The sequence below is a fragment of the Mesoplodon bidens genome, assembly GCF_964165515.1.
Source record: "Mesoplodon bidens genome assembly, chromosome: 3".
NCBI classification, from domain to species: domain Eukaryota; kingdom Metazoa; phylum Chordata; class Mammalia; order Artiodactyla; family Ziphiidae; genus Mesoplodon; species Mesoplodon bidens.
This window is the reverse complement of record NC_138178.1, coordinates 25,883,180-25,942,646: the sequence shown is the minus strand read 5'-3', so window position 1 is coordinate 25,942,646 and position 59,467 is coordinate 25,883,180. Positions and strand designations below refer to the sequence as shown.

Sequence of the window (59,467 nt, the reverse complement as noted above, 5' to 3'; positions counted from 1 at the left end):
CTTCCCTGGTGACGCAGTGGTTGAGAGTCCGCCTGCCGATGCAGGGGACACGAGTTCATGCCCCGGTTCGGAAAGAACCCACATGCCGCGGAGCGGCTAGGCCCGTGAGCCATAGCCGCTGGGCCTGCGCGTCCGGAGCCTGTGCTCCGCAACGGGAGAGTCCACAACGGTGAGAGGCCCACGTACCACAAAAAAAAAAAAAAAAAAAGAAACATTGAAACTTTGTCTTCTTCCCCGTGTAAAAACCTGGTAGTGGAAGTACTTTGGACCTTTCTCTACTTCGGACTTCCTAATTCCTGTCAGTGATTTAGACATAGCACTAACTAAAAAGCCTTTCAAATGTGCTTTCTTTTAAAACTTAGTCTTTGGTAAAAAGATATTCATTTAAGAAGTCACATAGGAAGTTATTGGATGAGTAGGAATTCGAATGATCCACCCTTGCTCATCAAAGTATTATTTAAATTATTTCTTCTATCCACTTAACTCGCAGAGGCCAGGGATGTAGTTTAATTCATTGTGGTTTGGTAGAATGAGTTGGAATTATTTCCTCTTTACCTCTTGTCAGAAGGATTTTGTTTTAAAGTGGGATGAATTCTGACTTGAAAATTTTGTAGAACTATGTGTGTGTTGTGTTTAATTGCTTCATTTTAAAAATAACTATGGGACAGTTGAGTTTTATTTCTTCTTGAGTTAAGTTTTTCTAGGAATTTTTCCATTTTATTTCATTTTTCCAAATTGTCAGCTTCTAGTCATTGATAATAGTCTCTTAGATTTTAAATCTATTTTTATCTATATGTACTGCTTTCCTTTCATGTCATTTTTTAAAAAATTGTTCTCCTCAGTCTTGTCAAAAGTTTGTCTACTTTAGGGAATTCCCTGGTGGCCCAGTGGTTAGGACTCCACGCTCCCACTGCTGGGGGCCTGGGTTCGATCCCTGGTTGGGGAACTAAGATCCCACATGCTGTGCAGCACAGCCAAAAAAAAAAAAAAAAGGCCAACAACAAAACAGTTTGTCTACTTTATTAAGATTTTTCAAAGAACTAACCACTGGCTTTGTTGATCGTCTTTATCAATTTTTGATATTCATTCTTATTTTCATAAGTGGTTCTTCTAACTTTGAGGTGGACACTTAGTTCATTAGCTCCCAGCCACTCTGAATGTGTTCTCGTTAAATGAAGATCATTATACTGATGCATCTCGTGGGGTGATGTCAAGTTCAAGTGAGAAAGCGCCTTGTGAGCTGTGAAGCCCTTTGGGAACATTGGGTTTAATGATCCTGTGAGCCGTCCCGGGCCTCTTCCCCGGGTTCCAGGCCCCTTGCCTGCTAGAACAACCCCATTCACAGTGAGCGTTTTCTTTTCCGAACTTCCACATTCTGATAGAGTCCATCTCGTTCCTTTGGGTCTGGCAGATGCTCTGTGTGATGGATTATCTTTGTGTGCACATGTCTACCTTCACACTTCGGCTGATAGTCTTTGTGGGTAGAGGGTGAGCCTGTACCTCTTTGCAGCTCACCTGTCATCTTTATTCATCCTAAATTTATTTATTCCTGTGTTCCATTCTGGAAGCACGGCCTCTAGCTCAGTTATTTGCAAGCACTAAAAATACCTAAAGTGTTTTCCCCAAATAAGTAAAGGAATTTGAACTTAGATTAACTATAAATCCTTTCTGACTCTGACATTCCCTAATTTTAGGACAAAGGGATAGGTGTACCAATTCAGTAACTTCCTTTTTTACGGATCATTGGCTGTGCATTCTAGAGTGCAAAGGGGGAATTAGGGTTGGCCTCTCCTGAATGTGGGTGGCTTACTTCTGTTCCTCGTTTTGCAGGCGGCCCCAGGGGAAGTGACGGAGGCAGTAAAAGTGGCGATAGATGCGGGCTTGTACCACAACGAGAATGAGGTTGGAGTGGGGATCCAGTGCAAGGTCAAGGAGGGCATGGTGAGGCGGAAGGACCTGTTTATTGTCAGCAAGGTGGGCCTTCCCTGGCAGAGAGAGCGGGGTGCAGACCGCTCAGGGCTGGACCACGAGATGGGGGGAGCAGCACAGGGAGGGGTTTCCGGTCTCCTCACGGGAGCTGATGGGTCCACCTGTGCTTGAACAGACGGGACAGGACTTCTGTAGCTTTGTGCAGATGCTGGGATTGGTGCGGTCAAGGGGTTGGGGACAGCGTGACAGGCAGAGGGGACCTCTTGAGCAAAGGCACGGGGTATGGGACAGCGTGGGGTACAGGGGCCTATAAGAAGCTTGATGTTCCTACATCGAAAAATGTTAGGCAGCAGAGAGACGCGAGGCTGGGGAAGCGGCTGGGCCAGACAGTGGAAGTCCAGATGCCGTTTGAGGAGCTTATTCTTTTCCCCTTAGACAAAGGACCACCACTGAAGGCTTTGAAGTAGGGAGCTTGTATTCTATGTAAGAGAGACTTGTGTCGAGGTGACTGTAGCCGCTGAAAGAAGCACGGGTTTGAACAGGAGGCAGGAGACAGGCAACAGTAACAGCCATAGAGGCGGGGATGATGACGGCCTGAACAAGGACGCAGGCCAGGATGGGACAGAGAAAGGCTTGTGAAGGACAGTTAGGAGGCAGGCCCTGTGGGAAGTGCTGGGGGTAGACCTGGATGATGGAGAATTAAAGAACTCCCTTGCTTTTGACTTTGAAGCAGGACGTTAAGACCAGTAGGCCAGGAGTCAAGGGTTCAGGTCCAGCTGTAGTGCATGAACCATGAGGGACCGGCTCAGTGTGGATGGCTCGGGACCACCGCTTCATCGTGTAAAGGTGAGTCTCTGGATTCGGTCATCTCCTGAGTGATTTCCAAGCCTCAGTTTCCCTAATTGCAAGACGCAGCATTGCCTCTGTAGTGGATTTGCTTTTCTGTTTTACTCTAAGATAATCCCTGTTATTCTAAAGCTAGTGCAGAGGGCTGGTCAGGGAGAAGCGTAGGTGTGAACGTGGCTGAGGAACAGACATCCCTTCTGATAATTAGTGGGGAGATGGGTGGCGGGTATTTCTGAAGTAGCCCCTAATTTGGCAACAAGTTGCTTCTGAGTAGATCATAGCCAGCGGTGGAAGTGTCATCACTGTTCTTGAAATTTGGAAGTCATGGGAATATAATTTAAGCAAATAAATTACTATATGCTCACCATCTAGAGAGTACTGTTTTTAACAGTGTGACATATTTACTGCTAGTTTTCTGTGGGTTTTTTGTTAATACACTATAGTTTATATAGTGTATGAGCAAAAACATTTTAATCCTTCCTTTTACTTATGTATTTTTGTTTTTTCTCTTGCTGTGATGGAACCTTCAGATTAACTTCTGTCAAAATTAATTCTAAATAGTATAATGAGGGAAATAATGTGAAGGAAAGCAAATTACAGATTTTCTACTTAGCAGAGGGTATGGATGGAAATATCTAAATAAGTACAAGGCAGTGTATATTAACTTACTTAGTTTAACCTGCATGTTTATGAGGCCCCAGTAACAGAGAACCTTTAACATGGAGTCTATTTAAGTGGAAAATACAATATAGAAATTCTTCTTATTCTTCCTCATATCCTTTCTGCCTGCGGGCAGGTTTTGTTTGTTTGTTTGTGGTCCCCATGCATCCAAATAACCAGACGGCCCTCCCATAAAATATTTCACGGTATCCCCAACTCCCCTTTAGCAGGAATCAGGCAGAAGCGGCCCAGCTCTGGAGTTCTCTCCTGGGGCGTCCTGGACCCGTCTGAGGATAACGTCACTGCCCTGTTGTATTTATTGCCATCCGATCTTGGACTTTGTGCCTCTTCCAGGTACTGGATTTGTGGGCCCAGGGGCAGATGTACATTGACACGGGCTCTGTGCTTCCTTCCTCTCCTTGTAGCTCTGGTGCACCTGCCATAAGAAGTCCCTGGTGAAAGTGGCCTGCACCAGGAGTCTGAAGGCCTTGAAGCTGGAGTACTTGGACCTGTACCTCATACACTGGCCCATGGGCTTCAAGGTACCATGTAAGATGGGGGAGATACCCATAGGCAGCACCTTCCTCCCTGGCCGTACCCCGTTAGGTGGTGGGAAGAGCCAGAGCATGAGGGTCCTGGTTCCCTCTGGGCTCAGCTCAAGGGAGGCGTGGGCTGGAGGACCTCTGAGACCCCCGTGACTCTAACGCCCTGTGGGTCCTGCTTCCAAGCCCATCATTTCTCCTCCAAACCAGAAGGGTATCCGTTCTTCCCATAGGTCTTTAGGTGAAAGCAGGTATCAGACAGAGGAGACACTGCGGCTCAAAGCTGCTACTGGTATCACTTCCCAGTGCCCAGTGACCCCCTTGGCCCTGTTCTGTCCGGGGGGGTGACTGCTGCTCTTCCACACGTTCTCCTGCAGCAGGTCCACTCGGTTACAGGGGGAGATCGTGTCTCCACCCAGCTCCACTCTCTTCACTTGATTGCATCTCACCCCCCTACTTAAGCCCCACTCAGCAGCTTCCCAGCCTCAGTCTCATGTTAGCCACTGGCCAGGGCATCCCTGCACACCTGTCCCAGACCCAGATGACACCTCCTGACCAAGGACTCAGGTATACAGGTGGCCCCGGGAGTACAGACATCCTGGAAAGGATTCCTCCTACATTAGGCTAGATGATCGCTACTTGGGCGTCTCCCATGAGATTACCTTTTCTGAGAATCTCATGGTGTAAGCTGAGCTGTCGGTCACCTTTTTAGACTAAACAACAAAAACTGCTTCATTCCTAGTGCAGCTCTACTTTAAGTCATTGTATTAGTTTCAGTAAAGGATGTAGCATTTGTGCATCAGTCACAGTAACAGAGAACAGAAGATGCCTAGAAAGCGAAACAAGGGAGAATGATTCAGAAACGACTTATGTATGTATGGAATCCAACGTTCAGAGAGTAATACTTAAAATAACGATAATAGCTGTCTTGCACTTACTGTCAGCTAACAGTATGATTTTAATGATGTACCAGGCACTGTTTTACGCTTACTTTCTCATTTAATCCTCACAAGCCTGTAAGGTGGGTACTGTTGTTAACACCCCATTGTACAGGTGATGAAACTGAGGCACAGAAAGTCTTAGTAAGATTATCGGTCCCAGAAGCAGGTACTCAGGTCAGACCCTCTTACCCTGCCTGGGGAACTGCCTCATTTTCTAGGGGTCCCTGCAGTTGGCTGCCTAGGTGGTAGAAAAGCAAAACGTCTCAGATCACTCAACAAATTTCAGAGTAGAATTCTATTTATGAGTAATTAAGAGCCAACAAAATAAAACAGAGGGCTTCCCTGGTGGCAGAGTGGTTGAGAGTCTGCCTGCCAATGCAGGGGACACAGGTTCGTGCCCCGGTCCGGGAAGATCCCAATGCCATGGAGTGGCTGGGCCCGTGAGCCGTGGCCTCTGAGCCTGCACGTCCGGGGCCTGTGCTCCGCAACGGGAGAGGCCACAACAGTGAGAGGCCCACGTACCGCAAAAAAAAAAAAAAAAAAGAAAAAAGAATCCAAAAGGGAGGAGCAGGTGTGGAGCTGGTGACAGTTTTCTAGTTGCTCTTTTTACAGTAAACTTTTATTTTGTGAGAACTGTAAATTCACATGCGATTGAAAGAAATAATACAGAGAAATCTCGTGTCCCCTCTGCTCAGCTCCCCCCAACGTTACCATCTTGCAAGATGACAGCCCATGTCACGACCAGGATATCGACAACGATACAACCCACTGAGCTTATTCAGATTTTCCCAAATTTGTGCTGGGCGTGCATTTAGTTCCGTGCAATTGTTTCACCTGTGTTTCATGAATCGTGGCCACAGATAGGACACAGAACTTCTCCATCACCATGGGCATCGCTTTTCTAACTGTTCCCCCCTCTCTTCTGCCCCACTCCCTCCTTTAATTTTCCAGCTTTCTTGAGGTGTAATTGACAAATAAACTATGTGTTTTAAGTGTGCAGCGTGATGATCTGACAAACGTGCACATTGTGAAATGATTCCCACAATCCAGTTAACTCCCATCACATCACATAGCTCCCTTTTTGGTGTGTGGTGAGAAGGCTTAAGATTTACTCGAACAGAGTAAGTAGTAGATACTAGTGCCATAAATATAAAAATCAACTTTTTAAATTAGAATAGTTATAAACTAAAAGTACTATCCTCATTGTCAATTCTATCGGTTGATTCCATGAAAGGACATTGGATGAGATTCATCACCCTTTCTTTTTTTTCCCCCAGGTTTAATGTTGTATAATTGACAATTAAAATTATAGATAGTGATGATCTGATATGCATATACATGGTGAAATGATCCCTACATGCAATCAAGGTAATTAACACATCCATCAACTGTCAGATTCCTTTTTTTGTTTTTGTTTTGGTGGGAACCCTTAAGATCTATTCTCGAAGCAAATTCAATTATACACTACAGTATTATTAACTACAGTCAGCATTCTGTACATGAGAACCTCAGAACTTACTCATCTCATAACTGAAATTTGGTACCCTTTGACAAACATCTCCCTATTTTCCCCACTCCGATCACATGCATTTTAGATCTTTTGTTATTATTCCACAGGTCCCCAAGGCCCTGTTCCTATTTTTTTTAAAAACCTACTTTCTCTCTCTTGTTCCCACTGGGTAATTGATAATCGCTTTATCTTCCAGCACACTGATTATTTCCTCTGTTCCTTCAAATCTACTGAGGTTATCCACTGAGTTTTCCATTTTTATTATTGTATTTTTCAGTTCTAAAATTACCATTTGGTTTTTCTTTATGTCTTCTATTTCTTTGCTAGGACACTCTATTTCCTTGTTGAAACTTTTTACTTTTTCATTTGTCCCCAGTATGTTTGTAATGGCTTGTTGAAACATTTTCATGATGGCTGCTTTAAAATCTTGGTCAGATAATTCTAATATCTCAGTCATCTTGGTGTGGGTATCTGTAGCTTGTCTTTTTTAATTCAGTTTGATGCCTTCCTTGTTTTAGGTATAATGAGTAATTTTTAATGGAAATCTGGACATTTGGGGTATTGTGTATTCATTAAGTTTTAGATCCCTTTAAAAGGTCTCATAAAATTATATATTGTGGCAAATTCACAGAACAAAGGGGGAAAAAACACAAGAACTACAGACAGGTGAAAAGCCAGACTTCGAAAATTTGGAAAATATACTATGGTTAGCTTTTTCTGGGGGATCCATATCTCCTATGATCACTTCCAGGGATGACAGCATTTCAACCTCAGTTACACAGGGAAACAAAACAAAACAAAACAGATAAACCAAAAAAGCCAAAGCAGCAGTAGGTTGGATTGTTTGAAATGTATCTTTATTTACTTTGGGGGAAAAGGACTGGGTTTAGAGATTTTTATTTCCTGCTCCAGGGACTCCAGCCATGTCGCGACTGATCAGGCTAAGTGACATGGAATGAAGCAGGTAAGTTCTCATCCTTGAGATGTCCTCCAATCATCAATCCAAAACCAAGAACTCTGGAGCAACCACAGACACTGCTGTTAATATTCATCATGAAATGGATAATTTGGATGATGAGACAGTCTAAAAGATAAAGGGAGAGTCTTAGTCAAGTAACTGTTTCTGAGCTGGGTAAAGAGAGGTTTCTTTTAAACTGGCTTAAGCATGAGAATTAATGTAGTTTTCTTTTTTGGACAAGTACAAACCCAACGAGTTTTATAACAACCATATACAATTGTATTACAATGTAATGAACACACTGTAGAAAATAAATACGCTTACATGCACTTGGGCACACACACAAAAATAAACCAATATATTCCATTTTTTAGGTATATTATTCTATAACTTAAGGAGATAAACTCTTTGCATTGATATTATAAACTCCCAAGAGGGCAGAAATAAGTTCTTCCTCTTTTAAAACAGTGCCAATCTGGTTTAATACCTAAAGTTAACAAATATTTCAAGGTGTTGATGAGGAAGGTGACAAGAATATCACTGTTGTTCAATTTCTTTCAAGCACTCAGAAATAATTTACCTATGACTTTGCTGGGTGAAAAGTTATATATTAAATCTAGAGATAGAGTGATTATAATATAAGCCACTTCAACAGGGGTTTCCATTTTTAGCAAAGGAAGTGAACTGTCTTTGTACATATAAAGTACAGTAAGTCCCCTATATGCGAACCTTCAAGTTGCAAACTATCAAAGTTGTGAACGTGCGTTCCATCAACATCAGGCGTGAGTGAAATTACAGCTTGCCTGCTGTCTCCTACTGCTGACGATCCTTCAGCTGTAACATCTCCCATCTCCTCTCCCTCCTGCAGGCAGTAACTCTTCTTGCCCATTCACTCGATGCCAGCCCCTGGATGCCAGGTGTTGTACTGTACTACTGTACTTTTCAAGGTACTGTACCGTAAAACTAAAAATGTTTTCTATATTTTTTGTGTTTATTTGTTATGTATGTTTGTGTGAAAAGTATTATAAACCTATTACAGTGCAGTACTATATAACCGATTGTGTTAATTGGGTACCTAGGCTAACCTTGTTGGACTTAACGAATGCGCTCTCGGGAGGGGACTCATTTGTATGTAGGGGACTTACTGTAATCATTTTCGAGGTAGGCAATGCTAAACCACTGGATAATTGTTGATTAAAATGACTGATATTAATTGCTTCTTCACTGTCCCTTACTTTTCCCTGTCTATCATTTTCTTATATTCTTCATTCAACAAACATTTTCTAATTACTCAGAGAGAGGGCAGTTTTTTAAAAATCCTTCCCTACGAATCTAACGTTCTGTGGTAAACAGAAAGTAAACAGAAAAGGTTAGCAAACCACACGGTATGTTAATTAGGGAGGTGGGCCAAGAGAAAAAGGGAGCAGGATGGAGGGGAAGGAAGGGCTGTACAGGGCTGCGTTTTTAGATAAAGTGACAGAGAAGGTGTCATAGAGGTGCCATCTGAGTTAAGATTGACAGTGGTGAAGGAGTGACCATCCAGATGTTTGGAGGAAGAGCATTCTGGGCAGAGGGAGCAGACAGTGCAAAGGCCCCAAGATGGGCCTGACGCATGTGGGGGACAGCAAGGAGGCCACTGGGCTGCACTGGAGCCAGAAGGGGCAGAACAGCAGGACTTGGAGGCAGGGCGTGGGGAGACCATGTCCTGCTGGACTTTGTAGGTTTTGTGAGGACTCTGGCCTTTACTCCGAGTGAGAAGGCAGGCCACCAGATACCGAGAAAAGGATTTCCCCATCAGACCTACTATTTTTTTGGTCTGTTTTTTGTTGGGGGGGTTTTCAGAAAATAGTAGTGTTTTTATTTTTTTGATTTAGTTTAATTTTTATTTTATATTGGAATATAGTTTATTTACAAACTATATTAGTTTGTAATATATTATTATTATATATATATTATTATTATTAGTTTGTAATATATTATTAGTTTGTATATTAGTTTGTGTTAGTTTCAGGTGTGCAGCAAAGTGAATTAGTTATACATATACATATATCCATTCTTTTCCCATATAGGTTATTACAGAATATTGAATAGAGTTCCCTGTACTATATATTTTATATATAGTAGCATGTATATGTCAAATAAGTCAGACAGAGAAAGATAAATATCATATGATATCACTTATATGTGGAATCTAAAAAGAATGATACAAATGAACTTATTTACAAAACAGAAATAGACTCACAGACATAGAAAACAAACTTACGGTTACCAAAGGGCAAAGGTGTTGGGGGAGGGATATTAGGAGTTTGGGATTAACATATACAGACCTACATTTTTACCTCATTCACTCTGGTGAGTACGGGCAGAGACGAAGTACAGAAGCAGAGAGAGCAAATAGCAGCCAGTTAGTTGATCAGGAAGATTCTGATACAAGCACGTGAGGTATGTGGGGTTTGGGGGGGTGGGGTGGCTGCAGGTACCATCATGAGCTCAAGTGTCGACTTGATAAGTTTGAGTGGAGTAGAGCAAATGGATATACAGGTCTTGGTCCAGGGCCTAGGTCTGGGCTGGATATAATCTGGGGGAGTGTGTATTTACCCAGTGTTTAGAGCACGGGACTAGATGAAGTACCAAGGATGAGGATGTGGCTAGAAAAGAGAAGACGTCCAAGGATTGAGCCTTAGGTCACTCCAAAGTTAAGAGGTCAGGTTGATGAGGAGACACCTGCAAAGACCAGGAGAAGGAATGGCATGGCGGATAAGGGGAAACCAGATCTGCAGTGAAGAAAGCAAAGCTGAGAAAGTGTTTCTAGGAAGAGTGACCCACTAGGTAAAATAAGATGGATGAGAATCACTGCTGGGTTAAGCAAAGAGGAGGTCATGGCTGACCTTGACAAGAGGAGATTTGGCAGAGAGGAGGGCAAATGCCTGGTTTGTGTGGGTTCAGAAGAGAACGGGGAGAGAGACAGGAGAGGAAGAAAGCATGGACTTCTTCAAGAAGTTTTGCTGTAAAAGGAGAAACGGGGATGGCGGGGTGAGCTGCAGATGAAGTCAGTTTGAGAGAGAGCTTTTTTGAAGATGAGGGAATGTTCCAATGCCTCTAGGAGTAATCTCATGGGGAGGGGAAATCTGATGAAGTAGAGAGACAGAGAGCAGGATGTAACCAAGTTTTAGACCAATGAGTAAGACAAAGAAGAGAGAGGAGACTTGAAAATATGTGCAAAGGATGTCATCGTATTGATTGATCCTGGAATTTAAGCAGAGGAAGGACAGAGGGGCATAGAGTAACAGGGGTATGAAGGCTTGAAGGAAAAATGTTTTCCATCCACTTCGCTAAAAGAAGAGGCAAGAGAAGACCCTGCCCTTTGTGGATTAGAATAAATGGAATTCCTTCATTACCCTGCTCCCCCAGCATCTACAATGGAACAGGGTACTTACGAATCTTCTTCAAAATAGCGCATGTTTCTGTTTAGGCCATCTAGACTTTGCATATCCTCTGGGGTCAACTGGAATTCAAAAACCTATCAGAAATGTGAGAAGATCAATTCAATTTCCTGGAGGCAATTACTGCAGCCCCTACATGCCCCCCACATGCAGATACACACACACACATTTATGTAGAAACTTATGTAGGTTTCATGAGACAGTTGTTATGAACTTGGGGTTCATCCCCTGACAAAAGTCATCGGCATTTGTCCATTCAAAGAGTTGGGATTAGCAACTCAGGTCACCCTCAGAGACTTGTATTGAATAGCTGTGTTGGTAGCCAAGGAATCCTTGAGATTTTTGAGCCCAGGTCTCACTTCAGCTAACTCTTTCATTTTTTCAGCTGAAGAAATCAAGGGATGATTTACTCAGGGCCATACTGTTGAGTGAAAACCAGGACTGAGACTCAAACCTGATGCTCTGTCGACTGTTCTTTACAACCACCATGCCTCCTCCCTTGTAGGATTTGGAGGACAGGACAGTTAAATATAGCACATATACGCATAGAATATACAGGGAGATAAGCTTTGCCCAAATACACATTGGGAGCCTCCCAAATAACCCATCCCAGGGAAAACGATGTGCTTCTGTCAACCCCCTGCTGCCCCAAACCCTACCAGGTACCTGGAAGTTCTCCTTGAGCCTCTTCTCATTGAAGCTCTTGGCCAGAGCAGCCACCCCTCTCTGCAGCTGATAGCGCAGGGTGACCTGGGCTGGAGTTCGCCTGTGCTTTTCAGCAATGGTGTTGAGTACTGGATCCTGCAGGAGAACTGGATTGTCCTTTTTCACCCTGGGAGGGAGGCAGAGGCGCTATGTGTCTGAGGTTGTGTATCCATTCTACTTGGGGATAGTTCTTTCAGGCTAGGGGTGGTTGATCCTCTAGAATCTTCCTCATTACCTTCTGGCTGTCTCAATATTTCTTTGGCTTCTTTTGGTAAATCCAAAGAAGAAGGACAAGGGAAAGAAAGGGAAAATCGGATAGTTTTTTCATCTTTTAAACATTTCTGAGAAACTTCGTAAAAGATTGAATAAGTCAAGAAGACAAAATTGTTGTCCACAGTAAGACCCAATGACCACCATCATAACAAATAACCAAGAATTTTATAAGAATTTGCTATTTCAAAAAATGCTCTCAACTAATTATCTCCATTTTGTCCTCAAGTGTTAAAAGGTACACATCTATATTCCTCTTGAAGAGATAAAGAAACTAAAACTTACAGAAGTTGTAACTTGTCTCATATCCCTCAACTGCTAAGTGTCAGAATCATGGCTTGGAATTACCTTGTCACTTTTTTTTTTTTTTTTTTGCGGTACGTGGGCCTCTTACTATTGTGGCCTCGCCCGTTGCGGAGCATAGGCTCCAGATGCGCAGGCTCAGCGGCCATGGCTCACGGGCCCAGCCGCTCCGCGGCATGTGGGATCTTCCCAGACTGGGGCACGAACCCGTGTCCCCTGCATCGGCAGGCGGACTTTCAACCACTGCGCCACCAGGGAAGCCCCCTTGTCACTCTTTAAAGCCACAGCTTTTGAATTGGATGAACATTTTAATCAGTAATAATTACTTTATTATTCAATAACGTTTTATTGAGTCCTCACAATGTAGGCTAGGTAAAGGGTTTGCAAAGATGGATGATTCCTCTTGACTATACTTAATTTCCCCCAGACGTTGAGAGATGTCTCCAGAAGGCACAGCATCTAGGGTCGGAATACCTTTATAGAGATCATTACCATTTCTTCCTTAAGTCAGACCCCAAGGTAGCATATGCAACAAGGAGAATGTCCTTGGACTTGCAGAACTCCAGCAGTTTGCTCTGGTTGAGGTAAGGGTGACATTCCACCTGTAAATTGCCAAGCAGAAGTATTGGAGTGTAGGACCAGCAGGATTGCCAGCACCAAATTTACAAGGAACATACGGTGAATACAGATTCACAGTATCAGAAATACTTAGAAATACCAGCAACGTGGGCCAGCAAGTGACCGTCATCCACAGCTGTACCCATGGTGCACCAAACACAATAGTTTTATTGCCTAAAAATGTCTTGTGCTTTACCTGTTCATCCCTCCTCCCCTCCCCATGAGCCCTTTGCAACCACTGATCTTTTCTTTCTTTCTTTCTTCCCTTCTCTTCCTTCTCTTCCTTCCTTTCTCTTTCTCTCTTTCTTTCTTTTCTTTTTTTTAGAACACTTTTGGGTTTACAGAAAAAATCGAACAAAAAATACAGTTTCCATATTTCCCTTCATTCCCTCGACAATTTCCCCTATTATTAGCCTCTTACATTAGTATGGTACATTTATTAAAATTGATGAGTCAATATTGGCAGATTATTATTAAGTAAAGCCCATAGTTTACATTAAGGTGCATTCTTTGTGATGTAAATTCTATGGGTTTTGACAAATGGATGATCTGTATCTTTCATTACAATATCCAACAGAATAATAGTTATACTGTCCTAAGATTTCCCCTGTGTACCACCTATTCATCCACCCTTCTGTTCCTTTGTACCCCTGGCAAGCACTGATCATTTTACTGTCTCCATAGTTTGGCCTTTTCCAGAATGTCATAGAGGTGGAATCATACAGTAGGCAGAAATTTCAGATTGGCTTCTTTCACTTAACAATATGCCTTTAAGTTTCCTCCATGTCTTTTTCTCGTTTGATAGCTCACTTTTAAATTGCTAAATAATATAACACTGTAAGGCTGTCCCAGAGTTTGTTTATCCTTTCACCTCTGGAGGGATGGAGGGACATCTTGGTTGCTTCCAAGTTTTGGCACTTATGAATAAAACTGCTATAAAACTCTGTGTTCAGGTTTGTGTGTTTTCAGCTCCTTAGGGTAAATACCAAGGACTACAGTGCTGGATCATATGGTAAGAGTATGTTTAGTTTTGCAAGAAACTGCCGAACTGTCTTGCAAAGTGGCTGCACCATGTTGCACTCCCATCAGCCATGAATGAGAGTCCCTGTTGCTCCTCCTCCTCACCAGCATTTGGTGGTGTCAGTGTTCTGGATTTGGGTACTTTTAACAGGTGCATGGCAGGAGGGTGGCCCCACCCCATCTGTGGTTTGTCTCTCTGTGGTCTCAGCTACCCACAGTCAACCATGGTCTGAAAATATTAAATGGAAAATTCCAGAAATAAACAATTCATAAGTTTTACATTTCACACTGTTCTAAATGGTGTGATGAAGTCTTGTGCTGTCCTGCCCCATCCCACGCAAGGCAGGAATCATGCCTTTGTTCAATGTACCCACACTCTGTATGCTACCAGCCTGTTGGTCACTTAGTACCCATCAGATCATCTGTTGTGGTGTCGCAGTGCTGGTGTTCAAGTGACCCTTATTGTCCCCAAAACACAAAATTAGTGATGCTGGCAATTCAAATATTCTCTCTCTCTCTCTCTCTCTTTTTTTATTGGAGTATAGTTGCTTTACAATGTTGTGTTAGTTTCTACTGTACAACAAAGTGAATCAGCTATATGTATACATATATCTCCTCCCTCTTGGACCTCCCCGCCCCCCATCCCACCTATCTAGGTCATCACAGAGCACCGAGCTGAGCTCCCTGTACTATACAGCAGGTTCCCACTAGCTACCTATTTTACACATGGTAGTGTATCTATGTCAATCCTAATCTCCCAGTTCATCCCACCATCCCCTTCCCCACCCCACATGTCCACATGTCTGTTCTCTACATCTGTGTCTCTATTCTTGCCCTGCAAATAGGTTCATCTGTACCATTTTTCTAGATTCCACATATTTGCATTAACATACAATGTTTGTTTTTCTCTTTCTGACTTACTTCACTCTGTATGACAGACTCTAGGTCCATCCACATCTCTACAAATGACCCAGTTGTGTTCCTTTTTATGACTGAGTAATATTCCATTGTATATACGTACCACATCTTCTTTATTCATTCATCTGTCGATGGACATTTAGGTTGTTTCCATGTCCTGGCTATTGTAAATAGTGCTGCAATGAAAATTGGGGTGCATGTGTCTTTTTGAATTATGGTTTTATCAGGGTATATGCCCAGGAGTGGGATTACTAGTCATATGGTAGTTCTATTTTTAGTTTTTTAAGAAACCTCCATACTGTTCTCCATAGTGGCTGTATCAATTTACATTCCCACCAACAGTGCAAGAGGGTTCCCTTTTCTCCACACCCTCTCTAGCATTTACTGTTTGTAGATTTTTTGAGGATGGCCATTCTGACGGGTATGAGATGATACCTCATTGTAGTTTTGATTTGCATTTCTCTAATAATTAGTGATGTTGAACATTTTTCACGTGCCTCTTGGCCATCTGTATGTCTTCTCTGGAGAAATGTCTATTTAGGTCTCCAGCCCTTTTTTTTTTCCTGCCCATTTTTTGATTGGGTTGTTTGTTTTTTTGATATTGAGCTGCATGAGCTGTTTGTATATTTTGGAGATTAATCCTTTGTCAGTTGCTTTGTTTGCAAATATTTTCTCCCATTCTGAGGGATGTCTTTTCGTCTTGTTTATGGTTTCCTTTGCTGTGCAAAAGCTTTTAAGTTTCACTAGATCCCATTTGTTTATCTTTGCTTTTATTTTCATTACTCTAGGAGGTGGATCAAAAAAGATCTTGCTGTGATTTATATCAAACAGTATTTTCCCTATGTTTTCCTCTAAGAGTTTCATAGTGTCTGATCTTACATTTAGGTCTTTAAACCATTTTGAGTTTATTTTTTATGTATGGTGTTAGGGAGTGTTCTAATTTCCTTCTTTTACATGTAGCTGTCCAGTTTTTCCAGCACCACTTATTGAAGAGACTGTCTTTTCTCCATTGTATACTCTTGCCTCCTTTGTCATAGATTAAGTGACCATAGGTGTGTGAGTTTATCTCTGGGCTTTCTATCCTGTTCCATTGATCTATATTTCTGTTTTTGTGCCAGTACCATACTGTCTTGATTACTGTAGCTTTGTAGTATAGTCTGAAGCCAGGGAGCCTGATTCCTCCAGCTCCGTTTTTCTTTCTCAATATTGCTTTGGCTATTCAGGGTCTTCTGTGTTTCCATACAAATTGTAAAAATTTTTGTTCTAATTCTGTGAATAACACCATTGGTAATCTGATAGGGATTGCAATGAATCTGTAGATTGCTTTGGATAATGTAGTCATTTTCACATTATTGATTCTTCCAGTGTTCCAAGAACATTGTATATCTCTCCATCCGTTTGTGTCATCTTTGATTTCTTTCATCAGTGTTTTGTACTTTGCTGAGTTCAGGTCTTTTGCCCCTTAGGTAAGTTTATTCCTAGGTATTTTATTCTTTTTGTTGTGATGGTAAATGGGATTGTTTCCTTAATTTCTCTTTCTAATCTTTCATTGTTAATGTATAGGAATGTAAGAGATTTCTGTGCATTAATTTTGTATCCTACTACTTTACCAAATTCATTGATTAGCTGTAGTAATTTTCTGGTAGCATCTTTAGGATTTTCTCTGTACAGTATATTGTCATCTGCAAACAGTGACAGTTTTACTTCTTCTTTTCCAATTTGTATTTCTTTTATTTCTTTTTCTTCTCTGATTGCCTTGGCTAGGACTTCCAAAACTATGTTGAATAATAGTGGCAAGAATGGACATCCTTGACTTGTTCCTGATCTTAGAGGAAATGCTTTCAGTTTTTCACCATTGAGAATAATGTTTGCTGTGGGTTTGTTGCATATGGCCTTTATTATGTTGAGGTAGGTTCCCTCTATGCCCACTTTCTGGAGAGTTTTTATCATAAATCAGTGTTGAATTTTGTCAAAAGCTTTTTCTGCATCTACTGAGATGACCATATGGTTTGTACAAATTTCCAAGACTGAACCAAGAAGAATTAGAAAATATAAACAGACCAATCACAAGTAACGAAATTGAAACTGTAATTAGAAATCTTCCAGCAAACAAAAGTCCAGGACCAGATGGCTTCACAGGAGAATTATATCAAACATTTAGAGGAGAGCTAACACCTATCCTTCTCAAACTCTTCCAAAAAACTGCAGAGGAAAGAACACTCCCAGACTAGTTCTATGAGGCCACAATCGCCCTAATACCAAAACCAGACAAAGATATCACAAAAAAAGAAAATTACAGACCAATATCACTGACGAACATAAATGCGAAAATCCTCAGCAAAATTCTAACAAACGGAATCCAACAATACATTAAAAAGTTCATACACTATGATCAAGTGGGATTTATCCCAAGGATTCAAGGATTCTTCAATATATGCAAATCAATCACTGTGATACACCATAATTAACAAATCAAATATTCTCTTACTGTGCTTATTTGTATATATATATATTGGCCATACCACATGGCATGTGAGATCTTAGTTCCCTGACCAGGGATGGAACCTGCACCCCCTGCATTGGAAGCACAGAGTCAACCACTGGACTTCCAGGGAAGTCCCATTACTGTGCTTAATTAAAATTAAACTTTATCATAGGCATGTATGTATAGGAAAAAACATAGTCTATATAGTGTTCAGTAATATCCATGGTATGGTTTGGGTCATCCACTGTGGTGGCGGGGGTGGGGGAGGTGTCTTATCCCGCAGATTAGAGGGAACTATTGTATCTCACTTTTGTCTTAATTTGCAAATCTCTAATGATATGTGATGTTTAACAATTTTTCATATGCTTATTTGCTACCTGTTCAGGCAAACCTTGGAGATATTGCAGGTTCAGTTCCAAGCCATCACAATAAAGCAAATATTGCAATAAAGGAGCCACATATTTTTCAGTTTCCCAGTAAACATAAAAAGTGATGTTTACACTACACTGTGGTCTATTAAGTGTGCAATAGCATATGTCTAAAAACTACATACCTTAATTTAAAACGACTCAATTGCTAAAAAGTGCCAAAACAGTTACAATAGTAACATCAGCAGCTAGTGTCCAAAGGTACAGTACATGAGAGGGGAGCGCCATTGGTGACTTTGTTGAAGTGAGGAAAGAGTAAGCTGATGGGGAGGGATAAGAGATTGGGGGGCCAATTGGTGGGGCTCACCTGGTTGCAGACGGGCTTGTACTTGAGCCCTGGCTTGTTCAGGATCATCTCCAGCTGCTTACAGTTAAAGTTGGACACCCCAATGGACTTGGCCAGTCCTGCGTCCTTACACTTCTCCAGGGCCTGGGGAGGAAGAGGTGGTGAGGAGTAACTGGCTAGAGAAGCATAACAAATGGTAGCATGCTGTGGATGAGAGACAATACGTGATGCAGATGTCAGTAAATAAGACAAGAATTGGCCAATAGGAGGAGAATGAGAAATAAAATAGTTTTTGAAATGGGTAAGGAGACAGAGTAAGAATGCAAGCAGCCAAGGCAGGGCTAAGAGATCCCGTGCGATCTTTAGCTAGCACCTAAAATAATATGATAGAACAATATCAGAACAAGCGCCAGGAGAATGGAGGTTGAGTCAGGTGCAGCCTGGGAAACAGGAAGTGGCCATGCCATCTCCCAGACCACCAGCTCCCTGTTTTCTCTTTGACCTCATTTCCTATTATTGTCCACCAAATTCACTCTGTTCCAGCCACACATGCCCCTTTGCTGGTTTTTCAACATGGTAAGCTCTCTCCTACCTTAAAATCTTTGCCTTGATTTTCTTTATGCCTGCATCACTCTTCCTCCAGATACCCACTTAATCTACTTAATCCATTAGTCAATCAATTTCGTTATCCATTTAATCAATTTCCTCATTTCCTGCAAGTCTTTGGTCAAATGCCACCTTCTCAAAGAGGCCTGCCCTATCCATTCTGTTTTTAATTGCCTATCTGTGCCCCAAACCCAGTGCACACTCAGTTCCCTTACTCTTTCTTATACCACTGCATCCTTCCCCCCCACCAGTAGCACCTACCACTCTGTGGGGTCAGAGACCTTGATTTTGTTCATGGATGTAGCTTGAGTACTTAGAAGTACTCCGTAATCATAAGCATTCAATAACAACTTATTGAATTACTAAATAGAAGAAATGTGAAACTGAGGCAGAGGGACATTCAGGGACTTGCCCAAGTCTACACAGGGGGCAGAATTGGACTACATCCTCCTCTCCTCAATTCCTTTTCTGTCCTCTCCGCCCCAAGGTGCAGAGACATGGCCTCTTTGGAGCTGCACTCACCTCCCATGTGGTACAGAGATCCACTGTGTCAAAAATGATGTTTCCATGTGTGTCCTTTGGGAAAAAGTCCTCCCCAGGCTGGAACATAGGAAAGAAAAAGAGATTGGATCAAGCTATGTCTGGCCTCAGCCAATATGTTTGGAGCCTTTAGACCTTGAGGCTAATGGGACCATCTGTCCTTATTCTTGAAAGGAATGGTAGTACATTGAGAAAGTACACTTCCTAGAAATGTTTTTAACCCCTAAAGGTTTAATAAATACTGTTTGTGTCAAGGACAACTTGAGATACCCAAGACCCCATCCTAGTGAGAGCCCAGAGTGGTGCCATAGCTGAATGGGCTCCTTTGTCCCAGATCCTTGTGGGATAAGGCTCTTCCATCCCTGCTTTCCACCTGGAGGTGGTCTTTTGAGAGAGGGACTTGTCCCCATCTCAAGGGCTGAGTCTCATCCTCATTAAATTTTCTGTGCCTTCACAGGTCTCCACACTGGCACGTTCCCCAGACACCAGTGGGCATGCGGTTGAAATTCAAGAGTACAGGGACTTGAAAATATAGATAGTTGTCCACAAGATCAAGGCAAATACATTGAAAACAGTAAACCCATCAGTCTGGGGCTGGAATAGTGAACTGGGATAGTGATAGTTGCAGAAAAAAGAAAAAAAGAGAATATTAAAGCATTATATATGATTCTTGTCATTTTCACGAACTATATCCTCTTTTTATTTAGCTACTAATGATGTTGATAACCAAAGTAAAATAACTTTCGCTAACCTTCATAGCTATTGGGAAATGAGTTAGATAAAGATCCACATAGCTCAGTTGAAGTTTCCTCAGTGAGCTTTCCAAGCAAGTTTGGACCAATTCTGGACGGAAAAAGGTGCTCCACAACTGCAGTGGTGGAAAGAGAAGCGGAGTGGGATTATTTAAGAATATTTAGGAGAGATTAATACAATGGCAAATAAACAACAACAACCAAAAACCCGCTCGTGGTCGTTGGGAAGTGACAAGTCATCCTGTGAAGCTCAGGATTCTTTATCATCATAGCTTATTTTCACATTGAATTAAGAAAACATGGTAGAAAGTTAAAATATAGTCTTACACAGATGCTCTCAAAACTGAAAATACAAAAAAGAATTATTTGGTTTGTTTGTGCAAAATATAGCCCTGGATTCTCCCTCAAACATCATAAATTATAATATCTGGAGACTGGGCTGGGAAACTGCATTTTATTTTTCATTTTTTAAAGAATTTTTGATGTGGACCATATTTAAAGTCTTTATCAATTTTGTTACAATATTGCTTCTGTTTTATGTTTTGATATTTTGGCCCCAAGGCATGTGGGATCTTAGCTCTCTGACCAGGGATTGAACCCACAACCCCTGCATTGGAAGGGGAAGTCTTAATCACCTGACCACCAGGGAGGTCCCTGGGAAACTGCATTTTAAACAAGCACATCAAGTGATTGTGATTCAGGAAATTCTATCTTGGCTGCATTCAATTGTTAGGTTTGCCAAAGACAGCTAGGCCCTTTAGGAATTTTGGGGGGGAGGGCATTTTAGTTACTTCATTTTAAGAAGTAATAATCTAAGGAAAATCCATCAAGATTACTAAAGGTAAGGAAACAAACGGATCCTATGTAAAGAAGATTAAAGCTGAGAGTTAAGAGGGTAGTGCTCTAGCAATACCTCATCTAAACACAGTCGTGTGGAGAGATTCACATTCTGGAGCTAGAAGGAAGAAATATCCATTCATAGACCAGTATAGGGTTCACTGTCATGGACACCAACTCCCTCCTCTTGGGCTACTTTACCTCAAATTCAAATGCTTTTTTTCTAGCAGTAGTCAGTTCAATGAACACGATGGGGAAAATTCCTCTTGTGTTCCGTTTCCAATCCAACTTAAATACTAAGTTCTTTTATTTGTTTCAGATGTGATATCAGTGGATCTAAATTATATTAGTAAAAATGGCTTGAAAGTTTTAAAAATGCATTAGAAATACTTTTATAAACATGAATGTTATCCTCATATCGGTTCCGTGGTATTATATTATTTTTCCTACCTCATAGGAAAGAGAGATAAATGTCTATTGACAGTGCAATAGATTGAGATATAAAGACTAAGACTTAAAGAGGTTAAAAGACTTTTTTTGGCTAAGAAATTTCACAAAGTCAAATATATAGAATATTAAAAAACTAAAATTTGATTGTAGTTTCCCAAAGCCTACACTTTCTGACTAAATTGCTTTACCTCACACTATAGCTAAGAAAGATTGTCACTTCATCAAAACTTGAGTATAACAGAGTTGGAAAAGCCAAATCCATCCCTGAGTTTGCAAACATATGGTAATAATAACAGCTAGTATTTTTGAACATTTAAAATACATTAAATATTTTTAAAGATTTACATGTATTTTTTGAAGTAATACTCATAAAAATCCTGTGAGGCAAATATTGTTATCTTCATTTACAGCTTGGGAAACTAAGGGACAGACTTTAAGTAGTTTGTCCAAGGTAAGTAAGTGGCAGAACTTGGATTCAAATATAGGAAGTCTGACCACAGAACACACATTCCTATCCAGCTGTTCCAAACCAGCCTTCTCATATTTCAAGGTCTGAGAGTGAATGAGAATTAAACCAATGAGAAAAGAAATACGCCAAGAAATGATTCAGCTAAGAGTGAGCTTCCACAGATACATATGCAACTATACACAACACCTTTGTAGTGTAGAATAAGTCACCCCTCTTCACAGTGCCATCTGCAATCTTCATCTGGATGGCTCTCCCAATTTCTTCTTCATTTTGGTACATATAAGCTGAATCAATATGGCGGTAGCCTATGTCGATTGCTCTCTTGATGGCCTTTTCTACCTCACTCTTAGCAACCTAGAAGAGCATGAAAAGATAAAGACCTACTTAATTCAGGAACAGATGACCAATTCCATAAGCAGAGCTAGTCAGCAGAACCCATTGTTTTTCTAAGGGTTAAGAGCTAGTGGTGACAAAGCTTAATGTTGACCTATGATCGGCAGTAAATATTTAACAACTGACTCTGAAGGAGTCCTGATTTGTAGTATTAGCCAGTTTCTATGGTGGAACTATTCCCACCATTGCTAATTTCATGCAACCGATGCTGGGAATACTCTTACAGTTGAATCTTTGAGCTCATGAGCTGGTCCCAGCACATCACATCATGAACTCTCTATTTCTGGACTTACACTATATACATGTATAGATTTACACAATATATAGATTTACCTTTCTAAATTAATTCACTCTGTGAGAGATCATTAAACTGGTTTCAATCCAGAAATTCAGTGCAAAAAAATGATCAATGCGATGAAGATGTAACTTCGGAGAGAATAAATTTGTGATTTACCTTTGTAAACTTGGAGAAACACTTCAAACAACATTTGAGGAAGAACTAAAATGTAAAAAACAAAAACAAAAAAAACCCTCTTTTTTTCACTTAAAAATATCTTATAATTAATTCCTTCTATGGTTAATAAATTAATCCTTAGCTAATATTCTCCTTCACAATTTTGTTATTCTTCTTAGCTGCCTACTGTTCTGCTGGACCACCAGGCTGGACTTCTGAAGTTACCTATCATTTTCACAGCTCCATTATCGCCTCTACTTCACTCAGTAATTAAAGGGTCTTTTGGGTATATATTTTTAATTTGCAACTCCTGATGAATTGACCAGTCCCATGGGGATGAACTGACTGTCCACAGATGAAAGAGCCAAGTAAAGTAAAAGCAACAATTCGTGCTAGTGTCCTTGCTACAGACCTCAACATCACACTCCATGTGGCTCTCCTGCTGGGAATCAAGCATGAAGTTCAGTCTTCCAAACAGAACTTCCAAGTGTCACATGCCTCTCCCCACAGCACAGTATTCACAGCCTGACCTGTAAGAGACTATTTTCACCTCAGACCACCAAAACTCCCTCTAAGATGAATCTTGTCTCTCTTTCTCCAGGTCCTTTTGCCCCTGAGATTTCTCTGGATGCTCTACGATTGGAGGTGGATGGGGACAACTTGGACATTAGAAATTACAGAGAAACTTCATCACAAAAAATTTGCAGCAACATCTCTGATACATGGTAATCAAGACAACTGGGTTTCACTGATTCTAATCTACTGTGGAATGGCTACAACTGGACAGCAAATGAGAATAAAGGGAAAAGATGGACCCACCCCTGAATTGCTGAAAGATGAAGAACTTCCGTATCTCTTGCTATGGCATCAGACTCCCTTGCCAGCTGGTTAGAAATGTGGATTTTTGAGCCTTGTCCCAGATCGAATGAATTAGAACCTTTGTGGGCAGAACCCCAAAGTCTGCATTTTAAACAAGATCCTCAGGTATTTTCATGCCTATTAAAATTTGAAAAGCACCGACAATGCACAAAATAACCTAACCTGGAGAGAAGCATACTACACATTAAGAAAGTGTGGTCCATCTGAATTTCCCAAATTCACACAGTGACTGGTTCTGATCAGGACCCAAGTCTGCTACTCCTCCATCTCCAATACCATTCTGATTACCTGAGGAGGGGCAGAAGTGCCCAAGCCCAGCATAGGCATGAAGCATCCATCATTCATCTTTAAAGAAAAAAGTCTCATTTGACTCATCTTCTCTCACTCTTCTGGCTAAACAAACACTGATTTTCCTCTTTATTAGAGAAATCTGCAGAGGGAAGAAAATAGTATTCAATACAATTGTTATTTTTTTAACAGCTTTAATGAGATAAAATTCACATATCATACAATCCCCCCCTTTAAGGAACTCTGCTCAATATTATGTAACAACTTAGATGGGAAAAGAATTTGAAAAAGAATAGATACATGTATATGTATAACTGAAGCGCTTTGCTGGACACCTAAAACTAACACAACATTGTTAATCAACTATACTCCAATGTAAAATAAAAAGCTTAAAAAAATCACCCCCTTTTAAGTATACAATTCAGTGGTTTTTAGTATATTCATAGAGTTGTTACCACTACACAACTTTAGAACATTTTCATTATCCCCAAAGAAACCCACAATCATTAGAAACAAGTCCCCACACCTCCTTCCCTTCAACTCCTGGCAATTGCTTTCTGTCTATATAGATTTGCCTATTCTAGACATCTGATATTAATGCTCTCATACAATATGTGGCATTTTCTGACTGCCTTCTTTGACTTAGCATAATGTTTTCAAGGCTTGTCCATGTTGAAACATGTATCAGTACTTCAGTCCATTTTATGGCTAAATAACATCCCACTGTATGGATATGCCACATTTTATTTATATATTCATCAGTTGATAAACATTTTGCTTTTTCTACCTTTTGGCTATTATGAATAATTCTTTTATAAACATTCATATACAAGTTTTTGTGTAAACTTGCACTTTTAATTCTGTTGGGTATATATCTAAGAGTGGAATTGCTGGGTCATACAGCAAATCCATATTTAACATTCCGAGGAACTGCCAAATGTCTTCCAAATTGGCTGCACCATTTACATTCCTAACAGCAATTTATGAAGGTTCCAACTTCTCCACAACCAACACTGGTTATTATCTTTTTTTTTATTATAGCCATCTTATGCAGTGTGAACAGTTCTACAATGAACGTAGGAGAACTAATATCTCTACAAGATCCTGATTTCAATTCTATTGGAATAGTACACAGAAGTGAGATTGTTGAATCATATGGTAGATCTGTTTTCAGTTTTTTGAGGAACAGTTATTCAAAGTAGTTGCATTATTTTGCATTCCCACTAACAGTGTACAAGCTTTCCAATTTCTCCACATCCTCTCCAACACTTATTATCTGTCAGGTTGTTTTTTGGGTTTTTTTTATAATAGCCATTCTGACAGGTATGAAGTCATGTCTCATAGTTTCAGTTTGCATTTTTCTGATGACTAGTGATGCTGACCATTTTTTTATATACCTATTGGCCGTTTGTATGTTTTCTTTGGAGAAATGTCTATTGAAGTCCTTTGCCCAATTTTTAAATTGGATTATTAGTTTTGGTATTTTTTACTATTGAGTTGTAGGAGTTCCTTATGTATTTTGGAGATTAATTTTTTAATCAAATATATGATTTGCAAATACTTTCTCCCATTCTGAATGATGCCTTTTCACTCTTGATAGTTTTCTTTACTGTGCAGAAGATTTTTAGTTTGATGTCGTTTTACTTGTTTATTTGGGGTTTTGTTGCCTGTACTTTTTGTGTCTTGTACAAGAAATGATTTCTAAGACCAATGTCAATAAAGTTTTTCCTATGTTTTCTTTAGGTGTTTTAAAGTTTCAGGTCTTATATTTAAGTCTTTAATCCAGTCTGATTTTATTTTTGTGTGTGATGTAAGACAAGGGTCTAATTTTATTCTTTTGGATGTGGATATCCAGTTTTCCAAGCACCATTTGTTGAAGAGGTTGTCTCTTCCACATTGTGTATTCTTGGCACCTTTGCCAAAGATCTTTGGATCGTATATGTGCGTATTTATTTCTGGTCCCTCTGTTCCATTTCACAGTCTATACTATTTTGATTACTATACCTATGTAATATATTTGAAATCAGGAAGTGTGATGTCTCTAGCTTTGTTGTTTTTCAAGATTGATTTGGCTAGTTGGGGTCTTGAGGCATCATATGAATTTTTGAATTGTTTATTCCTATTTGTGTAAAAATGTCCTTTTTTTGATATTTTGAAAGGGATCGCATTGAATCTATAGATTGGTTTGGGTAGTATAAACATTTTAACAATACCAATTCTTCCAATCCATGAACATGGGATATCTCTCCATTTATTTGTGTCTTCAATTTCTTTCATCATTTTGTAATTTTCAGTATACAAAATTTTCACCTCCTTAATTAAGCTTATTTTTAAGTATTATTTTATTCTTTTTGGTGCTATTTTAAATGGGATTGTTTTTCTACTTCTTTTTCAGAAATTATCACCGAACTAGGAATTTTGTCCCAGTTGGCTCAGTTCTACAAGCACAAAGCTATTCTTTCAGTCTGCCTTGGGCATGGGTGCCATTCATAAGCCATGCCATCTTAGGCTTTATCTTGAAACTTCCTATAGGCCCAGGGAATATCTGTTCTTTATCTTTGTGGTACTGCAAGTCAGCATGGAATGAAATAGTTACTTTGCTGTGCAGGTTATGAAAGAATTTTGACATCTCTAAATGCTGTGCAGGCAGGAAATGTCTGGACAAAGAGAGCTGCCACAAAAGAGCAGAGATAAGCAAGTCAATTCACAGAAACGGAAAGTTCCTTGAGGTCTGATTCCACTTTCCTTAGGAGGGAAATGCCCCTTTGAAAATGAGTTTCTCCAAAACTACTCCACACAGTCTCATGTGAATAAGCCTGGAAACCTGCTAACCTACTTAGCTAAGATGTAGATGATGACCAAAGAATGGCCTATTTCCCATTCCAGTTCACCTCCATAGACCTGAGAACTATTAGAAACACTGACAATTTGACTACAGGTGTATCAAATCCTTTAACGGTGTTGTCATGAGATAATCACAAAATCTGACTCTTAGACTCTCAAAAAAGTTTTTTTTTAAATTAAAGGTAATAAACTGTTAGAAAGAATAAAAATTGGACAATACATTGTTTATTTTTAATAAGAGACTATTTTTAGAGTAGTTTTAGAGTGACAGGGAAATTGTATACAAAGTACCGCAAGTTCTTATACCCCCTCCCCCGCCCCCAACTTTGCCCTGTTATTAGCATTTTGCATTACTGTGGGACATTTGTTACAACGGATGAGCCAATATTGATACATTACTATTAACTAGGGCGCATAGATTACATTATGGTTCACACTTTTTGTTGTACAACAGCTCTATGCATGCTGAAAAATGTGTATTGACATGTATCCACCATTACTGTATACATAATACAGAATAGTTTCACCACCCTAAAAATCCTACATGCTTCACTATCCATCCTTCCCTTTCTCTCTTCCTCCAAACCCCTGGCAACATTGATCTTTTTACTGTCTCTATATTTTGCATTTTCCAGAATGTCATACAGTTGGAAGCATAGAGTATGTAGCCTTTTAAGGCACTCTTTTTTCACATAGCAATATGCATTTAAGTTTCCTCCGTGTCTTTTTATGTCTTGATAGTTTATTTCTTATCACTGAATAATATTCTACTGATGGATAAAATTATGTATCCATACCCAAAGAACCTCTATATATAACTTGGCAATTATTAAAAGCTAGTATAATCATCCATGTGCAAGGTTTTTTGTGGATATAAGCTTTCAACTTATTTAGGTAAATACCCAAAAATACAGTGGCTGGATCACATAGTAAGAGTATGTTTAGTATTGTAAGAAACCCCAAACTTTCCTCCAAAGTAGTGGTACCATTTTGCATTCCTAGCAGCAATGAATGAAAGGTCCTGTTGCTCCACATCCTTGTCAGCATTTGGTGCTGTCACTGTTTTGAATTTGGTCATTGTAATAGGTGTGTAGGAGAATTTTTTTTTTTTTAGTTTCCTATTCCAAATGACAAATGACGTTGGGCAAATTTTCATGTGCATATTTGCCATCTGAATATCTTCTTTTGTAAAGAGTCTCTGAATATTTCTGTATTTCCAGAGGAGAAAAGTGAGACTCAGAGTTTAAGAACGAGTCTTTTGTCATACAACTACATACTCTAAAGACAAGATGGACAGCAAACTTTCTGACTTCCAGTCTAGAGACTTGTCCACTAGCCTCTCTTATGTCCAAGCACTTAAATTATGTTTCAATCAAAATACAGTAACGAGGACCAAGAACTGAGACCTTGCCCTATAAGATTGTGGCTTATTCCTACAAATGATATTATATTTTCTATTCAAGATAAGTTTCCAAGCAGTAACAACAGTACAAGGCAAAACACAGGTGGAGTATTTCTCACCTGGCACTCAGCAGGCTACCCCATAGATGCCCAGCAATTCTCTCCTATCGTTTTCCTAGCAACTCATCTTCAGGACCTTTTACATCAACTGTTTCTCTGGGTTATGTCTTCCTGGAAGGAGGAAAGGAATCTTGAGCTGATGAAATATACAGAGAAACCACTCCCATTATAATCAATCTCTAAGCAAAGCAACTGACAGTGTCCTTGACAGCTGAGTCTCACCTCTTCTGCCAAGCTGGGAAAGAGGTGCAAACAGGAGGGAAACCCAGAATAATCGGTAGGTGACTGTATGATCAGGCCCTGATGTGGAGTGAAGACTGAATACTTTCTCCCCTTTCATAGGGGATGGTTCTAGCCTGGTTAGTAGAACAAATTGGGCCTCCCAGAGTCACACAGGAACTCAATGACTTGACAACCCACATTGGTTTCCACTCATATTAAGTCTATTTTCTTTTGTATCCTCAACCCCAAACTACTATTGTTACCTCCTCAGGTGCATAGGTGTGATATTCCATACAGGAATGACATGACCATCATTAAGTTCCAAACACTGGCATTTGGATCCATTACCTGTTGCTCCTGTGACTAAGCAGACACTGATTTTTTCTTCTGCCCTCACAGGTTATGAATAACAGGAAGGTAACACCCCAACTGTACTGACCAGCTATTAGGAAATATGTGGGAGGAGAAGAAAAGTTAAAGCAGTACCCATGGCGTAAGAAGAGAATTGAAGCCAGTTAACTTGGTTGTACTTCTATCAGAGTGGTCTTAAGTAAAGTGTTATAAAATAATAAAGACATCATTAATTTTTTGCAAAATTTTAACTCATATTTTTAAGGAGTAAATTTTAAATTCCAGATACACTTACATTATTGTAAATTATTCTAAGAGAATGTTGAACAATTATTAAACATATACTGGACTAGAAACCTCCACATACCAATATCTTTCTTGCTTTTCCAATGATGAAGCCCCTTCTTGACCAAACATCGTTTGAAACACTTAGCTATCTTACACTACACTACACCACACACACACACACATACACACACAATTTAAAGGAATGATTAATGAGCGTTTTTCAAAATGTTAACCTTTAGTAAAGAAATAAAACTTCAAAATGAAAGAAAATTTGCTTTTTTACCTTTTCAATCAGAAAAAAATTATTTCATGTCTTCTTCTTTGATTTATAATAAGAATATCCAGTCCTGACAAGGGTGCAATCCTGAAAAGGGTAACAAAAAAAGACATGCTGGCAAGGTGCTTAGTGGAGGTTAATTATTGATAGTTTTTGCAGTATGCAAACAGACTGTTGGAGGGGTTATATCTTTCACCCAGTGTATAACTTTTAAAGAACTATTACAGTGTAACTCCTCCCAAATGATAAATATTTTATATAACTTATTATCTTGCTCAACATTATCCATAAAGGAAAAACCTCTAAACAAGTTAAATTATAATAAATTTGGGAGGAGTTAGGGAAATCATGAAACATTGATACAATGGAATGTTAAGAAGCCAAATAAAATTTAACATGTACAGTGATATCAGCAAAATGCTAAGCTGTGATTTTGGAAATTGTGTGTCCATTTTCATTTGTCTCAAGGGATTTTTTTATTTCCTCTTTGATTTCTTCAATGACCATTGGTTTTTCAGTAGCATATTGCTTAGTCTCCACTTACTGTTTGTTTAATTTTACTTTCTATAATTGATTTCTAATTTCATGTTGCAATCAGAAAAGCCTCTTGATACAATTTCCATCATCTTACATTTACTGAGACTTCTTTTGTGGCCTAGAATGTGATCTATCTTGGAGAATGTTCCATGTGCACTTGCAAAGAATCTGTTTCCTGCTGTTTTTGGATGGAATGTCCTTTAAATATCTGTTAAGTCCAACTGTTCTAATGTATCATTTAAGTCCAGTTTTTCCTTATTGATATTCTGTCTGGATAATCTAACCTTCGATGTAAGTGGAGTGTTAAAGTCCCCTACTATTATTGTATTCCTGTCAATTTCTCTATTTAGGTCTGTGAATATTTGCTTCATATATGTAGGTACTTCAAAATTAAATGCATATTTGTTCACAAATGTTATAGACTCTTCTTCGATTGATGACTTTATCATTATATAATGCCCTTATTTATTCTTTATTATGGACTTTGTTTTAAAGTCTACTTTGTCTGATATGGGTATTGCTAGAACAGGTTTTTGTTTTGTTTTTCCTCCATTTGCATGGAGGATATTTTCCATCCCCTGACTTTCATTCTGTGCATGTCTTTAGCTCTGGAGTGTGGCTCTTGAAGGCAGCATGTATACTGTTCTTATTTCTTTATCCAATCAGCCACTCTATGTCTTTTGATTGGAGGATTGATTCCTTTGACATTTAAAGTGACTGATAGTACTGTACTTATTGCCATTTTGTTACTTGTTTTCTGGTTGTTTTTGTAGTTTTTCTTGTCTTTTTATTCTTCTTTTAGCCTGTTATCTTTTGATTTGATAACTTTGTGTTATATTTGGGTTACTTTCCCTTTAATTTTTGTGTATCTACTATAGGGTTTTTTTTTGTTTTGTTTTGTTTTGTTTTTTTGCAGTACGCAGGCCTCTCACTGTCGTGGCCTCTCCCGTTGCGGAGCACAGGCTCCGGATGCGCAGGCTCAGTGGCCATGGCTCACGGGCCCAGCCACTCCGCGGCATGTGGGATCTTCCTGGATTGCGGCACGATCCTGTGTCCCCTGCATCAGCAGGCGGACTCTCAACCACTGTGCCACCAGGGAAGCCCTCTACTGTAGGTTTTTGATGTATGCTTACCATGAAGTTTATATATGTCAACCTATACCTATATCTACTTGCTTTATACTGATATCATTTAAGCTCAACACATTCTAAAAGATCTACATTTTACCCCCTTCGTCCTGACATTTTGTGTTTTTGATGTCATATTTTACATCTTCATGTCTATCCCTTAACTATTTAATTTAGTCTTTTACGTTTGTACTAGTTTATTTAAGTGGTTGATACACCACCTTTACTATGCATTTGGCTTTACTAGTGGGATTTTTCCTTTTTTATATTTTCTTATTTCTTGTTATAGCTTTTTCTTTTTCACTTAAGGGAGACACTAATATTTCTTGTAGGGTCAGTTTAGTGGTGATAAACTCGGTTGTTGCTTGTCTGGGAAACTCTTTAGCTCTCCTTCAATTCTGAATGATAATCTTGCTGAGTAGACTGTCCTTGATCATAGGGTTTTTTTTCCTTTCAGCACTTTAAATATATCATGCCACTCCCTTCTGGCCTGTAATATTTCTACTGAGACATCAGCTGATAGCCTGATGTGGTTTTCCTGGTATGTGACTCATTGTTTTTCTCTTGCTGCCTTTAGAATTCTCTATTTTTAACTTTTGCCATTTTAATTATGATATGTCTGGGTGTGGGTCTCTTTGGTTTCATCTTGTTTGGGACTCTCTGTGATTCCTGCACCTGGATATCTTTTCCCTTCTCAGATTTGGGAACTTGCTGCCATAATTTCATCCAATATATTTTCTGCCTCTTTCTCTCTTTTCTTCTCTTTCTAGGACCCCTATAATGCAAGTGTTAGTGCACTTGATGTTATCCTAGAAGTCCCTTAAACTGTTCTTATGAAAAATAATTTATTCTTTATTGCTGTTCTGATTGAGTGATTTCCACTATTCTGTCTTCCAGGTTGTGAAAACATTCTTCTGTGTCACCTAACCTGTTGTTAATTCCTTCTGGTGTATTTTGTATTTCAGTTACTGTATCCCTCAGCTCTGATTGGATCTTTTTCATATTTTCTAGTTCTTTGAGGTTCTCATTGTGTTCCTCTACTATCTTCCCACATTCAGTGAGCATTCTTAATACTATTGCTTCGAGTTCTTTTATCAGGTAAATTATTTATCTCTCTTTCGATAGGGTTTTTTTCCCTGAAGTTTTATCTTGTTATTTCATTTGGAACGTGTGTGTTTTTCTTCTAATTTGTTTGGTCTTTTCTGTTTGTCTCTATGAGATTAGGCAAACATTTACCTATTCCAGAGTCTAAATGTGTGTCCTTGTGTGGGAGCATCTCTATGTGGTCTGCCTGTGACCAGTGGCATTGGTGGGAGAGCTGGATCTAAAGTGAGCACAGGCCATGTCTTCTCCCTAGGTGAGCTGGCAGCTGCTGTTTTGGTGGGAGATAGGGCTGGAGTCAGAGGGACTAGAGCCAGAGTTAGGTGTGAGCTGAGGCTTCTTCTAGGCTCAATGGCAATTGGTGACCTGTTGGGGGTCAGGCTAGGGCCCAAGGGGCTGGAGACACACTTCTGAGTTGCCATCACTTTCTCCCTGTGCATGTGATGGCTGTCTCTGCCTTAGCAGGGACCAGTGCCAGAGCAGGAGGGGATGGAGCAGGAGGCTTTTGGCATGCACTGAGGCAGTCCTGGCAGACCGGCCAGAGCATCAAGCAGAATCCAATCTGCTGTCTCTGTTGAGACTGAAAGCAATCAAATCAAATGTGTACATGCTCTTGAAGAATGGAGTCTTGGTTTCTTACAGCCCTCTGGTAAGCCCCACTGGTTTTCAAACTAGCCAAGGGGGCTCGTCTTCCCAGTGCCAGTCCTCAGACCTGGGGTGCCTAATATGGGTCTTGTACCCCTCGCTCTTTAAGGAGGATCCCTGAGCCTGTTTATACTACTCTGGGTCACCTGCTAGGGGTGTGGGTCCTGAATGGATTGCTTCTCCTGCCCACCTACTAGGCTCTGTGAGGTTCTTTCTTGATAGCTTGGGTTATAGAGAGCCATTCTGCTACTCTTCAAGTTGTTTGCAGTGAGAGTTACTCTATATGTAGTGGTAGTTTTGATGTCTTCATGGAGGAAGGTGAGTTCAAGGTCCTCCGACTCTGCCTTTTGATCCCCCTCCCGAGTATCCTTACTTTGAAATCTTTATTATTTCACACACACCAAAATATGCAAGAAGCCTTAAACTAGAGACACAGATTTTAATTAGCTCCAATGATTATAGCAATTCTCTCCACACCCCTAGAATCAATAAATTCTGATACAACCATGGCGGATCACTCATAATCAATATTCTTCAGAATATGGATAGTCAGGGTGATCAGCAATGCTGAAAGAGAAGGAGGGAGATTAATTTTATTAACTCGGTCTCACACTTGTCAAGGAGAATGTTCCTCTGTGGATGCAGTTAGGATGCTCTAAAGCTCTAAATTTACAACCAACTCATTTACAGCATATATACATGCAGGCTCCCGGTCCATATGTCAACTGCATCTTCATATCCAGTTCCCACATTCACATGCAACATAAAAGCCACAGTGGTATCTACCTTGGTTGGAATTACAATTTCTAAGAAGGTCTAAGAACTACAGATGAAATGCTAAGGTCACTTCAGCCCCAGGTAGAACATTTGGCCCTGGATGATGACAATAATCACAGTAAGAATTTTGCTGATCTTTTTCACACATCCATCCAACACATAAACATGGAGCACCCCCCAAAATAGAGGGTGCTCTGTTAAGAAACTTCTAATCTTTTGAGATATCATGTATACATAAGTAACTATACCAATAAACAGGGATTACTATTTTCTTAATTTATAGTGTATTAAAACACTGGTTATCAAGGAATTAGTATTACTGCTGTTTTCCTTTTTTTCCATGTTTTTACTTCTCTTTCTAAGTTTGTCTTTTTCAATTCAATTCATTAAACAGTGCATTCTGAGCAATTCCATGTGCCGGGAGCCATGCTGTTGACCTAAGTCCACAAATCTGAGTAAGTCTAGGCATTCACAGCCTAATAAGGAGAACACAGGATACTTCAAAGATTTGAGTACAGAAAAGTAACTTTCCACCTTTTTTTCATTTATAATATCCTTTCTCAGAATCATGATATAGCTTTACAAACAAGAGAAAGAGTTTTGACATCTTTCATTTGAAACTAGATCTTTATCAATAATTTGTATTCCCTTCTCTCTAAATTCCCTTCCAAATTTCTCTGTTTGATTAGTCTTCTTTCTCTTCAGTCCTGATATCCTCCTGCAGTAACTGAACATGGAATACTATGTTTGTGAATTAAGTCAAAGTCGAAGAGGTAGGGGCTCCCCAGGGGGTGGACTCCTGATGCACAAAGGCAACACTGAGGTAAGTCTTAAATCAAGACACCAGAGAGACCCACACGATCTTATCTGGATGTATCCTGCTAAGCACACAGCAGTCACTCACTGGAGGGCCAGTTAAATTCATGATCTAATTGTAATTCAGTTTGGTGAGATTACAAGGATGAGGAAATGGAGTTATAACAGGGAAAAAGGTCCAGTGAAGAGATAAATTTGGAAGAAATGGATGATGTCTTGGGAAAGAAATGCACATTAGGGAGAAAAGCCACCAGACATTTAGGGGAGGGGATGGAAGCATGCCCCACTGTGCCTTCACAACACGGACGCACATTGGCCTTTATGGGCTCCTCCTCCATTAAAATATTAACATGATATTTTACAATTGTGTTAGGATAAAAATGAATGTATCCAGGCTGGATTCACTGTTACATAGTCATTACTAATACAAATCATTTCCCCCTGATTTAAAAAAAAATAAAGGTGAAACATTTTCCTAGGTCCCTAAAAGAATAGTGGGCTGTAGGCACTGTGCCTTCTGTATCTAATGGGTACGTCAGCTCTGAGAGGAAGTACACCAGGCACAGAGATGAGGGGCATAAAGTAGTGAATTCACCACAATGTGAACTTTGGTTATTTTACTTATGAGTTGTCCTGGGCCCTGCTCACATTTCTGTTAGGTCAGAGACTGAGCCCTGGAAGAAACCTCTGGTCTGAGGTCTACAGGAAGCCCTGGTTTACTCCTACACTGGAAACCAGGCCTGCCTTCCTGGTTAGGGAAGCTCAGTTTCTCTGCTGACCTACATGCTACAGAAAACAATGTGTCTGGACCTCCCTCCCACCCTCCCCATCCCACCCATCTAGGTCATCACAGAACACTGAAGTGAGCTCCCTGTGCTATACAGCGTGTTCCCACTAGCTGTCTATTTTACACATGGTAGTGTATATATGTCAATCAAAATCTCCCAATTCACCCCACCCCTCCACCCCCCACCCCCATGTCCACAAGTCTGTTCTCTACATCTGCGTCTCTATTCCTACCCTGCAAATAGGTTCATCTGTAAGGGGATATATGTATACATATAGCTGATTCACTTCTTTGTACAGCAGAAACTAATGCAATGTTGTGAAGCAATTATACTCCAATTAAAAAATAAGAAAACAATGTGTGTGAAATATATACAAGTCACTTACAAGAGTAAATCATAATACCGTACATTACTGTTGAGGCCATCAATTGCTTTCATGTCTTCTGGAGTTAATTCAAAATCGAGAACCTGGAAGGAAGGGAAGAATCACATTAACTCTCCCCCAAGGAGTTGGCCTCCCCCTGGGAACTGGAGGACTTTCCAGCTGGATGGAGGCAAGAAGAGAGTACAGGGAAGACTTGCCTGTCCTCAGCTTTCAAGTGAACCAGCCTGGGAACACTTCTGCGGGATCCTCCACCTCTCTTTCCCACTCCCTCTCCTTTTCTGCTCCATTTCACACACACACACACACACACACACACACAGCTTGCAAGGCAACAATCCCAAATCTTTCTAAGTGCATTACTTGTGACAGAAAACAAACAAACAAAAATCTTTTTCCAAACAAAGGGGCAGTTGGACAACCTGGACAGAATACTCGTACTTGACCAAACATTACACTGATTTTTCCTTCCCAGCACCCCTAAGTATGACACAGCTTTGAGCTTAAGCAAATATTGGAAGGAGAACCCCCTGCAGTGAAAACCTATCCGAGAAGCCCATATCAAACTTACTCATTCTCTATGAATAAATTGAACAAAAAAGATTATGTAAATGCCTTTGTAGAGAAAGTTATGAAATGTATTTAAAATATTAAAGAACACCTAAATAATTAGAAATTCATATCATAGTCATGGAATGGAAATCTCAATCTTGAAAAGAAATCAGTTTTCTCTAAAGTGATCTAGTGTTTCAATGCAACATGAACCAAAGATATAAAGATTTTTTCTTTTGTAGAAGTTGGTAAAGTGATACTAAATTTTATATAAAAGAACAGCTAGTCAAGAGCAGCCAAGACATCCTTAAAGAAGAAAAATGTACCATTCTTTAAAGCAAGACTTATTTTCCACTACAATAAGACAGTGCAGCAAAGTAAATAGCTAACTAGAAGAAAGAGGCCAGAAATGTACTTATGGACACTTGATACATGACAGAGTTGACAATGAAAATCTGTGGGAAAATATGGACATTTAGGTTTCTATTTAAGTGTATATATATATATATCCATTTTCATGTCATATTAGAAAATCAGTTCCAGGTGTATTACAGGGCTAAATTTGAATGGAAGACAAAAACAAATTTTCAGGGTAATATTTCCTTGCCCTTTGAATTGGCCTGACCTCTAACTTGCACTGGACAATGAAATTTGCCAGAAGAAGTGGTGAGTCAGTTCTGAGCCTAGACATGACAAGGATTTTTTTTCCCACTCATTGCTTTGGTATTATACCACTGTGCTGAGATGAAGACCAGGTTAGTGGCCACAGTCTAGCCGACTCTACATGAAAAACCATATGGAGAAGAGGGCTGGCTCCTCTGACAACAGCCAAATCCACCTGCTAAAGCGGCACTGCCTAGCTGCTCTGCATTTGACTGCAAAGACGTGAGACGGCCCAGCCAAGGAGAGAATAGCTTAGATGAGTGCAGGCTAATTGTCATACCACAGAATCATGAGATGCATAAATGATTTCTGCATTAAACCCCTTAATGGGGGCGAGTTTGCTGTACAGTTATGGATAACAGTATAATAATCGTCTCATACATATAAATCAAGAGACAACCTAATAAAAATGGACAAAGTCTTGCACAGGAACTTCACAAAGGCAGAAACTCAGGGAGATTAGAAGTATGAAAATGAAACTATGTTACTATTCAGAGGAATGCAAAATAAAACCATGATGACATGGAGGTTGAAGATCACTGCTGTAATCTGTGTGCTCCCCAAATTCGTATGTTGGAAAACTCACTTCTACTGTAATGATATTAGAAAGTGGGACCTTGGAGTGGTGGTTAGGTCATGATGGTGAAGGCTTCATGAATGAGATTTAAATAATATCATATATCATATAAGAGACTCTGAGAGCTCCGTTGTCCCCCACTACATTAAGACACAAGGAGAAGCCTGTGACCTAGAAGAGGGCCCTCACGTGACCACACAGGCATCCTGATCTCAGACCTCCAGCTTTCAGAACAGTGAGAAACAAATTTCAGTTGTTTCTAAAACACCCAATATCTGTGGTATTTTGTTATAGCAGCCCAACTGTCTAAGAAAATCACAATTCAATTTCGTCAACTGAGAATAAAGAAAATAAGATATCACTGGCAGGGTGACAGAATAAATTGCAGATGTAATGCTGGAACTAAAATCTCCATTTTCTGTCCAATCTTAATCCTATCCAGCCATGCCACCTCTCCTGTTGCCACAGTAGGAGGAGAAAACCATTAGGAATATACATAAGTCATACATGCATGATAAATAACAGGTAAATTATCTTGGCCCAAAGATAGTTTTGAGAGCTGGACAAAGAATGACCCCTGTGAAGGATATTATTTAGACCCCCTGTGCCCACAGCCCCACTCATCACCTGTATGTTCTCTTTGATCCGCTTCTTATTGTAACTCTTGGCCAGGACCACAACCCCACGTTGCATCTGGTAGCGAAGGGCAATCAGTGCTGGGGTTTGCTTGTGCTTTTTTGCAATGGCACAAAGAACTGGGTCCTCCAAGAGAACTGGGTAGCTCGGGTTCACCCTGGAAGGAAATTCAGAAATGCTGAAGATCTGAGACTGAGTATTCAGTTTGTTAAGAGGCTTCCCAAACAGACCAAGTAGGTCCACTCTAGACCACTGCTTCTCAAAATGTGGTCCATGGACCAACAGCATCAGTATCACCTGGGACCTTGTTAGAAATGCAAATTCCATGGCTTAACTGCAGACAAACTGAATCAGAAACTCAATTGTGGCACCTGGCAATCTGTGTTTACAAAGCTCTCCAGGTCATTTGGATGCATGATTGAGTTGAGATCAATGCTTCCACAATCATGGATTTTTTCTGTTTTACATCTCAGTGGCTGTTTTTATTCTCCAATCACAGCCCCAAAGTAAGTACAAGAGCATGAAAGGAGAAAGAGAAGGAAAAGACTGGGATATTTTTTAGTTTAATTTTCTCAGGTATTGATAAAAATTGAGTAGTCTCAAAATGAGAACTATTCATTTCATCATTACTTACAGTGTGCAATACTTCTACAGATGTTTACAAAAATGGTTCAAATTGTAATTTTTTGGATCATGATAGACCTGGGAGTTATATGTTATTATCCTGATTTTATACATTAGGTAAGTGAAGCCTGGAGAGTCTATTACTAGTAATGTGTTCCTTAGGTAATAAATAAGTAAATCATGACTTAAGCTTATGTCTTAGGTCTTAACTGGGGGATTATATATAGATTTTAATACAGACACGTGTTATTGATCAATCTACAACAAGATACATATAATATAAGAAAATTGGCTGGGTGATGGGAAGACAAAAGAGAAGGATTCCTTCCATTCCTCCCTTCTCTCCCTCAAGCAAGTTGAGAGTTATCTCCAGAGCACTGAGTACGGTATGACTAAAAATATTTCATCAAAAATGGAATTTTAGGTAAACTCTCCATTGTCTTCATTAGGGTTCATTACCAATCTTTTAATCGTTGGGATCCCAGAGCACCATAGGCAACAAGAACAATATCGTTTGACTTGCAGAAGTCCAACAGTTTGCTCTGATTGAGATAAGGATGACATTCCACCTGTAGAAGACCAACAAAGAAGAGTTTCAGATTATATGAAATGGTAATGTAAATATAACAGAGAAATGTTAGAAGTTAAAAAAATCTAGGGCTTCCCTGGTGGTGCAGTGGTTGAGAGTCCGCCTGCTGATGCAGGGGACACGGGTTCGTGTCCCGGTCCGGGTTGATCCCACATGCCACGGAGCAGCTGGGCCCATGAGCCATGGCCACTGGACCTGCACGTCCAGAGCCTGTGCTCCGCAACAGGAGAGGCCACAACAGTGAGAGGCCCGCGTACCACACACAAAAAAAAACTAAAGAAAAAGACTGTGTAACATTAAATTTAAACTGGAAGCATCAACATCAAGTAATGATTTTTTTAAAATACATTTTATATCTCTGTCCCTAAAAAGGTAAAAAATAATGACATTCCTGAGAACAAGCAACTCTAGGGACCAGATCTCAATTACTAAATACACTACCAGGAGACACGCCTAATTCCAGATCTGAGACAGAAAAACAACTGTTTGAGTCTTGGACATCAAATTTTGCAAAGAATTTGCTCCAAGACTCATGAAGAAATGTCTGAAGCACTAAAAGAACCAATTTGATGGGGATCCCACTGGTGACATTTGGTTAGATTTGAGCCTCAAAAGGAATAATGAATAAAAGCAAATGTAACACTGGGAGTAAATAAAAATCCCTGAGTCCCAAGTGATGAGAGAGAGAGAAAGAACAAAAATACTTGCCTCCACTGATGGTGATTATTACAATAAATCCTTTCTCAGAAACTGAGAACTAAGGGGAAGGAGTAAAGTTTGTATCCTGTCTTATAGGAATAAGGTATTTTATGCTGACTTAATGACAAAATTTTATTTTTGCAATAAAATGTCAGGTAAGAAGATCAAAAAGAGTATTTAAGTTGAAAATATTGAAAAACATCCCAATGAAATAACTAATTCAGGTGAAAGTTGTTGATGGATTCTCAACCATTATGTGAAAATTTGGGGAGAATCTAACTTCCCCAGATGACTAGGTAATTTCAATAGGGAAAATACACATTTCCAAACAAAAAATCTAGCTACCACTAGCTTTACCAGGAGAATAAAAGTGCCATCATTCACAGTGGGACAACCTGTCATCACGTGCTTCCTACTGGGATGCATTTGAAGGTCACAGCATGCAAAGGACGTGTTCTTGTCAAAATGTTTAACCTTAAGGTAGTAAGGAGTTCAGATCTATCTACTCATTTACAGGAACTGAGAATAGAGAAACAAATTAACTAACATCACAAGATGATAGTCTGATAAATCTATTATATTTGTCAAAAACCTGTCTGGATATCATGGTTACAAAAATGATTGAGTGACCACCATGCTAGGTTAAAAGAGCTTGAAAAACATGTCTCAAAGTGACATGTGAATCACAATGAGATTCAAGTCAACAAAATATTACATACATAAATATATATACATATATATATATATATATTATATATATATATATATATATATATATATATATATATATATATACATCTGGCAATGTGGCAAACTGTGAAAAATTTTGCCTACAAGAGGGAAAATGGATGTTCTCTATCATACCCTTAACTTTGCTAATATCTGAAAATTTTCACAATGAAAACTTGGAGGCAAAATTAATGCTAAAATCACATTAATTTTTAAACTTTTATAAATGAAAATGTTGATGCTGTATATAGATATATATAAATCTTGAATTTTACAAGCTACTTTTTCTGTAGAAGACTCTTACTCCTTGACTTCAGGTTGTACTTGTGGACATTACATTATATGAAATATAACAGTCACAGAAAAACAAATATTAATATCTAAAATGGTCAGACGGGAGCAAGGAGAAATCGGAAGTTTCTAAACATGGGTGTGAAGTCTATTACTCAAGATGAATAAATTCTAGAGATATGCTGTACGGCGTTGTCCCTGCAGTTAACAATATTGTATTACATTTTATTGTATAGTATTGTATACTTAAAATTTAAGAGGACAAATCTCTTATTAAGTTTTCTCACCACAAAAAAAGTAAAAATACAACAAAAAATATACGAGCACAGGATCAAACAGAGAAAAAATGTGTTTAAACATTTAATTTTAAGGGAGAAATCAATGGGAGAACCATACCAAGACCGAGTAAATCACAAGGTCTGCTCTAATTCCTGAGTGACTATTTCATCTACTGTTAGTATCACCATAAGACGTTAACTTCACCCTCTAACCTGGATGAATTTCATAGTCTCCAGCAAATTTTTCTGTACTATGCTTCCTGTTGAAGATCTCTAAAAGCAGAGACACTAAGACTAAGGACTCAGGCATCTGAGCCCCACACAAACTCTTAAAACCTCAATGAGATCTCATTTTCACTCTTTATTTGCTTCTCATTCTATGTTTTCATGGCCTTCCTACCTGTACACAGTTCCCTCCAAGGCACTTTCACCATCCAATTTCTGGTCATCCTTTACAGCTCAGGGAAATGCCACCTTCCTCTAAGTTCTGGGTAACTATTCTAACTCTCCTTTATCTCCTTTACCTTCCCTAAATTCCTACCCACAATTTAGCAGGAAGCCCTCCCCATCTTTTCCACCAAGACTTAATCACACAGAGATACCATTCTGGGTTCTATTCACGCCCTTCCAGACAGAGGCTCTGCTCTCTAGAATCTTCTGTCCCACAAAGGTAGGATGAATAGGAGCGGAAGACAAATAGATATCTGGCTCTACTGCAGGAAGGAGGTTATGAAGAGCAGAAAGGAGAGGAGATGGAGGCTGCTCACCTGGTTGCAGACTGGCTTGTACTTGAGCCCCGGCTTGTTCAGGATCTTCTCCAGCTGTTTGCGGTTAAAGTTGGACACCCCGATGGACTTGGCCAGTCCTGCGTCCTTACACTTCTCCAGGGCCTGGGGGGGAAGGGGTAGTGAACATGATTTGCAATGGGCTATAGAGCAAGAATAAATGCTGAAAAAATGCTAACAGGGTCAACTGTCAAGAATTAGCATGGATTATCAAGAAGAAAAAAGGGGAAGAAGGTTGTGACACAAGAATAAGAATTACGGGACTTCCTGGTGGCGCAGTGGTTAAGAATCCGCCTGCCAATGCAGGGGACACGGGTTTAAGCCCTGGTCGGGGAAAATCCCACATGCTGCGGAGCAACTAAGCCTGTGCACCACAACTACTGAGCCTGCGCTCTACTGCGAGAGGCACAGAGCCTGCGAGCCACAACTACTGAAGCCCACGTGCCTACAGCCTATGCTCTGCAACAAGAGAAGCCACCACAATGAGAAGCCTGTGCCGCAGTGAAGACCAAACGCAGCCATAAATAAATAAATAAATTTATAAAAAATAAAATAAAATAAAATAAGAATTACTGTCTCTTCCTTAGAAAAACTCAGAAGAAGATATATCACACTGAAGGAAAGAGATGCTTATCTTCATTGTCCCAAATTCTTCTCCGTTTCTCTCTGTGAACATTTCAGCAATGATTTCGTCCACACCACCCCAGCATAACAGCCCTTTAAAGTTCATGAACTGCTGAATCTGATGGTCCACAGCCCATTCTCACAGGTGGAAGAAATGAAGGGGGTTCCCCCTCTCCTGACTTCCTCCCCTGGGCTCTCTCCTCCACGGACTCACCTCCCACGTGCGACAGAGATCCACTGTGTCAAATATCATTTTTCCATTTTCATCTTTGGGAAAAAGTTCCTCCCCTGGCTGGAATAAAATAGAAGCAGTCATTTTAAAGATGTCATTAAATAATTTCCCCACACTTAACCAGGCTGCCAGGCACATCTAGGACCAGGACACTAAACATCCATGAGGTAGATGTAGTAACATTCTAGATCTCTTACACTTACTATATGTTTTAATAAATAGAATTTTCCTAGGTCCCAACGGGGGCTTAGAGTGACTTATGTAAAGAATGGCAATAAGTTACATGGCTTTATTTCCAGAAAAAAAGTGCAATCTCGACTTAAGCCTGACAATCCGATTTCCTTTTCCCTCTGAACATCTGATAGCCCTAGGGCAGGCACATGAATCAGCAAGGCTATTTTTAGGTTAATATGGAATATGGAAGATCCAGACATGCTCTCAAATGTTAATGACCATGAGCCTTGAACTGATCAAGGTTAATTTGCCACCAAAGGAAAATGTTGAGGTAAAAATAAAGCAAACCAAGAGTACTACAAAGTTAAGGGATAGAAAAAAAGGAGACATTTCTGAAGAGTACTGCAAATCCTTAAATCTATCCATGGCTGGGACTTCCCGTCTACATAGTCCAATAAACTCTTTCACATAGGGTAGTTTGAGTAGATTACTGTAACTTCAGATCAAGAGTTCTACATAATGCAGTTCTTAATGGCTAAGTGCAGTCTACAAAACTCATTGTGAAGACAGCCAATGGTGTAGGCAAGGTCTCCCTAGTCCCTGTAAAGGATGCTAGGTTTAGACCCACCCAGAGAGAGCACCACCAACTCCGGTCAATTTGAAAGGGTGAAAGAGGAGATAAACTTATCATGTTCAAGTGTAAGGCAGCTTCATTGCTCACCACTGCTGCACCAAACTGTGTGTTCATGAAATCCCCAAGAGGCTCGGGACACTGTGTTGAACACGTCTATTTTTATTTCCTCAAGTTTTTAAGGCAGAGGATGTGAGATTGTTGAACTCTTTTCTCTTGGAGGCATGGAAAGGAAATTAAGGATTCAAAGAAACCCAGTAAAAAGATAATCAGAAATTATGATTTTGGGAACTCTACTCTAGTGTAATCATCCCTACATCTTACTAAGAAAAATCTGAATTCAACCATCCATGCAAGTTGATAGATATTCTCACACAAGAAATAAAATTGATGTGATCACACAAATTGCAAACCTTCAGAGCCGCTGGAAAATGAATAATATAGAGATCAACATAATCCAGTTGAAGATTTTTCAGTGACTTTTCCAAGGATGGTTGAACGAACTCTGGTCGAAGGAAAGTGGACCAAAGCTGCAGAGGTTAAAGAATGGGAGCTATGTTAAATTAATGCCTTAGGTAATTTTGTTTTTCTTTCACCTAAAAATTAGACAGTTTTCCTGATTAGAAACAGATGACCACAGAGGAAAATCACTCTGTTTCTTTTTCAGTTCCATTTTTTATCTAACCAACCCAAGTAAACTTTATTATTTGATTGATTTTATCATCAGTACATCATTCACAATAAAAAGAAATGATCCAAGAAATAAAAAATATTATCAAACAATTACCGTACTCATCATCTGAATTATGTTTGATAGAGTTTAAAAGCAGTTCACAAACTTAATCTAATTCTATCAAAGAATCAATCCTCTCAGGAATTAGTATCTGTTTGTTTACATAACTGTAGGAAAAGTGCTTTGAACATGTTAATATGAGCAGAACATAATTCAAGACACTTTTGCTAGATCTTGTGTAATATACAAACTGCCTCTCCTATTGCTCTCTCTCATTGATGGACGTAAGAACTGAGATTTAGAATTTGAAGAAATTTTAGAAAGTCCCCTAGATGATAAGAAAGGCTATAATCTGATCACAGTTCTGTCTGATTCATTAGCCCATATGAAATCACACAGCTCTGGTCTAGGATCAGAGAAGTAAAGTGACTTTACTTTAAAATTAAAATTTGAACACAGCAATTATGAGAATGCCATCATCACTCTCATTTTCTTTTTGGATACCAGATTTAATATACAAATATGTGTGGAAAAAGTTATACCAATAAGCACAGTTCACCAAACAACTACTCATCCTATTATATAATTGTCACCTGTGCACAATCATGTTGCACACATGTGCACACTCACACAACACACACAGCACCTTTGAAGTGTAGAATATGTCTTCTCTCTTCACAGTGCCATCTGCAATCTTGCTGCGAATGGCCTGTCCAACCTGCTCTTCATTTTGGTACAAATGAGCACAGTCAATATGGCGGAACCCAACATCAATAGCAAATTTGGTGACCTCCAGAGCTTCACTCTTAGGAACCTACATAAGCAACAAAGGTAGTAGTTGGATATCCACAGGATTAAGAGATTGCTAAAACACAAGATTTGATCTTCCCAAGAATCAACTTTTCTTCATGCACTTGGTTAGTTCTGCATGTGTGGTGAAGAACGCGTAACAGTTTCTCTCAATGTTCCTGGTAAGTAATTAAAGTTGGACATCCAGGAAATCCTTCAATCCCAGGCAATCACTGGTTTATCACTGGCATTAGAGGTCCCCAAGACCACCTCCAGTTTCAGTGATTTTCTGGAGGAACTCATAAGACTGAGCATAAAGTTGTAGTCATGGATATGATTTGTACAGTGAGATATTTTAAGCAAACTCAACAAAGGTATAAGGTTCATGGTACAAAGCATCAAGAAACAAGATGAACGCTTCTAAGAGTCCTCTGTCTACCAGTGTAGCCACACAGAATACACCAAATAAAAACCGTATCTATTCACGGTGTACAAAGTGATGTTTTCATATAAGTATCTATTGTGATATGATTTACCACAATCAAGATAGTTAACAGATTCATCACCTCACATAGCTAACTTTTGGGTGTGGTGAGAACACTTAAGATCTACTCTCTTAGCAAATCTCAAGAATATAACCCATTATTATTAACTATAATCACCATGTTGTACATTAGGTCTCAAGAACTTATTCATCTTATAACTGAAAGTTTGTACCCTTTGACCAATATCTTTACATTTTTCCCAGCCATGGCCCTAGCTTCTGGTCACCATGCCTCTATGCTTCTATGAGTTTGATATTTCTGTTTCTATGAGTTTGATTTTTTAAGGTTCTACCCATAGAGAGATCATGCAGTATTTGTCTTTCTATGTCTGGCTTATCTCACTTAGCTTAATGTTCTCTGGGTTCATCCATGTTGTTGCAAATGGCGGGATAACTTCTTTTATAAGGCTGAATAATATTCCGTTTCTTTTTATGTAATTCAGAATCTTTTCTTTTTCAAGGAGGTAGATACTTGGTCTAACTGCCCTTTGTTGGGTCTAGTCCTGGTTTTCCTTAAATGTACGGGCATTCGGAGATGTACCCAGGAATGAACCAGTGAGCTTCAGGAATAGCCTGGACCCTTACCTCCCCTCATCCCACTTTACGCTGCAAATTAAACATGCCCAGGGGCTTCCCTCGTGGCACAATGGTTAAGAACCCGCCTGTCCGAATTCTATCAAACATTTAGAGAAGAGCTAACACCCATCCTTCTCAAACTCTTCCAAACAATTTCAGAGGAAGGAACACTCCCAAACTCATTCTACGAGGCCACCATCACCTTGATACCAAAACCAGGCAAGGATGTCACAAAGAAAGAAAACTACAGGCCAATATCACTGATGAACATAGATGTAAAAATCCTCAACAAAATACTAGCAAACAGAATCCAACAGCACATTAAAAGGATCATACACCATGATCAAGTGGGGTTTATTCCAGGAATGCAAGGATTCTTCAATATACACAAATCAATCAATGTGATACACCATATTAACAAGTTGAAGGAGAAAAACCATATGATCATCTCAATAGATGCAGAGAAAGCTTTCGACAAAATTCAACACCCATTTATGATAAAAACCCTGCAGAAAGTAGGCATAGAGGGAACTTTCCTCAACATCATAAAGGCCATATATGACAAACCCACAGCCAACATTGTCCTCAATGGTGAAAAACTGAAACCATTTCCACTAAGATCAGGAACAAGACAAGGCTGCCCACTCTCACCATTCTTATTCAACATAGTTTTGGAAGTTTTAGCCACAGCAATCAGAGAAGAAAAGGAAATAAAAGGAATCCAAATTGGAAAAGAAGAAGTAAAGCTGTCACTGTTTGCAGATGACATGATACTATACATAGAGAATCCTAAAGATGCTACCGAAAAACTACTAGAGCTAATCAATGAATTTGGTAAAGTAGCAGGATACAAAATTAATGCACAGAAATCTCTGGCATTCCTGTACACTAATGATGAAAAATCTGAAAATGAAATCAAGAAAACACTCCCATTTACCATCTCAAAAAAAGAATAAAATATCTAGGAATAAACCTACCTAAGGAGACAAAAGACCTGTATGCAGAAAATTATAAGACACTGATGAAAGAAATTAAAGATGATACAAATAGATGGAGAGAGATACCATGCTCCTGGATTGGAAGAATCAATATTGTGAAAATGACTCTACTACCCAAAGCAATCTACAGATTCAATGCAATCCCTATCAAACTACCACTGGCATTTTTCACAGAACCAGAACAAAAAATTTCAAAATTTGTTTGGAAAAATAAAAGACCCCGAATAGCCAAAGCAATCTTGAGAACAAAAACCTGAGCTGGAGGAATCAGTCTCCCTGACTTCAGACTATAGTACAAAGCTACAGTAATCAAGACAGTATGGTACTGGCACAAAAACAGAAAGATAGATCAATGGATCAGGATAGAAAGCCCAGAGATAAACCCACGCATATATGGTCAACTTATCTTTGATAAAGGAGGCAGGAATGTACAGTGGAGAAAGGACAGCCTCTTCAATAAGTGGTGCTGGGAAAACTGGACAGGGACATGTAAAAGTGTGAGATTAGATCATCCCCTAACACCATACACAAAAATAAGCTGAAAATGGATTAAAGACCTAAATGTAAGGCCAGAAACTATCAAACTCTTAGAGGAAAACATAGGCAGAACACTCTATGACATAAATCACAGCAAGATCCTTTTGGACCCACCTCCTAGAGAAATGGAAATAAAAACAAAGATAAACAAATGGGACCTAATGAAACTTCAAAGCTTTTGCACAGCAAAGGAAACCATAAACAAGACCAAAAGACAACCCTCAGAATGGGAGAAAATATTTGCAAATGAAGCAACTGACAAAGGATTAATCTCCAAATTTTATAAACAGCCCATGCAGCTCAATAGCAAAAAAACAAACAACCCAATCCAAAAATGGGCAGAAGACTTAAATAGGCATTTCTCCAAAGAAGATATACAGACTGCCAACAAACACATGAAAGAATGCTCAACATCATTAATCATTAGAGAAATGCAAATCAAAACTACAATGAGATATCATCTCACACCAGTCAGAATGGCCATCATCAAGAAATGTAGAAACAAGAAATGCTGGAGAGGGTGTGGAGAAAAGGGAACACTCTTGCACTGCTGGTGGGAATGTGAATTGGTACAGCCACTATGGAGAACAGTATGGAGGTTCCTTAAAAAACTAAAAATAGAACTACCATATGACCCAGCAATCCCACTACTAGGCATATACCCTGAGAAAACCATAATTCCAAAAGAGACATGTACCAAAATGTTCATTGCAGCTCTATTCACAATAGCCCGGAGCTGGAAACAACCTAAGTGTCCATCATCAGATGAATGGATAAAGAAGATGTGGCACATATATACAATGGAATATTACTCAGCCATAAAAAGAAACGAAACTGAGCTATTTGTAATGAGGTGGATAGACCTAGAGTCTGTCATACAGAGTGAAGTCAGTCAGAAAGAGAAAGACAAATACCGTATGCTAACACAGATATATGGAATTTTTTTAAAAAAAGTCATGAAGAACCTAGGGGTAAAACGGGAATAAAGACACAGACCTACTTGAGAATGGACTTGAGGATATGGGGAGGGGGAAGGGTAAGCTGTGACAAAGTGAAAGAGAGGCATGGACATATATACACTACCAAACGTAAGGTAGATAGATAGTAGGAAGCAGCCGCAGAGCACAGGGAGATCAGCTCGGTGCTTTGTGACTGCCTGGAGGGGTGGGATGGGGAGGGTGGGAGGGAGGGAGATGCATGAGGGAAGGGATGTGGGAACAGATGTATATGTATGACTGATTCACTTTGTTTTAAAGCAGAAACTAATAAAAAAAATAAAAAATAAAATAATCTACAAAGATATACTGTACAACACAGGGAATATAGCCAATATTTCATAATAACTATAAATGAAGTATAACCTTTAAAAATTGTGAATCACTAATTGTATACCTGTGATTTGTATAATACTGTACATCAACTATACTTCAATAAAAAATAAATTAAAAAAAAAAAAAAAAAAAGAACCCGCCTGCCAACACAGGGGGACACGGGTTGGAGCCCTGATCTGGGAAGTTCCCACATGCCGCAGAGCAACTAAGCCTATGTACCACAACTACTGAACCTGCACTCTAGAGCCCGTGGGCCACAACTACTGAAGCCCACATGCCACAACTACTGAAGCTGGCATGCCACAACTACTGAAGCCAGCACACCTAGAGCCCGTGCTCTGCCACAAGAGAAGCCACCACTTGCCACAACTAGAGAAAGCCCACGCAAAGCAAAGAAGACCCAATGCAGCCAAAAATTAATTAATTAATTAATTAATTTAAAATAAATGAATAAACATGTCCTGTCTTCAATCTCCAAAGTGTCTCTGAATATTTCCTTCTGTTTTATAGATGAAAAAGGTGAGGCTCAAAGTTTAAGGACCAGTTCTTTGTCATACAACTATGTACTCCAAAGACAAGATGGACAGCAAACTTTCTGGCTTCCAGTCTAGCAAATTGTCCATTTTGCCCCTCTTATACCCAAGCACTGAAGATTATAGTTTAATAAAAAATATATTACAAAAAAACAAGAATTGAAACCTTGCCCTATAAGACTGTAGCTTATCCTCTCAAGTGATATTATATATTCCATTAGAATAACTTTCCAAGCAGAAACAGAAAAACAAGGCAAAACACAGACGGAGCATTTCTCGTCTGGCACCTAGCAGGCACAACACAGTAGAAGAGCAATTCTCTCCCATTATTTTTCATTCACCTCATCTTCAGGACCTTTTACCTCAAATACTTGTTTTTGGAAAGAGGAAAGAGTTCTTGAATGAATGAAACATACAGAGAAACCACACCATTGCAATCACCGTCAAAGCAAAGCAGCTGACAGTCAGTGTTCTTGATGGCTGAGTTTCACCACTTCTGCCAAGCTGGAAAAGAGACAGACACTGGAGGGAAACCCAGAATAATTGGTAGGTGACCACAGCTTCAGACGCTGATGCCGAGGGAAGACTGAATGCTTTCTCCCCTTTCATAGGGGTTGGTTCTAGCCTGGTTAGTAGAACCAAGTGACCCTCCCAGAGTCGCACTGTAACTCAATAATTTGACAACCTAAGTCCACTTCTACTCATGTTACATCCATTTTCTTTTCTAATCCTAACCCCAGCCCACAACTGTTACCTCCTCAGGGGCATAGGTTCCAAATCCCAGAATGGGAATGAAGTGGCCATCATTAAGTTCCAGACACTGGCATTTGGGGTCCATTGCCTGTTGCTCCTCTGACTAAGCAGACTCTGACTTTTTCTTCTGCCCTCACAGGCTATGAATAACAGGAAGGTAACACCCCACTGTACTGTCCAATGTTAGCAGAAATATTGCAGGAGGAGCATGATTAAATCAGTAGCCATGGAGTAAGGAATATTTGAAGGCAATTAACTTGTTTGGGTTTTTTAACAGAATAATATTAAGTATTGTATAATGATAAATAAATCACTAATTGCTTGGGAATATTTTACCTCATATTTTTAATAAGTAAATTTATAATTCTGGATCCACTTACATTACTGTAAATTATTGCATGGGATTTGCTGAACAATTATTGACCATATGTTAAGACTAGAAACCTCCACATACCAATCTTTTTTGTTTTTCTAATTATGAAGCAAAACCTTGACCAAACATCAATTGAAACAATTAACTATATTACAGCACACACACACACACACAATCACACAACTTAAAGGAGTGACTAATAAGCATTTTTCAAAATGTTAGCCCTTAATAAAGAATGAAAACTTCAAATGACAATAAATTTGCCTTTTGACATTTCCCACCAGGAAAATTATTTTGCTTACAGATGGGGGTGAAATCCTGAAAATGATACCAAAATCAGACATTCTAGCAGAGTGCTTACGGGAGGTTAATTATTAATAGTTTTTACTGTGTGCTGTATGCAAGCAGAATCTTTGTTCATACCTTTTACCTAGTTAGAGAACTTCTGAAAATTGTCATGATGTAAATGATACTTCATATGATTTATTATCTTGCTCAACATTATTCATAAAAGAAAAACCTGTAAACAAGTTAAATTATAATAAAATTGGGAGGAGTTAGGGAAATTGTGAAACATTGATACAAGGGAATGTTGTGAAGCCAATTAAAATTTAACATGTAGATTAATGTCAGCTAAATGGTGAGGTAGGGAGTGCTGAATTCTCCCATGGAAACATAAGGAAAAAAACAGAATCTTGCTATAAAACTTCATAGTCGTTCTGGAAAACAGTCAAACAAAAACCTAGAGCAACAAAGTGAACACCCAATTAGGAAAAATCCAGAACAGAGTGGTAGGACATTTCATGGTGTTTTTACTCACCTGTACCCTCCTCCTGCCTGGTGCATTGCAGTCTTGATCTGTAAAGAACAGCAGCTCAGCTCCCAGTCACATCCTTCAGACCAGAATGATCACAGAAAACCTTATTTGCAATGTCACAACCTATTTGGGGCTGTCTAAAAACTGGTGTCTGTTTCACCTAACCCTAAGCTTAAACTGAAAAGCAGCTGGAATGGTTCATTACAGCTGCAGGGGGATTATATATGCACAGACGCCAGGGAAAAGGGATTAAGGGAGGAGACATAGCATAGACCACATAAAACCCTAAGTAGAACTGGGGTGTGGATTTGGGGGATAGTAAGGCATTCATGTATTCAGGAGAATCAAAAAGCCACACAGATACCAGGCAAGATGCAGAGTCAGAAAAGAACTGAGTAGCCCTTTAACTTTCCTGTTGGGCTGATCCCAAGACTAGGAGCATGCCAAGCTAATTAGTGAAGGACAGTCATGGCATGGAACAAATCTGCAATGAGTGGGTATTTGCTTGTTGTTTCAGGTGCCCAATCGTAAACACACACACAGAGATACATACACACACACACACACACATGGCATACGAGAGAGGAAGGAAGGAAGGAAGGAAGGAAGGAAGGAAGGAAGGAAGGAAGGAAGGAAGGAAGGAAAGAAAGAAAGAAAGAAAGAAAGAAAGAAAGAAAGAAAGAAAGAAAGAAAGGAAGAAAGAAAGAAAGGAGGGGAAACATGGTCCATGAAAGGAAGAAAATAAATTGGCAGAAACTGTTCCTGAACAATCACAGGTATTAACCTTAGTACACAATGAGTTTTAAAACCACTGTCTTGGGGAGGAGATCCAGATGGCAGAGCAAGAGGATGCTGAGCTCACCTCCCCCATGAGCACATCAAGATTACATCTACATATGGAGTGATTATCACTGAAAACACACTGGGGACCAGAAGGAAGGTTCTTACACAGCCAAGGCTGTAAAGAAACATCTACATAGAGTTGGGTGCAAAGGGAAGAGAAGCAATCAGATCAGGACTTTTGCCCCAAGGAGGGACACAGAAGAGGAGGGGATTACAGGGATTCAGTCTCGGAGATCCTCCCTGGAGGGTGAGCCGTTCAAACCACATACTGGCCACCACAGCCCTGGGGCCCACCACCAGGAAGTGGAGTCCCCGTAGCTGGTGTGAAAACCAGTGGGACTAACAGGAGAGCTGTAAGAAACCTAGACTCTCCTCTTGAAAAAGGTGCACACTCTTGCTTGCTCCTGGGAACTAGGCAGAGGAAGCAGATTGAAACTGCCCAAGACTCTGGCCAGTTTACTCTGACAGCCCCAGGGTACAACCTGGCCCAGGCCAATGTCCAGCCGATGCCCACTTCAGCACCTCTGGCTCCAGGTCAGCTCCTACTAAGGCAAGGGCTGCCAGTGCTGGGGACAGTGTGCAGTTGTGGAGGACAGAGCTGGCTCAGGCCAGCATGACATCTGAACAGGGCAAGGGTGACCATTAACTGCCATTGGTAAAGGTGGCAGATCAGAAGTGTTCTGGAGCTCTGACAGGTGTGCCAGGATTGTACCAGCATGCACAGCAGCCCACACCAGGTGCCTGCTCCAACCTGTCTTCCTCCAGCACTGCTCCCCTCTTGGGCAAAGGTACCAGTGCTGGTGGGGCAGGCAGGGAGAGGGTGCGTACTTAAAGGGAACATAACCAGTTTGGGCCCAACCCTCAGGGCTTCTGCTCCAGCACCTTGGGACCTAGCCTGGCCCAATATGATGGTGCCAGCCACTGAGCATAGAAAAAACCTCAGCTCAGACTTGTTTCTGGCTCTAGCCTCCCCCGTCCCACCTCTCACCAAGGTGATAGCTGCCAGCACAACCTGGGGAAAGGCGTGACCCGTGCTCACTTCAGCTCCAGCTCTCCCACCAAAGCCTCGAGGGTTGGGACTTCCCTGGTGGCTCAGTGGTTAAGAATCCTCCTGTCAATGCAAGGGACACAGGTTCGAGCCCTGGTCCGGGAAGATCCCACATGCCATGGAGCAACTAAGCCTGTGTGCCACAACTACTGAGCCTGTGCTCTAGAGCCCACAAGCCACAACTACTGAGCCTACATGCCACAACTACTGAAGCCCATGCACCTAGAGCCCCTGCTCCGCAGCAAGAAAAGCCACCACCATGAGAAACACGCACATGCAAGGAAAAGGAGCCCCTTCTCGCCGCAACTAGAGAAAGCCCACGTGCAGCAGAGAAGACTCAACACAGCCAAAAATAAATAAATTAATAAATAAATTTATTTTGAAAAAAAAGCCTCTAGGGTTGCTTCCACACAAGCACACCCTTTCAAGACAGGGATAGGTAACTGTTTCACCTAATTTCATAGAGATGGAGAAAGTTAAGAAAAATGAGAAGACAAAGGAATTTGTTTCAAATGAAAGAATAAGAAAAAAACACCTGAAAAAAATAGCTAATGAAACAGATAAGTAACTTACCAAAATAATTTACCACAGTTCAAAGCATTAGTAATAAGAATGCTAACTGAACTAGGGAAAAGAGTAGATTAACACAGTGAGAATGTTAACAAGTAACTAGAAAATATTTTAAAAAATAACCAGTCAGACCCGAAGAATACAATAACTAAGGTGAAATACACACTAGAAGGAATTAATAGCAGGTTACGTGATATGGAAGAACTCATAAGTGATCTGGAAGGTAGAATTATGGAAATCATGCAATAAAAACAGCAAAAGGAAAAACAAAATTTTAAAAAGAGATCAGTTTAAAGGACCTCTGGGACAACATCAGGTATACTAACATTCACATTATAGGGGTCCCAAAAGTAGGAGAGAGAAAGGGGCAGAAAGTGTATTTGATGAAATTATGGCAAAAAATTTCCTGAACCTGAAAACGGGAAAAGCCACCCAGGTGCAGGAAGCACAGAGAGTCCCAAACAAGATAAAACCAACGTGGTCCACACCAAGACATATCATAATTAAAACAGCAAAATTTAAAGAGAGAATTCGAAAGGCAGCAAGAGAAAAACGAGTCACATACAAGGAAAACCCTATCGGGCTATCAGCTGATTTTTCTGTAGAAACTATGTAGGCAGAAGGGTATGGCATGATGTATTTAAAGTGCTGAAAGGGAAAACCCTACAACCTAGAATAATGGGGAATATACCCAATATTTTATAGTAACTTTATATGGAGTATAATCTATAAAAATAACAAATCACTCTGTTGTACATCTGAAATAATATAATATTATAAGTCATCTATATTTCAATGAAAAAGATAAGGATGTTTGTTTTTCCTGATCATTAAAGTCATACATGCAAATTACAGAAATTTGGGGGAAAAAAGGAAAAGATAGAGAATAAAGATAACCTGTAACTAGCCCATTATATTTAACGTTTGGTACATTTTCCTTCATGATTTTCCTTTACAAATGTGTGAGTTTGTATTTTATTTACAAATCAAAATAATCTTCAACATACAAATTGTATACTTTCCTTTGACCTAACAGAAGTGTTTTCTGAAGCTATCAAATATTATTTTAAAAATCCAGTATTATATTTTGCTTGTTTTAAGTGGTGTATCATATTCATTAATTTAATTTCTTCATCATTTGTCTATGCTTTAGTATTTTGATTAATTCTTGCATATTTTGCCATTCATTCATTGATTCATTCAGCAAAACTTTATTGAAAATTTTTATGTTCCAGACATTGTTTTATCAATAAATAATGTAGACAGAAATAAATTATTGTTAAATGCCTTGAGTTTATATTCTAGTGGAGGATAAAGGCTACTAATGAAATCAGGAGTCAGCTGTTAGAAGTGGGTAAGTGCCCCTTGGAAGATAAGGTTGCACAGTTTTTCACATTTCTGTACACCCGATAAACAGAGGCACTGACTACCCTTCATCCCACATTAATTTTTTCAAGACATTTGTACAGTGAACAGTCTTGCAATATAGAGATCATGGCTCCATCCAGAGAAATGGAAGGTGTGTTTACTGTCCAGTAATATAAAGAAAATATCTCCCTCCAGAGACAGGGCAGGGATGCTGAGTGCCCACTGTAATTGATCCAGGGGCCCTAGACTCAAGGCTTTTCTCCTATAACTCAACTCACTGCATGTTCAGGTATCACCTGGCCCCTTCACTTCAACCTTTAGAAATAAGGGCTCAAGGAACTAGCACAACAAACTTTGTTGTAGTGAACATTTTAGCAATATATACGTACACCAAATCATCACATTGTAAACCTTAAGACTATACAATGTTATATGTCAATTATGTCTCAACAAAGCTGGAAAACGATACTCTTATTTTGGTTACAGCAATTGTTGTGAGTAATAAACAGTCTTTCCTCTACCAGCATCGTGAAACCAGGGCAAACTGATTTGTTAGCTCACAAATTAGGTTAATATCTTATATTTTTCATGAGTCTTGACAGAATGCAATATGAATGAGCCAAAGATTAGAACAGGTTAGAAAATAGCCCACTACATCAAAGATGTTAATCTCCTTATAAAGAGGGAATTGGTATTGCTATTAAATTGCTATCAGCAACACTGTAATTGCTTTTGAGTGTGTCTGGATATTAAAATTCCACAACATTCTGACCAGACACCTGCCATTTGAATGAGTGTCTTCAGTGGTGCAGAAGGCAGGGGAGCTGAATACTCAGAGGGCTGACCAAAGAAGAAAAATCATCAGCTGAAATCCAAGTAACATCCACAATCAGAGAGCACACAAGGGAAGGTCAGGCTGTGGAATACCAACTAGTGTATTCTTGAGCCCAGTTACAACCATATGTGGTCTCTATAATTGATCTCATGGGCAAATTCTTGACTGTCCTCAATGTGAGGTAGTCACTGGGGCCACCCAATTTTGGATAACTTCCTCACCAGACATGGAATGATCCTTAGAACACCTAACCTGGTGGCTCTCAATGGCATCATTAAATGTTGGTGCAGGTGACCCGTTGGGAGAGAATGGAACTACACCTGGCATGGCAGGATATGTGTGAAATACCAAGCATATCTTGCTCACCTGCAGTGTGAATCCAGGTGTGCTACTGGAGCAGGTGGGCATACCTTAACCATGGGGTGCCCTTGGGAAAAGTTGGAAAATCAGCTCTAGCAGTCTCCCTTCTTGCAATTAATTACCCATTTTCCATAAAGTACAAATGTGATGCAAGAAGATTTCTGCCAACGTTCCCCTTCCCCCCAAAAAATTATCCACCTTACCCACCCTATTGTCAGATTAAGGGTGGAAGCAGGAAGTAGGAAAGGAGGGATAAATGTGCAAACATCTATATAAGACAGTGTCTCTTGAGGTTTACAAAAATGACAAAAATAGGGCTCCCCTGGTGGCGCAGTGGTTGAGAGTCCACCTGCCGTTGTAGGGGACACAAGTTTGTGCCCCGGTCCGCGAAGATCCCACATGCCACGGAGCGGCTGGGCTCTTGAGCTTACTTCATAGGGTGTTTGATTCATTGAGAGTGCTTCCTGGTAAATAGTAATCACTCAAAATGTTGGGTAGTATAATTGATGTTGTTGCTCCTATCAATGCTACATTTCCCCTCGAGTATGTCAGCGATTAAAATTATTTTTATTTCTATTTTTTTCTCTACTTCACAGAACTAAGCCATGATCATTTTTCCATGCTTTGGGTTATTATTTAGTTGTAATTTTAATTAATTTCTGAAACAATAGGAAATGAACATTTCTTTTTCTCCTTATTTCCTGTAGAACATACAGTTTCTGTGGCAAATAAATTCTGGGGTACATAAAAATGGCATCTCTTTTTTATTATGTTGCATACATGTGACAGTAAATCTGGTGTTTGCTAGACAGTGAGTAACGAAAGAGCTGTCTCACTTGGATCCCACTAGCATTGTTGTGTACATTAGACCATATCCATGAGGTCAGGATTCTTCCCCATGAGGGACAACAAAAGATGTTTTAATGATGAGGAACACAGACTTGATTGGAAAAAACTTCAAGAGTTTGTGACCAAATAATAGGATAAATGGCATTGAATTTCTGTATTTTTGAGCAATAATCCTTGATATCTATCTGTTTCTGTTGTGAATGCCAGAATTATTGCGTCATGTGAAACAACCTTTCAGACAATGTCTGAAAGAAAATCTCTGTGGCCTGGAGAATAAGAAAAGAGTCTTCTGATGTAGCGTCTTTTCTCCCAGCACAGTTCCAAGCAAGTTCACCCACACACTCGTATAGGTAATTATGTTAAGACTTTTTCACTTCTTTCTCTCTTTTTTTTTTTAATAAGGGTTTTTTGTTTTGTTTTGTTTTTTGGTTGCGTTGGGTCTTCGTTGCGGCGAGTGGGGGCTACTCTTTGCTGCGGTGTGTGGGCTTCTCACTGCAGTGGCTTCTTTTGTTGCGGATCATGGACTCTAGGCACGTGGGCTTCAGTAGTTGTGGCACGCGGGCTCAGTAGTTGTGGAGCACGGGCTTAGTTGCTCCACGGCTTGTGGGATCTTCCCGGACCAGGGCTCAAACCTGTGTCCCCTGCATTGGCAGGCAGATTCTTAACCACTGTGCCACCAGGGAGATCCTCCCTTCTTTCTCTTTTATATCAACATTTAGACGTTGAGACCTCAAAGCAGCAACCATCTCTTTTCCCTCTGGAGCTGGATTGACCATCATGCAGAGCAGCCAGACCTAAATGGACCAAAGGACCTGGGACAATAAGTGTCTTTGTGGATCCAGTCCCTGATGATCAGGGGGACCCCCAAGACTTGGTTCTGTATCTAAAATACAGTATACAGAAGTTTTTCAGCTTCCATTTTCCAAGAAAGATCACTTCCAAGAAAAAGAAAGAACTGTGTTTTCTTCTTACTCATCTGAATTTGTGGCCAGAAATCATGAACACGATTATGCAAGACTTTTCTAGTTATCAGATCAAGAACAATAGATGTACTTGCTCCAGGACATGAAGAAATTGTTCTCATTGAGGACAGATTGGATGAACATCCAGCAGATGTTGAAATGCATGTTACCTAACAAGAGTTCTTTGAATGCTTTTTTGAGAATCTGAGCATTTTCTTATACAAGAGTATCAACTCTGTCTATAATAAAGATGTTTATTGATGTAACACTTTACTCCTGTTGTGATCTGATGCTTTCACTTATTCTGTGACTGTGATTGGCCTTCAAGTTCCCTCAAACTCTGTGATTCTGTAAGTGCAAAAATACAAAGATGAAGAAGAATAGGTAGTGCCTTTGAAATATAGAGGGGAAGGAACAGAAGAAGGAGCTGGGGGAAGTGACCAAAACAGCTTGGCCACCTTCAGATGGAACTAAGGGTCACCCTGTCCACACATTTACTTTGGTTTTGGATGCACTGTATAGAAAATTGGAGTCAAATAAAAAAACAGAAGAGTAACAGAGGTCACTTCTGAAGGATGAGGAGAGAATACACAAAACTGCTCAGTGTGATGTTTGTGAAACAATGTATTTCCATTCCTATGTGTAGGCTGTTCACATACAGATTGTGAAAAATTCAACCATGTCCAAGTCAAACAGTTGGAAGACACTAGGACTACTTCAAGGTGTAGGTCCAAATGCTCTTAGAAAACTCTTTGAATTCAGTAGGGAAGAGAAATGGTGGTAGTCAAGACAAACTCTGAAGGAAAAAGATATAAAAACCTTAAATTTTGCATCAGTAGGAAGGGATAATCAAAAGATTAATTATGGAAGTATTAAGCATGAAAGAGTAAAGGTCACCAAATAATGTCTGGGACAGTTGAGAAAAGGCGATTTGAGATAAAGTTTTATGGTATTTCCAGGAAGTTCCATTCTGTTCAACTTTATCAGACACATGATTTGCAAAGATCTTTTTTCCCATTCTGTGGATTGACTTTTCACTCTCTTGGTAGTTTACTTTGACACAAAAAAAATATTTTGAATTTTGATGAATACTAATTTATGTATTTTTTCTTTTGTTGCCTGTACTTCTGGTGACATATCCAAATCCAATGTCATCAAGCTTTCCCTCTAGTTTTTCTTCTAAGGGTTTCATATATGTACCTTGTATGTTTACATCTTTGATGCATTTTGAGATTTGTGCATGTGTGTTCCTGTGTGTGTGCGTGTGCATGTATGTGTGTGCGTGTACATGTGTGTGTGTAAGGCAGAGGTCTAACTTCCTTCTTTTGCACGTTGATATGTAGTTTCCTCAGCATTGT

General features: G+C 39.7%; 1 protein-coding gene across 7 annotated transcripts; it reads right to left on the bottom strand.

Annotated features, from left to right (window-relative positions):
- Positions 1 to 7,268: 7,268 nt before the first annotated feature.
- Positions 7,269 to 50,222, bottom strand: LOC308614728 (dihydrodiol dehydrogenase 3). Of its 7 annotated transcripts, none has more exons than XM_081229344.1 (12): positions 29,040 to 29,146; positions 27,896 to 28,006; positions 23,531 to 23,672; positions 22,364 to 22,408; positions 21,703 to 21,870; positions 19,760 to 19,876; positions 18,991 to 19,068; positions 17,884 to 18,006; positions 12,600 to 12,709; positions 11,496 to 11,661; positions 10,824 to 10,906; positions 7,269 to 7,512 (listed from the first exon to the last, which is right to left on the bottom strand). In XM_081229344.1, the coding sequence occupies exons 3-12, from the start codon at positions 23,615 to 23,617 to the stop codon at positions 7,470 to 7,472; spliced, it is 1,020 nt and encodes a 339-aa protein (XP_081085470.1). In that variant the 5' UTR covers positions 23,618 to 23,672; positions 27,896 to 28,006; positions 29,040 to 29,146; the 3' UTR covers positions 7,269 to 7,469. The 7 variants fall into 7 exon arrangements, with proteins under 7 accessions (XP_081085470.1, XP_081085472.1, XP_081085473.1 ...); XM_081229346.1 differs by having other exon boundaries at positions 18,991 to 19,059; XM_081229347.1 differs by lacking the exon at positions 22,364 to 22,408.
- Positions 50,223 to 59,467: the final 9,245 nt, after the last annotated feature.

Bases quoted from the DNA above. Each gene is read 5' to 3' on its own strand.
- LOC308614728 (XM_081229344.1), bottom strand. From the start codon at position 23,617: ATGAGTCAAATGAGACTTTTTTCTTTAAAGATGAATGATGGATGCTTC. The intron at 19,877-21,702 runs GTGTTGTGTATA...CCACCACTGCAG, and splicing joins ACTTATTCTACACTACAAAG to TTGTGGAGCACCTTTTTCCG. The intron at 11,662-12,599 runs GTAATGATCTCT...CCTCCCTCCCAG, and splicing joins TCTGACTTAAGGAAGAAATG to GGTGAAAAAGGACAATCCAG.